Here is a 72,089-nt window from a genome sequence, read left to right on the forward strand (position 1 = left end):
CAGGAAAACTTGGGCCATGGTGCAAAAAGGCTGAAAACTGGATTTGCAGTTTTATACGTAAGTAAGGTAAATATGAACCTCTGGATATGGGTAATGGATAATGATATGGAAAAAAAAACTTCTGAAGTTCCACGAGAATATCGTCTTAAGAACATATGGTAAAATTTTCGATGAAGTTATAGAAATGGTCATCTCCACAGTAAGTACTTTTCGTACCCAAAAATCGTGGTTTTTCATGGTTTTCTCAAGAGTCACCCATGAACAAATGATGCTTTTATAAGCAATCTAAGGTCCACCCTAGACCACACGTAACGCAAAGGAACCAATTTTCTCAATTTGTCTGGTTAGAGAAAGTGTGTTATTTTTAATTTTGCCGGCTGTTGTGGCCGAGTGGTTCTAGGCACTTCACTCCAGAACTGTGCTGCTGCTAAGGTCGCAGACTCGAATCCTGCCTTGGGCATGGTTGTGTGTGATGTCCTTAGGTTAGTTAGGTTCAAATAGTTCTAATTCTAGGGGACTGATGCCCTCAGATGTTAAGTCCCATTTGAACCATTTTTTTTAATTTTGACCCTGCATTGTAGGATCTCTGCAATATGCCAGTTCTTCTGACAGGTATACAAATTGTGCTACGCCAAGGGATAACAAAAACAGTTGACCCCTTATCTCTGTGAGCTATAGAATCCCAGGTATGACCCCCTAAAAAATGGCATTTTAGCATTCAGCTTTTGGGAATATTTGCTACTGTGCACTTTCATGCATGGCAGATATACACTGAGGTGACAAAAGTCATGGATAAGTCCTAATATCATGTCAGACCTCCTTTGCCTGGTGCAGTGCAGCAGCTCGAAGTGGTAGGGACTCAACAAGTCGTTCGAAGTCCGCTGCAGAAATAGTGAGCCATGCTACTGCTGTAGCTGTAAGTGTTGCTAGTACAATATTTGGTGCATGAACAGACCTCTCAATTATGTGCCATAAATATTCGATGGGATTCATATCAGGCGACCTGGGTGGTAAAATCACTTGCTCGAACTGTCCATACAGTTGTTCAAACCAATCGCGAAAAATTGTGGCCTCTTGACATGACGCATTGTCATTCATAAAAATCCCATCTTTGTTTGGTAACATGAAGTTGATGAATGGCTGCAAATGGTCTCCAAGTAGCCGATCTTAACCATTTCCAATCGATGATCAGTTAAGTTGGACAAGAGGACGCAGTCGATTCCATGCAAACACAGTCCACACAATTATGGAGTCACCACCGACTTGCAGATAGTTTCATTGATAACGTGGGTCCAATGCTCCATAGGGTTTGCACCACACTCTAACCCTACCATCAGTTCCTACCAATTGACATCGGGACTCACCTGACCAGGTCACAGTTTTCCAGTCGTCTATGGTCCAACCGATATGGTCGCGGGCCTAGGAGAGGCACTGCAGGCGATGTCTTGCTGTTAGAAAATGCACTCGCGTCGGTCGTCTGCTGCCATAACCCATTAACGCTAAATTTTGTCGCACTGTCCAAGCTGACACGTTCGTCGTACATCCCACATTGATTTCTGCGATTATTTCACGCAGTGCTGCTTGTCTGTTAGCAATGATGACTCTGTGCAAACGGTGCTGCTCTCGGTCGTTAAGTGAAAGTAGTCCGCCACTACCAGTCGGTGATGAGAGATAAGGTCTGTAACTTGCTATGCTCGACACACACTATTGGCACTGTGGATCTCGCAATTTTGAATTCCCTAACGATTACAGAAATGGAATGTCCCATGTGTCTAGCTCCAACTACCATTCTAGGTTCAAAGTCTATTAATTCCCATTGTGTGGCCATAATCACGTCGGAAACGTTTTCATGTGAATCAACTGAGTACAAATGACAGCGCCGCCCATGCACTTATTACCTTGTGTACGCGGTTCTGCCGCCATCTGTATATGTGCATATTGATATCCCATGACTTTTGTTACCTCAGTGAATTTAACGTTTAATGTGAAATAATATTTATTCTATGTTTCAGTCCAGTGAATATTTTCTATGTATCTCCAATAATCCCCCAACTGCATTATGTTGAAATCACGTTAAATCTTCTTTAAAATCAGAATAAAACTGGGTTGCTATATATGGAGATGGGGCCTAGTCACACATTTTGACCCAGGCTCAGACCTGTCTCTCAGTAGCCCTGCGGACAACACTCAAATATCTGTAAGAGCGCGACAGGTCTTTGATGTTTATTTCACTTTGAATGCACTAATATCATCCGAATTCCTAAGGAAGGAATAATTTGCGAGTAGAGGGTTAATGGACGAGGGACGCTGCGTTGCAGCTTGCAAGTTGGAAATTTGAGCAAGTCAGGGATCGCTTCTGGATGGCCGAAGTAGTTAAGGCAACCGCTCATGAGAAGCAGTAAATCCAGGTTCGAGCCCAGTCTGGCACAAATTTTCAGCTTTCGCCATTGTATAAAATGCCCTGTGGGGCTGGAAGTCGCAAATTCCCTCTCATTCCTTCCCTTTGTTTCTCCATTGTCTATTTCACAAGACGTATACACCAGCCATGTCACCAAAAGTGGTGTCTGTTCTGTCAGACATGTCTAACAGAACAGCCACCACTCAAATACATACATATCTGTAAGAGCACGTTGGCTCCTTGACGTTTGTTTCAGTTCGGGTGCACTAATATCGTCCGAATTCCGCCAGGAATCAATAATTTGCGAGCAGGGGGTTAGTGGATGTGACTAGTTGGAAATCTGAGTCGGTCTGAAATCGTGTCTGGATGGCTGAAGTGGTTAAGGTAACCACTCATGAGAAGCAGTAAATACGGGTTTGAGTCCCTGTCTAGCACAAATTTTCAACTTTCACCACTGCAATACCACATAGGCTTCTGTGGCTGGAAGTCAAGAATTCTCCACATCCCTTTACTTTCCTTCATGAATTCCCCACATCCCCTCCCTTTCTTTCCCCATTCTGCGTTTCACATTTTGATATATCGTCAGTATCGATATCGATAACAAGAAATTCTAGCTCCCAGGGTGGATGAACTATCTGAAAACATAATCAAGTTTGTCGGCGTGAGAGTCCTACTAACACTTATCCAGATTTTAAAATCATTTTTTGTCTGTCTGTCTGTCTGTCTGCCCGACTGTTAAAAACCCTTTCTTTCAGGAACGACTGTATTTATCAAGTTGAAATGTATGTCACATACATGATGCCTTGGCGGTATAAAAAATTTAAGTTTCGATGTACGCAGTCAAAAGATACAGCCATTTATATTACATATTTTTAGACTCGTAAATTCATCCATCAAAACCTATGTGGTACTTCCCATTGATATAGACTCATGAAATTTGAGAAGAAATGAGGTTTCACATTATAAGTAAAGGGAAAATCCAAAAATTGTTAATTTGTACTATTATCAGACGAAAAAACATTTTTATTTGTCATTTTTATGTGACAGTCTGTCTGTATGTTACCACCCCATTTTCTCAGGAATGGGTGCTTGATATTTATGTCACATATTAAGGTCCATGGTCTCTTGGCAGCTTAAAAAATTTAAGCTTCTATATCAATACAATCAAAAAAGATATCCACTTATGTCACATATTTTGATGTCTTTCCAGTATCAGTATTGATAACAGGCTAAAAACGTTGGAATGCTCGATTGCCAGGATGGGGATGTATTTAATGAAGTTTGTACAGAACACTCAGTGTGCTAGTCCTACTCACACTTATCCGGATTTTTTTTAAATGTCACACAGCCAATGTATGCCTAGAAATAACCCTAAGAAACTGACAGACGATTTATTAAGGAAGATCTATGGACCCCACAGTATCATCTGCATACTGAAGGACTTTGATATTAAGGGAAAATATATTTTAGAGGTCAGCTATGGACAACATATACAATATAGGACTCAGGCTGGACCGTTGATGTACTGCCAGCGGCAATTCTAGAAGTATGGGGGGGGGGGGGGGGGGGGGAGGGGGTTTGGGGGAACTGAATATCGCTTAACAAAAGGAGAGTCCTCCACCAACAAATTGGTAAAATTTGGTGTTGCTTAAAGTAGTTTTTGTTAACTGTTTTGGAGTTCAGGGTAAAAAAACTTATTTTAAGATGGGAGATTTTATAAACTGCATAAACCATAAAAAAGGTCAACTTACACCAAATAAGTTTTCATTAATTTTCTGGATACAGAAGATGACATGAATGCAAAAACTGGAACTTGACGTGGATGTAAAAACAATTCTGTTACAAAATTCACTGGATATTTCCGTCTTCTGCCCAATCTGTCATGCTCATTCGTCTCTGTTTCTTTTTACTGAATATGTCCATGATATTTTCAGTGTTCATGTCTCTTTCTTTATGGATATTTTCAAGAGCCAACCCATTTAGTCTCACCTGCCCCATTGTGTAACGCAAATAAGTCTTTATTCGTCTCAAAGTAGAGAAGCTGTGTTCAGGAGTGCTTGTGGTGACAGGAATAGCCCCAAATATTTGAAGCAAAACATATACATTTGGGAAAAACTGCTTGTCACAGTTCTTTAAATCTTCAGTTGCTGTTTCAGATCTTTTACTTTCATCAACCCACTTTTTCTTCCGCAGTTTCAGCTCTCCTTCTGGATCTGTTGGAGTAATATATTCGCTGACTTCTGAAGTCATTTTACCCAGTGTAATATGATACTCCACTGGGGGAGCCACCACCCCTGAGTACTGCAATATGTTGGCCAAAAAGTGTGTTATGCTGTTGTTTATAAAGTATTCGTTTGGACAGCACAGCGTTGCTACTGAGGATATATACGCTCCTGGAAATTGAAATAAGAACACCGTGAATTCATTGTCCCAGGAAGGGGAAACTTTATTGATACATTCCTGGGGTCAGATACATCACACGATCACACTGACAGAACCACAGGCACATAGACACAGGCAACAGAGCATGCACAATGTCGGCACTAGTACAGTGTATATCCACCTTTCGCAGCAATGCAGGCTGCTATTCTCCCATGGAGACGATCGTAGAGATGCTGGATGTAGTCCTGTGGAACGGCTTGCCATGCCATTTCCACCTGGCGCCTCAGTTGGACCAGCGTTCGTGCTGGACGTGCAGACCGCGTGAGACGACGCTTCATCCAGTCCTAAACATGCTCAATGGGGGACAGATCCGGAGATCTTGCTGGCCAGGGTAGTTGACTTACACCTTCTAGAGCACGTTGGGTGGCACGGGATACATGCGGACGTGCATTGTCCTGTTGGAACAGCAAGTTCCCTTGCCGGTCTAGGAATGGTAGAACGATGGGTTCGATGACGGTTTGGATGTACCATGCACTATTCAGTGTCCCCTCGACGATCACCAGTGGTGTACGGCCAGTGTAGGAGATCGCTCCCCACACCATGATGCCGGGTGTTGGCCCTGTGTGCCTCGGTCGTATGCAGTCCTGATTGTGGCGCTCACCTGCACGGCGCCAAACACGCATACGACCATCATTGGCACCAAGGCAGAAGCGACTCTCATCGCTGAAGACGACACGTCTCCATTCGTCCCTCCATTCACGCCTGTCGCGACACCACTGGAGGCGGGCTGCACGATGTTGGGGCGTGAGCGGAAGACGGCCTAACGGTGTGCGGGACCGTAGCCCAGCTTCATGGAGACGGTTGCGAATGGTCCTCGCCGATACCCCAGGAGCAACAGTGTCCCTAATTTGCTGGGAAGTGGCGGTGCGGTCCCCTACGGCACTGCGTAGGATCCTATGGTCTTGGGGTGCATCCGTGCGTCGCTGCGGTCCGGTCCCAGGTCGACGGGCACGTGCACCTTCCGCCGACCACTGGCGACAACATCAATGTACTGTGGAGACCTCAGGCCCCACGTGTTGAGCAATTCGGCGGTACGTCCACCCGGCCTCCCGCATGCCCACTATACGCCCTCGCTCAAAGTCCGTCAACTGCACATACGGTTCACGTCCACGCTGTCGCGGCATGCTACCAGTGTTAAAGACTGCGATGGAGCTCCGTATGCCACGGCAAACTGGCTGACACTGACGGCGGCGGTGCACAAATGCTGCGCAGCTAGCGCCATTCGACGGCCAACACCGCGGTTCCTGGTGTGTCCGCTGTGCCGTGCGTGTGATCATTGCTTGTACAGCCCTCTCGCAGTGTCCGGAGCAAGTATGGTGGGTCTGACACACCGGTGTCAATGTGTTCTTTTTTCCATTTCCAGGAGTGTATTTCTGCTAGCCCTATAAATAAGAGTTTGTGCATTAGAACCGGTATCTCCACGTTCTGATATGCTCCACTAACATCAAAAAATGCCGCTGTTAGATATTCTCACATATGAATGTGTGTTTGGTATCCAGATTATCTGTGGTTCTTCTTCCTATCTGCAAACAAAATTATCTGTGGTGACAAGGCATGTTTTTCTAATCACCATTTCGAGTGAACTTTGAAAATCCGTTCAAACGATTTACAGACACACGACCACAAGGAAATGGGTCGATAGGAAGAGACCATGCATGGATGATTTCATGGTTTCAGTATAGGATAACTATATGTGTGCTCCACTCCGTCGACAATGTGAAACGCCAGAGCATATGATAGATTTTGATGAACAGTGTTTAGCAGATCTCGGCAGTCTAATAATTATTGAGTAGGTTAGATGATCGACTCCTGGTTCATTAATAACCCTTAATGTCAGTGCTTGCTCCAAATCCTCTACATTACGTGGTTTTTTTCAATATCTGTGCTGGTCGTCTGTGGTGTTGTGTGACTCAGACGTAGTCTTCCTATAGGCAGTCATTGCGGGTGTGAATTTATCTGCAAGTCCCTCCACCCACCATCTTAATGAGTGATGTTTATTTGGCTTCTTCTTCATACATTTGATCATAGACCAGACAGAGGAGTGTCTTCATTGATATTCTGCTAATAATCATGCCAACTATTTCGCTTTAGCTGCTTAAATGTGCGTTTTACTTGAGTGTCTGCTTATTTAAATATAATAAAGTTTACCCAAGTACAAGTTTATTTGAATATTTTAAAAGCTTCTTTTCTCTTTCTAGCCACACGTAGTGGCCACATAGTTTAAGGCGCCAAGTCACAGATGCGCGGCCCCTCCCGCCGGAGATTCGAGTCCTCCCTCGGGCATGGGCGTGTGTGTTGTTCTTAGCATAAGTTAGTTAAGTAGTGTGTAAGTCTAGGGACTGATGACCTCAGCAGTTTCCCATTTTGGCCACAAAGTGCAAATCTGGCACTTTCAGTGCAACAAAGATACACTCCTGGAAATTGAAATAAGAAAACCGTGAATTCATTGTCCCAGGAAGGGGAAACTTTATTGACACATTCCTGGGGTCAGATACATCACATGATCACACTGATAGAACCACAGGCACATAGACACAGGCAACAGAGCATGCACAATGTCGGCACTAGTACAGTGTATATCCACCTTTCGCAGCAATGCAGACTGCTATTCTCCCATGGAGACGATCGTAGAGATGCTGGATGTAGTCCTGTGGAACGGCTTGCCATGCCATTTCCACCTGGCGCCTCAGTTGGACCAGCGTTCGTGCTGGACGTGCAGACCGCGTGAGACGACGCTTCATCCAGTCCCAAACATGCGCAATGGGGGACAGATCCGGAGATCTTGCTGGCCAGGGTAGTTGACTTACACCTTCTAGAGCACGTTGGGTGGCACGGGATACATGCGGACGTGCATTGTCCTGTTGGAACAGCAAGTTCCCTTGCCGGTCTAGAAATGGTAGAACGATGGGTTCGATGACGGTTTGGATGTACCGTGCACTATTCAGTGTCCCCTCGACGATCACCAGTGGTGTACGGCCAGTGTAGGAGATCGCTCCCCACACCATGATGCCGGGTGTTGGCCCTGTGTGCCTCGGTCGTATGCAGTCCTGATTGTGGCGCTCACCTGCACGGCGCCAAACACGCATGCGCATCATTGGCACCAAGGCAGAAGCGACTCTCATCGCTGAAGACGACACGTCTCCATTCGTCCCTCCATTCACGCCTGTCGCGACACCACTGGAGGCGGGCTGCACGATGTTGGGGCTTGAGCGGAAGACGGCCTAACGGTGTGCGGGACCGTAGCCCAGCTTCATGGAGACGGTTGCGAATGGTCCTCGCCGATACCCCAGGAGCAACAGTGTCCCTAATTTGCTGGGAAGTGGCGGTGCGGTCCCCTACGGCACTGCGTAGGATCCTACGGTCTTGGCGTGCATCCGTGCGTCGCTGCGGTCCAGTCCCAGGTCGACGGGCACGTGCACCTTCCGCCGACCACTGGCGACAACATCGATGTACTGTGGAGACCTCACGCCCCACGTGTTGAGCAATTCGGCGGTACGTCCACCCGGCCTTCCGCATGCCCACTATACGCCCTCGCTCAAAGTCCGTCAACTGCACATACGGTTCACGTCCACGCTGTCGCGGCATGCTACCAGTGTTAAAGACTGCGATGGAGCTCCGTATGCCACGGCAAACTGGCTGACACTGACGGCGGCGGTGCACAAATGCTGCGCAGCTAGCGCCATTCGACGGCCAACACCGCGGTTCCTGGTGTGTCCGCTGTGCCGTGCGTGTGATCATTGCTTGTACAGCCCTCTCGCAGTGTCCGGAGCAAGTATGGTGGGTCTGACACACCGGTGTCAATGTGTTCTTTTTTCCATTTCCAGGAGTGTATTTCTGCTAGCCCTATAAATAAGAGTTTGTGCATTAGAACCGGTATCTCCACGTTCTGATATGCTCCACTAACATCAAAAAATGCCGCTGTTAGATATTCTCACATATGAATGTGTGTTTGGTATCCAGATTATCTGTGGTTCTTCTTCCTATCTGCAAACAAAATTATCTGTGGTGACAAGGCATGTTTTTCTAATCACCATTTCGAGTGAACTTTGAAAATCCGTTCAAACGATTTACAGACACACGACCACAAGGAAATGGGTCGATAGGAAGAGACCATGCATGGATGATTTCATGGTTTCAGTATAGGATAACTATATGTGTGCTCCACTCCGTCGACAATGTGAAACGCCAGAGCATATGATAGATTTTGATGAACAGTGTTTAGCAGATCTCGGCAGTCTAATAATTATTGAGTAGGTTAGATGATCGACTCCTGGTTCATTAATAACCCTTAATGTCAGTGCTTGCTCCAAATCCTCTACATTACGTGGTTTTTTTCAATATCTGTGCTGGTCGTCTGTGGTGTTGTGTGACTCAGACGTAGTCTTCCTATAGGCAGTCATTGCGGGTGTGAATTTATCTGCAAGTCCCTCCACCCACCATCTTAATGAGTGATGTTTATTTGGCTTCTTCTTCATACATTTGATCATAGACCAGACAGAGGAGTGTCTTCATTGATATTCTGCTAATAATCATGCCAACTATTTCGCTTTAGCTGCTTAAATGTGCGTTTTACTTGAGTGTCTGCTTATTTAAATATAATAAAGTTTACCCAAGTACAAGTTTATTTGAATATTTTAAAAGCTTCTTTTCTCTTTCTAGCCACACGTAGTGGCCACATAGTTTAAGGCGCCAAGTCACAGATGCGCGGCCCCTCCCGCCGGAGATTCGAGTCCTCCCTCGGGCATGGGCGTGTGTGTTGTTCTTAGCATAAGTTAGTTAAGTAGTGTGTAAGTCTAGGGACTGATGACCTCAGCAGTTTCCCATTTTGGCCACAAAGTGCAAATCTGGCACTTTCAGTGCAACAAAGATACACTCCTGGAAATTGAAATAAGAAAACCGTGAATTCATTGTCCCAGGAAGGGGAAACTTTATTGACACATTCCTGGGGTCAGATACATCACATGATCACACTGATAGAACCACAGGCACATAGACACAGGCAACAGAGCATGCACAATGTCGGCACTAGTACAGTGTATATCCACCTTTCGCAGCAATGCAGGCTACTATTCTCCCATGGAGACGATCGTAGAGATGCTGGATGTAGTCCTGTGGAACGGCTTGCCATGCCATTTCCACCTGGCGCCTCAGTTGGACCAGCGTTCGTGCTGGACGTGCAGACCGCGTGAGACGACGCTTCATCCAGTCCCAAACATGCTCAATGGGGGACAGATCCGGAGATCTTGCTGGCCAGGGTAGTTGACTTACACCTTCTAGAGCACGTTGGGTGGCACGGGATACATGCGGACGTGCATTGTCCTGTTGGAACAGCAAGTTCCCTTGCCGGTCTAGGAATGGTAGAACGATGGGTTCGATGACGGTTTGGATGTACCGTGCACTATTCAGTGTCCCCTCGACGATCACCAGTGGTGTACGGCCAGTGTAAGAGATCGCTCCCCACACCATGATGCCGGGTGTTGGCCCTGTGTGCCTCGGTCGTATGCAGTCCTGATTGTGGCGCTCACCTGCACGGCGCCAAACACGCATACGACCATCATTGGCACCAAGGCAGAAGCGACTCTCATCGCTGAAGACGACACGTCTCCATTCGTCCCTCCATTCACGCCTGTCGCGACAACACTGGAGGCGGGCTGCACGATGTTGGGGCGTGAGCGGAAGACGGCCTAACGGTGTGCGGGACCGTAGCCCAGCTTCATGGAGACGGTTGCGAATGGTCCTCGCCGATACCCCAGGAGCAACAGTGTCCCTAATTTGCTGGGAAGTGGCGGTGCGGTCCCCTACGGCACTGCGTAGGATCCTACGGTCTTGGCGTGCATCCGTGCGTCGCTGCGGTCCGGTCCCAGGTCGACGGGCACGTGCACCTTCCGCCGACCACTGGTGACAACATCGATGTACTGTGGAGACCTCACGCCCCACGTGTTGAGCAATTCGGCGGTACGTCCACCCGGCCTTCCGCATGCCCACTATACGCCCTCGCTCAAAGTCCGTCAACTGCACATACGGTTCACGTCCACGCTGTCGCGGCATGCTACCAGTGTTAAAGACTGCGATGGAGCTCCGTATGCCACGGCAAACTGGCTGACACTGACGGCGGCGGTGCACAAATGCTGCGCAGCTAGCGCCATTCGACGGCCAACACCGCGGTTCCTGGTGTGTCCGCTGTGCCGTGCGTGTGATCATTGCTTGTACAGCCCTCTCGCAGTGTCCGGAGCAAGTATGGTGGGTCTGACACACCGGTGTCAATGTGTTCTTTTTTCCATTTCCAGGAGTGTATATAGAAATGTTTCCATACATAATGGATTAGGAAGGGAATGTGGACAGAGAATGTCAAACAAGTCAGAAAGACACAATGTTGATTTTATAATTTTTCACTGCTTACATAATTTGTTCAGCATGAGCACAGGAGACGTCGACAAGATGCTGCATTCATAAAATGATGTGATCAACAGTTACTTCAGTACTTCTGGTGGAACTGGAGCAGTATGTTCTTGTTACCGGCCTTCAAATCACGTATAGGCCGAAGATGTCCCTGGTAAACGTGTACTTTTCTATATTCCCAGAGCTAAAAGTCATGTGAATTCAGCTCAGGTGACGCTGCGGGCCATGCATCTGGTAAATCTCTGGAGCTAATACATTAATGGAAGGTTGCATTAGGCAGATCTTTCACTGGATGACCTACATGAGATGTTGCCCCATTTTGCATGAAAACTGTGTTTTCCACTCAGTTGCATTCTTCCAAAGCAGGTATCACATGCTGTACGTCGACATCTCGATAATATGCAGATGTCAAGTACAACTGACAGACCCTCTGGGTGTATTCTTTTCAAAGAATAACGGACTGAGAATAGAGGTGCTTGTGAATCCACACTACACAGTCACATATAGCTAATGCAATTGCTCTTCGTGCACAACATGCAGTTTTGCAGTGTCCAAATTTGGCAGTTTCATCTATGCACTGCACCATGTAGTGCAAAAAGTGCCTCGCCACCCCATAGAATATTACCTGGCCACATGGCATCAACTTCAATGCATGGCACAAACTGAAGAGCAAATGCAGAATGTTGCTGCAGATTGTGAGGTTTCAGTTGATGCACTATCTTAATCTTGTACAGTTACCAGTGTATAATAGATTGCAATATTTTCTGTACTGATGACCATGGCATGGACCACTCTCACGACACTGCACGAGCACTGGAACTGACTGGAGTACATGCTGCATGCTCAGTTACAGCAACAGCAACCTCGTCAGTGATTTCCACCAGGGTAGAACACTTTCCTCTTCCAGTTGACACACCAAGCTCTCCTCAGACCTTTCAGTAGGCGATACTATCTCAATGCAGCACTGTAATTGCTGCCAGTTACATAAAATAGTTTCACTTACAGCGCACAGTTTCTCTTCTGTGCAGACATACTACTCACTCATATTATGGATTGTGACAGTGTGGATGTCATACCATCATAGAAACTACTTACAGAGCTAGATTTGCACCTGGTGGCCATAATTGGAACTAATTTGTTTTCCAGCGTTAATCGGTTCCACATTATTGCATTAGCACATCTACCAAGTTTCACTGCCATACGCTAATTACAGCCCACGTTGGAACTTCATGAGTAGCTGCACTTCAATTGTAACCACCCAGTACTTGTGGGGACAACAGCACTATCGAAGACAAAGGCCAAAGTGGGATATCCATGGGACTAGAGATCAAAAACAGTCCGGTTTCGACCTTTCTATGGTGTAGACGTCATGTATGTGTTTTCTTGGAGTAAAGTGTTATCTAACCATAACCGTGTCTAGAGTAATATTGGTATGTCCTCCCATACCCTTAGTGGAGATCTACTACATTTGGGAGTGAAGATTAATGTGGTAATCGCGCCAGTCAGCAATTCGCTCGCTTTCTACTACACATTAGCAACACAGCCATCTTCTGTTAGGCCATAGACATCAAAATGCTCCAAGTGAAGACGCTGTATGGCTCCTGCATCAATATATGTGCTGTCAGTGCAGTGACTGCCTTAATCGACAGTGATTAAACCAGAACCGAGTTCGTGCGTGTAAACAACGCAGCGTCAAGCTATCCCAACTACCACGTCAAAACAATGGCCGCCATCGTCCGACTTACTATTATTAGATTTTCCACAGAATCCAGATTCACACATGCTACAGCCATGCATTATATAGGACAGATGCAGCATTGCATCTCACAGTGCCGCAATGAACACATCAGGCATGTACGCTTAGGTCAGACCAACAAATATGCTGTGGTGGAACATAGTATTGACGAGAAGCACACCTTCGATTTAGAGGACACAGAGAAAATATGCAGTACAAACGGATTTTGGGACTCAGTAATCAAAAAGTCCATAGAAATACAGTTACACGACAACCTAATCAACTGCGACAGTGGCTACCATCTCAGCACAGCCTGGGAGCCTGCAATTAGGAAAATCAGAGAAGAACGTCCCGTTCCACAAAGGGCCACCGACGGAGCAGACAGAGACGGGCGCTGGCACACGAACCCAGCACACGCGTCCCCGCCCACCACCGGCCGCTCCAGGCGCATCGGGCCATTGCGCTGGCACGTGAATGGCCGGCGGCGGGAAGCGTAGAGCGGTCCAGCAGAGATATCAGCCCGCGACCGACGATATTCCGACACTCGCTGAGTAGCAGTCGAGGGTTGAGCATTGCTCCTCTCACTTGCACACTGTCAGCCATAGGCCCCCACTTGTACGGGTGACACACGAGGGGTATCTTCGGCTTTGCTTTTATTAAAGCATCGGCGGGAACCTAGTCAAGGTCTGCAGTGAGGAATTACGGCGGGCAGGATATTTTTGGCGACGCCCGACAGCAGAATTGTCGTGTTTTCTTCTTCGAATTGCGGGATGTCGAGCTCCAGTGGTGCCTTGGGATCGAAGCGGTCCACCGCTGTCGACAAGGGGCGCGTCTTTTTGTTGCCGCGTGCCGCGTCTCCGGTGATCTCGAGCACTTCAGCTGCCGCAGAGCTAGGCTCTGCCCCCCCCCCCCCCCCAAGGTTAGGGAAAATGTGGGCCAGGACCTGGCAGCCGGCCGCGGAACCGCAGAGAAGGTTTCCGCCGCCGCCGATCAGACCTCCGCGTCCACTAGGAATATAGGGCCAGCAATGCAGCCGGGCCACCTAACGGTGTCAACGATGGCTGTAACTGGCCCTAACGGTGTCAACGATGGCTGTAACTGGCACCCCCTTGGGAGCAGCCCCACTCTCCGCTCCGGTCATGGCGAGAAATACACAAAAAAACGCAGTCATACACAGTACGCCAACAACGAAGTACATTGTCAGTACTTGCGATCCTGCCCCTCCTAACCTCGTCCTATCTCCGCTCCTGCTTGCCAACGCCACCGGCACACTTCCCGACTACATTGCGTCCATGAAAAATGGCGCCGACCAAAATCCTCCCCAAACCCACCCCCTCGTCTCAGTCTTCCACCCGCTCCAAATACCTTAAATCCCCCCACTCAAGTCCACCACATCCAACCAGCGGCGAGTAAGGAAGAACAGGAAGGAGAAGCACTCCAAGGGGAAGAAGAAATCCACCACCCCCACCCCAACCACTTCCACACCCTCTGAGGAGCCAGCGCCCCGACAGCACCTGTCGTCGCACTGGGAGGGGACCAGGAAACACCGGCACTGGAAGGGAACCGCGAAACCGGCAGGATTCTGATGGTTTCGTGCTGGCGAGAAAAACGTTTCGCCAGCCGAAGCTTCCGCCAGCCCGGGGAGTGGATCCCACCCTGAACAGATTTCAGGCGGTTGCTGATGAGCCAGAGACAACAGAAAACACAACACAAACACAGAACCAAGTGGCCCACCACCTACGCCCGATTGTCGCAGAGTTTTCACAAAGCTATGAAGAGCTCTTCAAACTGTTGAAAGCAGAAATCGGGGGAGGCAGTTTCCAGGCAAAACCTGCTGGTGGAAACAAGATTAAAATCACACTACACACACTTGAAAACTACACCACAGTCAAAACACTTTTCAAAAACAAAAACATACCCCACTACACGTTCCCCACAACTAAAACAAGAAACAGAAACATAGTGATAAGAGACCTCCCAAGACGAGTGTTCTCCCAGGCAATCAAAACAGATTTGACTGCCCAGGGGTACGTCATCAAGGCGGTCCAGCAGATAGGCAACATCAACAGCAAGTGGCCACTATACCAGGCCACACTCCCAGACATCCCCCAGAACAAAAGGGAGATAAAAATGGTTTTGGCTGTACCTGTCACCACTGAACCGCTGCGCCGTAAGAACAAGACGGTGCAGTGCTTCAGGTGTCAGGGCCTGAATCACATCGCCACCTACTGCACCATGCCAGTAAGGTGCAGGAAATGCGCCGAGGCCCACGACACAAGAACATGTACACTACTACACACGGACCCACAAATAAGGTGCGCGCTGTGTGGCAAAAACCACACGGCGGGTTACCAAGGTTGTGAGGTCCACAAACGACACACACAACAGGCAAAGGGTGCAAAGGCCGCCCCCACACACACAAACAAAACACCATAAACCCACTCAGACACACAAGAAAACAAAACATGACAACACACACGGACAAGGCCTGGGTAAAACCAAGGCCGGACACACCGAGGGCGACTTATGCGGAAGTGGTTTCTCCTCCGAGGAACCATGAAAGCGTGGCCCAATCATCAGAACACCAGACACTATCACGAGAACAACACCGGGAAACACACAGCAACAACGACCAGGTCCACCATGACGGATGAAGCTCTAGGGAACCCCACACACACTCCCCCCCCCCCCCCCCCCCATGGATCAGTTGTTAGGCGTAATGGTGCACACCATGTACCTCGTCATGGATATGATGAAGGAATTCAAGGAAGCCCAGAAGCAGAACACACAGATCCTCGTCGCCCTTCAGGCAACAGTCCAGCAGTCACTCCCCTCTGCGACTTCCTCAGTAGTATCAAAACCCCATCATGAATAGACAACCGAATATTCAAGGCCTGAAAATGTGCGTCTTTAACGCAGATGGCATTGTTAATCAAGAGGTCGTGTTCAGAGAACTCATGAAGGAGTTCTCCATCGACATATGCATGATGGGGGAAACCCACCTAAAACCTGGAATAAAAGTGACAGTTCCCAACTACATTAGCTACCGTAAAGACAGGCCAACCCAAGGCGGAGGAGTGGCCATATATGTAAAAAGAGGGGTCCCCCACCACCAGGTATTCTTACCAGCTACCAACAAAATCGAAGCAGTGGCGGTGTAAATAACCACTGCCACTGGACCCCTAACAATTGTTGCAGTCTACAGACCAGATAGATGAGGGAGACATAGCTGCTCTAGGGCAAATTGGAGGCAAACTCATAATAGGGGGAGACTTCAATGCCAAACATCCTAATTGGAATTCTAGAGTAACCTCCAGAGCAGGTGCCAAACTGCAACAACTAGCGCGCACCCACCACTTCGAAACATGGGGTCCAGTCGAGCCCACACATTTTCCAAAAAGTGGAGACAGGCCCGACGTGTTAGACATAGCCCTCACTAGGAGGATCGCAGGGTTTGTGGCTGCAAGGACAATCAACAGAATGTCCTCCGACCACAACCCAGTGATTCTGGAGGTCGATGTGGGAGAATGGGTGGCACTCCCACGGTACCAGACGTCGTACAAACGTACAGACTGGGAGCGATACCAAGAAACTGTCGCCTCTGATATCGCTCGCGCTCCGCCACCTACTGCCGAAACAGTTGAACAAGCGCTACAAGACCTAACAGGCACCATCTTGCAGGCAGCGGAAGAAGCCACCCCTCCACAAAGGGATGGCCCACCGCCGCAAATACAGCTCCCGGAACACTTGCTAGCTCAAATTCGACATAAGAACAGAGTGGCAAAAGAGTGGAATATCATCAGAAATCAGGTCACCAGGAGGCTGCTCAATCGTCTACAGAGAGAACTGAAGGTAGCGCTCAATGAGCACAGAAACCAGCAATGGCAAAACCGCCTCACAGCTCTCAAAGTAGACGATCATACACTATGGCAAGCGACCAAACAGTTTACAAAAAGACGCGCTAGGATGCCGCCACTGCATGGCGAGTGGGGACTGGTCTACAGCCATGCTGGAAAGGCCAACGCCCTCGCCGACTCCTTCGAGAAGCAGTTCCAAGCGGCAGAACCCCAGGATGAAGAGCATGAAGAGGTAGTCAGTCGTCAACTGACTGTCTTCCTCAATGCCGAGGAAGATCCAGAGGACGAACCCATACTTTTTGCCCCCGAGGACGTGGCAAGAGTAATCAGGTCCCTCCCTACAAAAAAGGCACCAGGGCACGATAGTGTCACTAATCAGTTAGTCAAAAATCTCCCACCCACAGCAATCACACACCTCGCGAACGTCCTCAACGAGATTACTCGATCCCGTGTTTTCCCAGCTCGCTGGAAACATGCGGAAGTGGTCGCGATACACAAACCAGGGAAAGATCCTCTATTCCCGCAGCACTACAGGCCGATTAGCCTCTTGCCAACTCTCAGCAAGATCTATGAGCGCCTCCTGCTAAGACCCATACAAGAACATATTACCAGAGAGCAAATTCTGCCAGATTTCCAATTTGGATTCCGGCAGAACCACTCTGCCCCACAACAGGTCATGAGAATGGTTGAAGCAGCCACAGAGGGCTTCAACCACAGAGGCTACTGCAGGATAGTGCTACTAGACGTAGCCAAAGCATTCGATTCAGTATGGCATAGAGGGCTACTCTACAAGTTGTACACACAAGGGTTTCCCGGGAGCATAGTTCAGCTGATCAAGAGCTATTTCACGAATAGGACTTTCTCCGTCAAAGTAGAAACTTCCAGCTCCACCAGAAGGCGTATTCGTGCTGGGGTGCCACAGGGATCGGTCCTGGGACCCGTATTGTACAGTTTGTACACTGCGGACACTCCAACGGCCCCCCTGGTGCACGCCGCACAGTACGCTGACGATACAGCCTTCTACACGAGAAACGCGAATAAGGACCTGGTCATCCGTAGGCTACAAAAGGTTTTAGATGACACAGAAACTTGGGCCCGTCGCTGGCGCATCACCATCAACTCTGAGAAGACGCAGGCAATGCTGATTACCCGCAGGCTCGGAAGGCACGAACCTCCTCAGCGTCCCCCCCTCCATCTTCACCTAAACGGAACCCAACTCCCCTGGCGCAGAACCGCCAAGTACCTTGGCGTAACCTTGGACTCTCGTCTTACGTGGAAACCCCACATAGACGAGGTCCATAGGAAGGTCTGCGCCAGAATGTCCATCCTATACCCTATCCTGAACACAACCAGCCCCCTTCCCTGTCCAGTAGCAGTAAATGTATACCAGGTCTTGACCCGGCCAGTAATGGAGTATGCGTGCCCTGTCTGGGGATACGCGGCAAAGCAGCACCTGGACAAACTCCAGAGGCTGCAGAAACGCGCCCTCAGAAGGGCACTGCGTCTACCTCTTGGATTCCCCACAGACGACCTGCACGCCGCAGCCGAAATCCCACTCCCGAGAGAGCGTTTCCAGGATCTGGCAAGGGCCTTCTATGAGGGTTCTTCCAGATCCGGAAACGCACTCATCCACTCCCTAGGTCGGTATGACATGTCCCGCGATAAGCACAAGCGCCCTATGATGATCTTCGACGACTAAATCGAAGAGAAAATGCCAACACCCAATCCCTAATCCTGTTCCTTCCCACATAACACCAATCTTCTCGCCTACCTCAGGCAAGTACCAGACACACTCACAACAATCATCACATTATCACAGACACCATAAAAACTATAGAAAAATCACACACACACGTTCACAGGGGAGTAAAAGCCGAAAGGCTACAAACTCCCCCTCACACTTCCCCAAAGAGGGGAAAGAAATAAATGAGAGCAGCGATATTCCGACACTTCGCCTGAAGATGATGGAGACGCATTCCATCGAAACGATGCTATGAGACGACGACGATACTCAGTTGACAACCCGTGAAAACTTCATATGAGTACTGGGGGTATATAAATCCAGGTTTTTTCCTTAAATATAGGCAGTTGCATTAAATTGTTTGCTGCAATTGCTGACTTCAGTTTAATGTTCACTCAGTTCCTACCTGACTGGCTAATATTTATGATATCCTTTTTAAGGTGGGTGCTGTACGAATGCATTAATTTACCAATAGCCAAGGAATGTAAATTTCCAACATTTTGTCTAGGATTTCCACGAAAACAATGAAGGCCCTAGATTCGTTCTTCTGTACCTGATGCTATTACTTTTACATTCGTGCATATTTTGTATTTTTACATTCGTATGTATTTTGTGCTAGAGGAGATTCCTGATCCCCCAACTGATTAACGACTTCTTGAACCAATACTGCTAAAAGGTTATACTCAACAGAATATGTATCAGTCATCTCTACTTCCCGTTTTTCCTCAGGTCTTTTGTTTGTTGTCACTTTGTTGATATCAAGTTCCATCTCAATGTCATTTCTTGGAAGTATATCCTGCTTATCTTATTCACTGTACTAGAAGACATCTTTCCAGAACTGTGATTAGCTGCTGATGTTGTGCACTTTTCTGTCTCTGGTTGTCTTTTTCTTGATGTTACCATATCGTGAATATCCACATTAAGGTCCTCCTTTTGCAATGCCTGTACATCATTGACGACAGCTGCCAAAGTTTTAAGATTTTCGGGTTGTCACGTTATTCTCCCTCTGCCTAGTCTCTGTTATACAAATCGCAGTGTCCACCATAGTCCTTTAGACAAAATATAGATAATTCTCTCTTTTCTAACTTTTAAATTTCAAGCGAACTTTGAGTTTATCGGCTGTTAATCAAAGATCGCTATAATAATTTTTGTATTGATGTGATGGGAGACAGTCTCATAGACTGCGAAAAGTCATCGATCATATGTACTCCACTTTTGCTGCGATGGTGACGACTTATACAAACACAAAGCGAGCAGCTGCCATGTACCATCTTGTAATTGTTGCAACACTGCACCGATTGCAGTCTGGCTCGCGTCTACTACTAATGCAAGGGGTGCATCCAGTTCAGGGTGTGCCAGAAGCACGATATTCGCTATGTTCAGTTTCGCTGCTTCGAAGGCAGAACTCGTCGCATCTCTCCATAAATCGGAGAATTTTTGGACCCTAAGTGCTGCTGCAGTTTGTATTTCCTGTAATTCAGCTGAACGTGGCAGATGGTGATGGTTACAATTAAACATACCAATGAAGCGGCGTAATTCCTTAATAGTGCTTGGTCGTGCAGTGTTCAGAGTGATTTCTACTTTTTCTGGTAATGGTAGTGAGCCCAAAGAGAAAATCTGGTGGCCTAGAAAGCCAGTTTGCGACTTAATTAGTTTTCAGAACTACTCCATGCTGTTCTAAGTGTTTAAAGACTTTAATTAGGTGCTTTTTGCGGTGTTCTGCAATGGCCAAAACGACAAATATCTCGTGAAGATAGGTGAAACAGAAAGGTAGACCCTGTAGTACTGAGTCGACAAACCTTTGCTGTGACTGTTCAGTTTTATATAGTCTGAATACCTTAGAAAAGATTCCCACACTCCCACATAAACCAAATGGAGTGATGATGACTGTTTTACAGACGTCCTCTTCTGCCACCAGAATTTGTGTGAAGGTCTTGGCACAGTGAAGCAGACCAAACATGGTTGTACCACGTAATGCTCTGGCAATGTCTGACCGTTAAGTGCTTGACAGTCGCTGCATGGGTGCCATGCACCACACTTCTTAGGCACGAGGTGGAGAGGAGACGTCCATGTGCTACTTGACAGGTGGATGATGCCTTCCTTGAGTGTGGAATCAAATTATGGCTTCTCCATGACCAGACAGGTAGAGCTAAACATGTAGATCTGCCTGAGATATGTGGGCTATCACCAGTCTTAATATGGTGAACAGTCTTATGATGTACCTCTTTAGGAGCGCCAGGAGCTCATGTCAAGGACAGAAGCTGTTGCAGCAGATCCACTTACTTACCACTTGTCACTTGGACAATCTTGGCAGTGTGCACTGCTGCACTGCGCCAGAAATGGTAGCTAGCTGATGTCAGCAATCACAAAGTCCCATGCAAAGGCACAGCGCAGTTCCAAAATTAATTCAGTCTCCTGCATAAATGTTCAAATGTTTGTGAATTCCTAAGGGACAAACTGCTGAGGTCATCAGTCCCCAGTCTTATACACTATGTAATGTAACGTAAATTAACTTATACTAAGAACAACACACACACCAATGCCCGAGTGAGGACTCTAACCTCCAGTGGGAGGGGCCGTCTGCAGCATACAATATGTTAATATCGAAGAATTGTTTGCCGCAGACAAGCAGAACAACATCAGTGGTAGACGTCCATGTAACCAGGCTCTTGAAAATGTGCACAAATCTGATCCAGTGTTCACCAAGAATTTCTGACCTGACTCTCGATCACTCATTAATTGGAACTACGACTGTGCTCGGCAGTCAGATGCACAACGCCAAACGCTGAAACGCAAGGTGAAGTCCACTTGCACACCTGATCCCCAAACTTTCTGTGGTACCAGAAAATGGACTGCTGTTCGACACCAGGTGTTGAAGAGTTTGTTGAAGGATGGCTACACGACCTCTTGCAATAGTGACCCATGTCGCTGCTAGTCACGACGAGGCAACATTTGCTGATTTGATTTATTAATATATCAACTCTGGTTGCAAGGGAATCATAGTCCGCATGTGCAACCACTGACGCTGATACGCTGTTTCATGGCGCTTTCACAGTATTGATGGGAGTGAGAGTCATGGCATCCTGTATTTTATCAGCCAGGTGTGCAACTGCATCTAAAGACATCTCAGTCTGCAATGCTATAATAGCTTTAACTCGTAGTGGCAGGCAACAACTCCACGAGGTACATAGCAGGTTGTCTGGTATAGTGCTGGTATCAACTTTGCTTTTCAGAAGTCTCAGGTATTGTGATAGTTTCCAATTGCTGAGGTCTCCTTGTTTTAAAACTTGCCGTATGTGCTCTTTCTATGAGGCACAGACTCTATGAATCAGTTCTCACCTGAGTTTTCCGTAGAAGTTAGTCTCAGGTGGTGCTGCTGTCATGTCCTCGACCTCTACAGTGAATGCGAACTTCGCACGATCTTCAGATATTCCAACATAATGAAAGCTTGCCTCGATTTGTGAAAACCAAAGAACTGGGAGGCGATAATCGCACGGCAAACTTGGTTTCCTTGAAAAATCTTGTCTTGCTTGAACTTTTTACATAGGCTGGTCACGCCAGTGACATCAGTTTCGGAAAATTTAGGCATGGACCGTTGGAACAACTTAGATTTGGGTGTCGTGATATTGAACCAGGACGATAAAATACAACACACACACCGTGGAAAAATATCTTTATTTAGCGCAACACAGACAGAAAATGTCTCGTTAAGAAAAGCAACTTAAGAGAAGTTTTACATTTGAGCAGAACTGTCTATTTTGAGGAATCGTCCATACCTATTGAAAATGAAGAAGATTGCATCCTAAAACCAAAGAATAAACAGAAATTGTCGGTGTTGAAACACAGCACATCTGGCGGCTGGAGCGAAAATATTTTGACAGCCGCGATAAAAAACATATACAACACAAATGCAGCGGATGGCAAACTTGATCGCTACAATTAATTTAACCACCTCATCTTCAACGCAGGTCTGTGTTGAAGACTCTTCATGTATTCGGCACTAAGGTAGGGAGAGTTGAGGAACTGGTTGCTTCTGTGCCACAAGACGGTTTTACTGAATTTGGCAGATAATCACATCTTTATGAGAGTTTCTTCATCATTAACAGTTGGGGTGGTTTATTCAGTATTTCAAATAATGTTGGTACTGCAATGCATACGAGTTGATGATTTTCTGCATTCATAAAATGGTTTGCTTCGAACTGTATTGAACAAAACTTCACATTGTTGTGTAGATTAATAGAGTCTTTCTTCATGAGTTCTCTTCTGCTATTCGCCGGCCATTTTATAGTCCTAAAAAGAAAAATACCCGTATGTAGGTTCAAACGAATCCTGACGATGCATTTCGGTAATGGGGCGTATTTTACCCACTGATCTCCAATAGAGATCACTGATTTTACCTCTCAGGGTAGTAGTAGTAGTAGTAGTAAGATACCTAAAAAAAAAGACAAATGTGGTGTCTTATTCTTCTTGTTGCCACAATTTATTGCGCTACAGACTCTCGCGTTTGTAAAAACCATTCTAAAAACCACGTTAAACAGTTGCGATTCGCTTTTGCTTTCACAAGATCCTGCCAAATTCAACAGTATCACTGTCCGCTTGGCGCAATGCTGTCGCAGTTGGTAACGTTGAAGTTGACGTTTAATGTAGTAACTCTGCCGAATGCGTGTGTGACTGTGTGTTTATAAATACGTACTAAAGGGTCACCCATTTGGTGAAAGCGGTATATTCACGTTGTGTTATTCACTGTATCCGACAATATGGATAGGCTTGAAAATATAAATCCGAAGCTCTACAGGAAATGTGAAGAGCGGCAAATAACTGAAAGTGATGAAGACGATAGTGTCACCGATGAATTTGATTCTAGAGAAATCTTCGGTATCCTTAATCTTTATTCATGTATGTTAGTAACAACATTTCCTTGGTCTTGACGATCTTTTTTCCATATATTTACTCCCACGTTTCATGATATTTGATATCATAATGTCACTGGTTAATATAAATTATAGTGTTCTTGTTTTGCTTTTGGTGTATCTCTTTTTATGGTGTGCATAGAAATGCCAAACAGTACTGTGAAAATTTACGATTTACAAGTGCTTAACGCTAGTTCAGATTTTATCACGTTGCAGAGATATAAAATATAGTAATATAGTATGCATATCTGTATTTAAAAAAGGTGCGTTAATGAGTGTCAATCCTTTTAGCCTTAACTGTAGCTAAGATCTTATACGAGGAATAAATGATCCAGAACATCCATTAACATTAGAGGAACTTAATGTTGTGGAGCTCGACAACATATCGGTAAGATCACAGCATATCTTTACGAAGCTTTTTCGTTTTAGTTTCGTTTCTAATCATGTTGGTTGTATGTGCGCTGTAATCAAAGTGTGTGGCTATGTTCGGTTAACTTTTATCTCATACGTAAACATCTATTGACGTTCATTTCACTGTATGTGTACCAGAAATGTTTCGAAATTGACTTCATTTTTGTACGGTATCATTCTATTTAATTATGATTGTGTTCACTGGATTTAGAATTGAGGGACACGTTGAAAACCCGAGCCCATTGAAGAAGCAATAAATATACGTAGAGCTCTATATGATGGGTACTGGCTAGCTCTGCAACTGGCATTCACATTTCTGTAGGTGTCTGCACTTCCAGTTGCCACAATATCACCTCCACATAAGTTGTAGAGAGGTGTCGCCATCTTTCTGTGATACATGTATTATACTTTGGTACCGTACACAAATTGCTCTTCGGCCTAATTGGGTAAAAAAAAAAAAAAAATAGTGTGATTAAGACACAAGTTTTGTATTGGAAAATACTGGTGTTTTTCAGAGAAAGCGTTCAGTATTGTTTCGCAACATGTCTTATTATGCCCACTATTAACAGATCTGTGATTATCCTAACCACTTATTGTACAATTAAATCTATCCCAGTCATGACAGTGTGAATGTGGAATGTATGCACTAGTGTGTTGAGGTTTTCTTTTAGAGTTTTTTGTTGCATGTAAGGATGACTTGCAGTTGATAGAAGGATCAAATTAAGTTTATTCCCACCATTGTTACTGAGACATCCCAACAATTTTGCTACTTAAATCTCTGTTTGTGGGGATTTGAGATTTTTGTTTATTTTGTAAATACATCACCGTCATTTCCCAGAAGCCTATTGTGTTGGTTAACACTTAAATTTGCTTCAAAGAAGTCGCTGCTGTCAATTTCAGGTTTTAACCAACTTTCTGTACCTAGCATTATATGAGCACCATTTTTTTAAAATTTATTTATTATTTTTTATTTTTGTGTTAGTGGAGTTTAAAACATTGTTGCAAATGCTTCAGGATGATTCCATGTGAAACTGAGCCTGAGATTTTTTAAATTATATTTTTAATTTAATTCATGTCATATTTTCTGTATCTACATAAGTTAAATTTTACTCACTGTCTTGGAAAAAGCATCCAAGATACAGAATTACTTAAGGAAATATAGTTAAACTATGCTGGCATTTCTGGACGTGAGGATAGAGGACTACAAGAGTGACATTTATATTGACAGCTATAAAATTTATCTCGCAGTCATTGTATTTTTTTTTCCAATTGTTAGGTTTAAAGGGTAGAACCTTATGTTTCAGATGAATTTCAACTTTCAAAAAGAGGTGAGATGTTAAATACGCAGCCAAATTCCAAAAATAACTGTGTATTAGTGTACCACCAGTGACCAAAAGCATAAAAATGTGAGAAATTACAGCAGTTATGTTTGTTTTAGATTAGGAGTGAGGAAAACCAATAAAAGCATCTAGTGACACCTACAGCAGTGTTTAATATATACATGACAATGTATAAATTTTGAAAGTAATTGTCCCACACCTGTGACACTTTTTCTGATTGTTAGTGAAATCTAAATCCAGCTCTATAGCTGAGTGATCATCATGGCTGACTTCTGTGCAGGGGACCTGGGTCTGATTTCTGGTACTACAACGAATTTTTCCTTGGTGGGAGGGCTGGTAAAGAGTGCATTCAGTCTAATGAGGCCAACTGAGCACCTGCTGAAACAATTAGGGCGGTTCCAAGGTCACTTAAAATAACTGGGAGAATGGTGTACTGAGCACGTGCCCCGCCAAACCACATCTGATGATGCCATTGGCAGAAGATAACAGCGGTTGGTCGACCCTTATTTTTATAAAAGTTTGGATAATATACAGAATTCATTGGAACCAATCTACACTTTAAGTATAGAAGCATTGATTTGTTTTATAACCACTTCACTTACAGAAATCTGCACAGAAGGAAGAAGTTCAATGCTGAAGAAGAACAGGGCACAGCATAGCTGGGCCCCAAGATAAACCACATGAGTTGCAAGGTTGAACCTCTACGTAGGTTTAATAAGGGAGTGTTAAGGTGGCAGTGTTAGGTATAGCTGCATGGAATAATACATCTAGAACAAACGTTGCTCAAGCAGTCAAAACATCGCCACACAAGCTAAGAGCAGCAGTCATCGGCTATTAATAAACACTCCATGTGGCGACCATTTGGCTTTAAGTGGAAGTGGCAGATAAAAACCAAATTGAAAGGAAGAAATTTGGTAATAAATCGGGAGAGAAATGTGTTGCCACAAGAGCTCTATATTTAACGTATGTGATACGTGCTCTTCCATGAATGGCATAGATCACTACAACCTCAAACTTTTTACAGATGATGCAGTTACCTATAATGAAGCTGAAAGAAGCTGCATAAATATTCGGTCAGATCTTGATAAGATTTTAAAGTGGTGCAGAGATTGACAACTTGCTTTAAATGTCCAGAAATGTAAAATTTTAGACATCACTAAATGAAAAAAGTAGTATCCTATGACTATAATATCAGTATCGCTGTTGGAATTGGCCAAATCATATGAATACCCGAGTGTAACACTTTGTAGGGCTACAAAATGCAATAGTCACATAGACTGTCATGGGTGAAGGGGGTGGTAGACTTCAGTTTATTGATAGAATACTGGAGAAGTACAGTCAGCCTACAAATGAGACTACTTCATAAATCAATCTTGCAACCGATTCTAGAAGATTGCCCAAGTGTATGGCGAACCATACCAAACAGGGATATAGAATGTATATGGAGAAGGGGAGTAAGATAGGTCACAGGTTTGTTTGATCTGTGGAAGAGTGTCACAGAGATACAGAAGGAACTGAAAGACTCTTTGGAGACAGATGAACGCTATCCTGAGAAAGTCTACTATCAAAAGTTTCAAGAACTGGCTTTAACTGATGCCTCTAGGAATCTACTAAAATCCCCTATGTACCACTCACATAGGTATTGTGAGGATAAGATTAGAATAATTACTATATGCACAGAGGCATTCAGTCAGTCATTCTTACCATACTCTGTATGGGAATGGAACAGGAAGAAACCCTAATAACTAGTACAGTGTGACATGCCCTGTTCCCTGCACCTCACTATCATTTGCAGAGTATAGATGTAGATAAATATCTTCATTCCTTTAGCAGAGCTTATTCTCAGGTGAAAAAGTTCATTGAAAAAGATTGTATGGGAAAGCCTGCCTAAAAAGTACGCAAAATATTTTCTTTGTAGACAAGAAGAATGCTTGATTTCATAAACTTACAGATGATAATCCGCTCAAAATACAAAACTTTTTCACAAATGATAAAATAGCAAACACCTGGTACATTGTACACCCAGCAACTAGGGAAAAAGTTAGATTTTTAAACAAACACAAAGGAAGAAAATCCAGATATTCAAATTAAAGTTTTCAACTTGCATCCAGTGTGTATTATTTCATCTATACACATTCTTAGATGAGTAATAAAACAATCATATGTAGGTATCCTGTAGATACATAATCTCAAAGAAGTCATAGGCTCAGAACCAGCTGTGGGAAAGATGGTGCTAAGAACATTCTCTGGTGAAGTTTCAAACTGCTGGAAGGAAATCAACCAAAAACAGGTATGCTAAAATTCCACAGAGAGCTGTTGAAAAAAACTGAGACATACATATTGTGTGATCTGTTAGGGGCCTCGATGAAGGTTTTCAAAGTTGACAAAAAGGATGTTCGTACATTGAGTTTGAATAAGTTTTCTCCTGAATCCAGACATCAGACATGTAAGGAACACACATTATTAGTTTTCAGGAAACTGAAACATTATCGAAAGTGGAGGAGTTGTCATGCGCATAGTTCTTTTCTGGTGATGGATTTTTTACAGTGGAAATAATTAGACGATCAGGACCAACAGAACTTTCCTGCAAGTTTATTTAAATAGGAAGTGAGGTCTAAAAAAGTGAGGTACTGATTTACCTAAAAATGGTGGAATACAATTAATTTTATCTTGTAAATACAGATTCTATTTTATGAGAGTCCCACCCGTGATTATCTTTGATTGCAATTTTTATGAATAAGTATTAATAATGTAACATCTATTGATATTTCTTCATTGAGAGGAATCTTCTGTTAGTGTAAATTCAGTATTTTCAAAACAAAATAAGTGCTCAATGAACAGGGTTCTTGTAAAATGTTGTTGGACATTCAGTGTTACGTCAATTTGATGCCAGCATCTCTGAAAAGTTGATGATTAACAGCTCACTTTGTAAACTTCTGATCTTTAGATAGAAAGACTATGTAAAACAAGTACAACGGAACTTCGATTTTACATTCCCCAATTTTACATTTTTTGCAATTCTACTCCATCAGTTTGTAGCCTCTGTGAAATACACATAAGATCAGTGCTACAAATTCCCCTATTTTACATTTCTTCATAATAAGATTTACCTTGATTCTAAGTTCTTACTCGACGTAATCCATGATCGGTGTTGCCAACACAACTTGCAACATTTAGCTTCACCGCACAATTATGATAAAGTTACTGCTAGGTTGCACCTTTTCTTGTGCCATCTTTTTGCATGTGTATCTGATGTACTGTATTCAGTAACAATATCAATCGTCAACCATTTAAATTCAGACACTGAGTTTCGAAGAATATGCTCAGTCATCCCCCTGCAGGTCCAGGGGTAGGAATAGGTCTGAGGTATTCCGGCCTGTTGTAAGACTAAAAGGAGTCTCACATGTTTCAGCCTCCATGTGATGGTCCTCTGTAGGATTTGATCTCCATTCTTCAAAATTTTCCGAAGAGCAAGCCAATTGGGGAAGGGCGCCTTACATGGTGCATCATGTCCATTGTGCCTGTAGCCCGCTTTCTCGTCGACGCATTGCAGTCCCCCTCATTCTCCATCTCTTGGGTGAGGACACCTTCCTGGGTGCGTTTTCCACCATGTGTCTCTTTCTGCGCCGACAATGATCTTGGACTTTTGCACTTGGTATTCAGCACGGTAGCCAGTCCGTTGTGGTGGGGCCACCATGTACCCTGTTGGTTGTAGCCCCCTGACAACACAGGGATCGTTCTGCTGATGGCTGCGCCGTTAACTCCCTATGCATGCCAATGAGTAGATGCCTGTCACACTGGAGTATCGGGACTCCCAGCAATGGCCATCCTGCCAGGTGGCCTGTGCTGTGGCTTTGTGGCACCCGTGGGGAGGGCCCCTGGTCAGAGAGGGTGGCATCAGGGCGGATGAAGAGCGATTAAGCGTATCATGTCATCACTTGCTGGTGATCAAAAAACCAGCAGTCTCTAAGTGTTCTAAGTCTCAGTATAATTCGAGGAAGTACGACCCTAAATCATTCCCCTCCCTGGCCACACCACGGGAGGAACTCCAGGCTAAGGATGGCTGCGAATCTTATTCATCCCGAAATCTCATATGTATGAGAACTGATGGGGACACCTTTGTTTCGATGAAGCCACAGTTTTTTGTAGACCATTTAGAGGACAAGTTTGGGGAGGTGGAGGGCTTGTCAAAAATGTGGTCAGGGTCAGTCTTGATAAAAACAATATCCTCTGCCCAGTCACGGGCATTACTCACTTGTGACAAGCTGGGGGATGTTTCCATTAGCATAATGCCTCATAAGAGTTTAAATATGGTCCAGGATGTTATATTCCACAGGCACCTTTTTTTGCAGTCTGACAACGAGCTGCCCACCAACTTAGAGTGCCAAGGTGTTTATGTTGTCCGGCGTGTCCATCGGGGTGCGAGGGATAATCGGGTTGCCACCGGTGCCTTCATCTTGGCCTTCGAGGGTTACACATTGCCCGAGAAGGTCAAGGTGATGGCCTACCGCTGTGATGTAAAGCCATATATCCCTCCCCCTATGTGGTGCTTTAAGTGCTGGAAGTTTGGCCATATGTCTTCCCGCTGTACTTCCAGCGTCACATGTTGAGATTGTGGACATCTGTCATATACCAGTACTCCATATCTGGATGGAGGGCATTTTCCCAACTGTTGGCAGGATAGCATTACAATCCCGGTGCTGAAACCTGGTGCAGATCCGCTGGTGGTTGATAGCTATCGCCCTATCAGCCTTACCAACATTATGTGCAAATTCCTGGAATGGATGGTGAATCGGCGGCTCATGTGGATCCTCGAAACTCAGGGCCTCCTGGCCCAGCAACAGGGGAGCTTCCATCAGGGCCACTCAGTGATCGACAATTTAGTCTCGCTAGAGTCGGCTATTCGTACTGCTTTTGCTCGTCAAGAACATCTAGTTGCTGTTTTCTTTGATCTTCGGAAGGCATACGATGCCACCTGGCGCCATCATATCCTTGCTATGCTGCACGAATGGGGCTTACGGGGTCCACTTCGGGTTTTTCTGCAGTGTTTTCTCACCAATCGCTTCTTTCGGGTTAGAGTTGGCACTTATTTTAGCTCTGCTCATATTCAGGAAAACAGTGTCCCCGCAGGGCTCGGTTCTCAGTGTTCCCCTCTTTTTGGTGGCGATTAATGGTCTTGCAGCTGCGGTGGGCTCATTGGTCTGTTCCTCTCTATATGCCGATGACTTTTGTCTTTATTACAGTTCCCCAAGCATCAGTGTTGCTGAACGGCAGCCGCAGGGAGCTATCCGTAAGGCACATTTTTGGGCATCCAACCATGGTGTTCAGTTCTCAGCCTCTAAGACCCGAGTGATGCATTTCTGTCGTCGTTGAATGGTCCACCTCCATCCAGAGCTTTACCTTGCCAATGAACTCCTTCGTATTGAGGAGACGCATCGCTTTCTTGGCATGCTGTTTGATGCTCAGCTCACTTGGACACTTCATCTTCGTTAGCTTAAACAACGGTGCTGGTGGGACCTCAACATCCTTTGCTGCCTCAGCCACACCGTTTGGGGGGCTGCACGAGCAACTCTCCTACAGCTCTATGAGGCCTTAGTCCAGGCCCGTCTCTACTACGGGAGCATGGTATACGACTCGGCAGCACCTTCATTGTTGCAGATCCTCGACCCGATTCTCCATTGTGGCGTCAGGCTGGTGACAGGTGCCCTCCGCACTAGTTCGGTGCCTAGCCTTCTTGTTGAAGCTGGAATCCCTCCCCTAAGATTCCGCCGACAACAGTTGCTTGTGTCATACATCGCCTGCATCCATGCCTGGCCCGACCACCCAAACCGCAGGCTCCTTTTTCCATCTTCTGCACTCCCCTCCCCACAACGGCAGCCTGGGTCGGGTCTCCCGATCGCAGTCCACGTTCATTCCCTTCTCTCGCCATTCGAGTCCTTTCCCCTTCCTCCATCCTTCCAGCCCTCCTCTTCTACCCCTCCTTGGTCCCGCTCTCGCTTGCGGCTTTGCTTGGATTTGTCCAGCGACTCCCAAGTCCTCCGCCACCTGCCAGTCTTCGTCAACAATTCCTGGCTCTTCTTGCCTCGTTTCGTGATGCAGGTGTAGTCTACACCGATGGTTCTGTGGTCGATGGGCGCACTGGGTTTGCTTTCATCCACGGCGACTACGTTGAGCAGCATTCCCTGCCTTGTGGCAGCAGTGTTTTCACTGCGGAGGTGGTTGCTCTTTATTGTGCACTCGCTCACCTTTCCTCCTGCCCTGGGGAGTCATTTGTCATATGCAGTGACTCCCTGAGTGGATTGCAAGCACTCGACCAGTGTTTTTCTCAGGACCCTTTGGTGCGCGGTATTCAAGATGCTGTATTTGCTCTCGCCGAGTGTGGTCGTTGAGTGACGTTTTGGACCCCGGGTCTCATCGTCATTCCAGGAAATCAACATGTCGATCGGTTGGCCAAGCAGACCACCACTTCGCCACCCCTGGAGCTTGGTCTCGTGGAAAGAGACCTCCGGTCAGCCCTACATGGCAAGGTCCGCGATGTCTGGAGCTCTGAATGGTCTGTCTTGAACACGCCAAATAAGCTCTGCGTGGTAAAGTCGTCCACGGCCGTATGGAACTCATCCTTGAGGCGCACGCGTAGGGACTCAGTTGTTCTCTGCCATCTCCAAATTGGACATACGCGGTTGACCCACAGCCAGCTCCTTCGCCGTGAGAACCCATCCAAGTGCCGCTGTGATGCAGGGCTGACAGTTGTCCATCTTCTGATGGACTGCCCCCTTTTAACCCCCTTGCGGCAGTCCTTTAATTTACCAGCTACACTTCCTTTAATTCTAGGTGACGATGCCTCTATAGCTGACTCAGTTTTATGTTTTGTCCATGCAGCTGGGTTTTATCACTCACTCTAGTGTGTCCGCTCTCGCATGATTTCTCAGGCTACACCCACTCCAGCGACTTTTAATTGTGATGTGGATACCAAAATAGTGTCTTTTATGGTAACAAGTTGTGTTGGTATCTCTATCAACACTTTCCAGCTGGAGGTTCTTCGTTTGTAGTTGAGTGGTTGACCTTTTACCTGATCTATCACCCACTGTAGTCTGTTTTACTCTAGTCAACTATTTGCTCTGCTCTTTTTAAGTGTCCTCCATTTTGTGTTATTGTCGTGTTCATTTTAGCTGCGAACCCCTTGGTGTTCCCTCCCTCTGGATGCAGAGGTTACACTTTTACTGTATAGGCCTTTTACAAGTATGTCTCTTTGGAACAGGGGACTGATGACCTCGACGTTAAGCCCCCATCAAACCCCAAAACCAACCAACCAACCAGTACTCCACGTGCCTCGCCTCGCATCTTTGTCAACTGCAGACAGCACCCTTCACCTTGTTCGCCAGACTGCAGTATTCTCCAGAAAGAAAGAAAAATAATGTAATACAAGACCCTGGACTGACTGACCTACCCTGAGGCTAAGAGAAAATGTGAGAGGCTACATCCTGTGCATATGACGTCAACCTACGACAGTGGTTCTACCATCTTCCATACTGCCGTGTACAGTTGGCTCTTGGAGCCGTCAGACTCCACCTGCCCCCTTGATGTTGTGGGGGGGGGGGGGGGGCGTTCTTCCCTCCCTGTTGCTCCTGCACAACCTACTTCAGAAGCAACCCCCCCCCCCCCCCCCCCCCATTGGGGACGTCAGTCCCCACTTCTCAGCCGGAGAAGTGCAAGTCGTCTTTGGTTCCTCTCGCTAGGAAGGGATCCCTTCGGTCACTCCCTTCCCAGGTTCCTACCAGTGGCTGAAGCAACTAAAAGTAGCTGGTCTTAGGGTTTCACGGACCTCCTAAGTCCCTGAGACTGAATTGGTGAAGCCCTCCCAGCTGGAGAAACCTAAGGAGCAGTGAGAGAAACCTAAAAAGAAAAAGAACCCCAAGAAAACCAAGGCACTGCGGTGGCACTCACACCACCACTACCTACAAGCTCTATGCCTGAGGATGAGGTGGAGATTCTGGTGTCCGCTGAGGACCTAGATCTCGCTGGGCCCTCAGACACAATAGATGTCAATGGCACAGGTACTCATCCGGTGACCTAGAGGCGTAGAATGACTCATTGAGTGTTTCATGCCTTCCCAGTCTATCACGTAATCCTCCAGTGGAATTGCAACGGTTTTTTCCATCACCTGGCTGAGCTATGGCAACTGTTAAGCTTTACACCTGCTTTCTGCATTACCCTCCAGGAAACCTAGTTCCCAGCAATAGTGTCAGGTGGAGTCTGGTCCTGAATTCAGTATGTAGTGCACCTGTGCTGCTTCAAATCCCTCTTGAAGCTGTGGCTGTCAGAATAAGGACGAGGCAGGACATAACTGTCTGCATTGTATATCTTCCTCCAGATGGTGCAGTACCCCTGAACATATTGGCTGCAGTGACTGATAAACTCCCAAACCTTTCATACTTCTAGGAGATTTTAATGTGGGGTGGCGCTATGCTTGTTGGCCAAGGTAGAGAGGTCGAAAATTTACTGTCACAACTCGACCTCTGCCTCTTATAAATACAGGTGCCCCCACACATATCAGTGTGGCATATGGCACATATTCGCCCATTGTGAACTCTCGGTTTGCAGTCCTGGCCTTCTCCCATCTTTCCATTGGAGAGCACGTGACGACCTGTGTGGTAGTGACCACTTCCCTGTCCTCCTGCCACTCCCCCGGCGTCAAGCCCACGGACGCCTACCCACATGGGCTTTAAACAAGGCAGACTGGGATGCCTTCACCTCTACTGTCACTGTTGAATCTCCCTCATGTGGTGTCATCGATGTTGTCATTGAGCAGGTCACTACAAAGATCGTTTCTGCGGCAGAAAACGCGATCCCTCATTCTTTTAGGGTGCCCCGGCGGAGGACAGTCCCTTGGTGGTCACCTGAAGTCGCTGAAGCAATTAAAGAGCGTCGGCGTGCTCTACAGCAACATAAGCAACACCCTTCTCTAGAGCACCTAATAGCCTTTAAATGACTCTGTGCCCGCATTTGCCAGCTTATAAAACAACAGGAGTGTTGGGTGACGTATGTGTCAACCATTGGGTGCCATGTGTCACCTTCCCAAGTCTGGACAAAGATCAGACCACTTTTTGGGTACCAGACCCCAAGAGGTGTCCCTAGCATTAACATCAATGGCGCATTATCTACTGACGCAAACACAATTCCACATCTACATCTACATTTATACTCCACAAGCCACCCAGTGGCGTGTGGCGGAGGGCACTTTACGTGCCACTGTCATTACCTCCCTTTCCTGTTCCAGTTGCGTATGGTTCGCAGGAAGAACGACTGCCGGAAACCCTCTGTGTGTGCTCGAATCTCTCTAATTTTACATTCGTGATCTCCTCGGGAGGTATAAGTAGGGGGAAGCAATATATTAGATACCTCATTCAGAAACGCGTCCTCTCAAAACCTGGACATCAAGCTACATCGCGATGCAGAGCGCCTCTCTTGCAGAGTCTGCCACTTAAGTTTGCTAAACATCTCCGTAATGCTATCATGCTTACCAAATAACCCTGTGAGGAAACGCGCCGCTCTTCTTTGGATTTTCTCTATCTCCTCTGTCAACCCGATCTGGTACGGATCCCACACTGATGAGCAATACTCAAATATAGGTCGAATGAGTGTTTTGTAAGCCACCTCCTTTGTTGATGGACTACATTTTCTAAGGACTCTCCCAATGAATCTCAACCTGGTACCCGCCTTACCAACAATTAATTTTATATGATCATTCCACTTCGAATCGTTCCGCATGCATACTCCTAGATATTTTACGGAAGTAACTGCTACCAGTGTTTGTTCCGCTATCATATAATCATACAATAAAGGATCCTTCTTTCTATGTATTCACGATACATTACATTTGTCTATGTTAAGGGTCAGTTGCCACTCCCTGCACCGAGTGCCTATCCGTTGCAGATCTTCCTGCATTTCGTTACAATTTTCTAATGCTTCAACTTCTCTGTATACTACAGCATCATCTACAGAAAGCCGCATGGAACATCCGACACTATCTAATAGGTCATTTATATATATATTGTGAAAAGCAATGGTCCCATAACACTCCCCTCTGGTGCGCCAGAGGTTACTTTAACGTCTGTAGACGTCTCTCCATTGAGAACAACATGCTGTGTTCTGTTTGCTAAAAACTGTTCAATCCAGCCACACAGCTGGTCTGATATTCCGTAGGCTCTTACTTTGTTTATCAGGTGACAGTGCCGAACTGTATCGAACTTCTGGAAGTCAAGGAAAATAGCATCTACCTGGGAGCCTGTATCTAATACTTTCTGGGTCTCATGAACAAATAAAGCGAGTTGGGTCTCACACGATCGCTGTTTCTGGAATCTGTGTTGATTCCTACAGAGTAGATTCTGGGTTTCCAGAAACGACATAAGTGAGCAAAAAACATGTTCTAAAATTCTACAACAGATCGACGTCAGAGATATAGGTGTATAGTTTTGCGCATCTGCTCGACGACCCTTCTTGAAGACTGGGACTACCTGTGCTCTTTTCCAATCATTTGGAACCTTCCGTTCCTCTAGAGACTTGCGGTACATGGCTGTTAGAAGGGGGGCAAGTTCTTTCGCGTACTCTGTGTAGAATCAAATTGGTATCCTGTCAGGTCCAGTGGACTTTCCTCTGTTGAGTGATTCCAGTTGCTTCTCTATTCCTTGGACACTTATTTCGATGTCAGCTTTTTTTTTTTTTTTTTTTTGTTTGTGCAAGGATTTAGAGAAGGAACTGCAGTGTGGTCTTCCTCTGTGAAACAGCTTTGGAAAAAGGTGTTTAGTATTTCAGCTTTACGCGTGTCATCCTCTGTTTCAATGCCATCATCATCCTCCCGGAGAGTGTGGATATGCTGTTTTGAGCCACTTACTGGTTTAACGTAAGACCAGAACTTCCTAGGATTTTCTGTCAAGTCAGTTCATAGAATTTTACTTTCAAATTCACTGAACGCTTCACGCATAGCCCTCCTTACACTAACTTTGACATCCTTTAGCTTCTGTTTGTCTGAGAGATTTTGGCTGCGTTTAAACTTGCAGTGAAGCTATCTTTGCTTTCGCAGTAGTTTCCTAACTTTGTTGTTGAACCATGGTGGGTTTTTCCCGTCCATCACAGTTTTACTCGGCACGTACCTGTCTAAAACTCATTTTACGATTGCCTTGAACTTTTTCCATAAACACTAGAAATTTTTGTTTTTATCTGTTAGGTAGTCTGAAATCTCCCTTCTATTACTCTTGCTAAACAGAAAAATCTTCCTCCCTTTTTTTTATATTCCTATTTACTACCATATTCAGGGTTGCTGCAACGGCCTTATGATCACTGATTCCCTGTTCTGCACATACAGAGTCGAAAAGTTCGGGTCTGTTTGTTATCAGTAGGTCCAAGATGTTATCTCCACGAGTCAGTTCTCTGTTTAATTGCTCAAGGTAATTTTCGGATGTGCACTCAGTATAATGTCACTCGATGCTTTGTCCCTCCACCTGTCCTAAACATCTGAGTGTCCCAGTCTATATCTGGTAAATTGAAATCTCCACCTAAGACTATAACATGCTGAGAGAATTTATGTGAAATGTATTCCAGATTTTCTCTCAATTGTTCTGCCACTAATGCTGCTGAGTCGGGAGGTCGGTAAAAGGAACCAATTATTAACATAGCTCGGTTGTTGAGTATAACCTCCACCCATAAGAATTCACAGGAACTATCCACTTCTACTTCACTACAGGATAAACTACTACTAACAGCGGCAAACATGCCACCACCGGTTGCATGCAATCTATCCTTTCTAAACACCGTCTGTGCCTTTGTAAAAATTTCGGCAGAATTTATCTCTGGCTTCAGCCAGCTTTCCGTACCTATAACGATTTCAGCTTCGGTGCTTTCTATCAGCACTTGAAGTTCCAGTACTTTACCAGTGCAGCTTCGACAGTTTACAATTACAATACCGATTGCTTTGTCCCCTCATGTCCTGACTTTGCGCCGCACCCTTTGAGGCTGTTGCCCTTTCTGTACTTGCCCGAGGCCATCTAACCTAAAAAACTGGCCAGTCCACGCCACACAACCCCTGCTACCCGTGTAGCCACCTGCTGCGTGTAGTGGACTCCTGACCTATCCAGCGGAACCCGAAACCCCACCACCCTATGGCGCAAGTCGAGGAGTCTGCAGCCCATACGGTCGCAGAACCGTCTCGGCCTCTGGTTCAGATCCTCCATTCGGCTCTGTACCAAAGGTTCGCAGTGAGTCCTGTCAACGATGCTGCAGATGGTGAGCTGTGCTTTCATCCCACTAGCGAGACTGGCAGTCTTCACCGAATCAGATAGCCGCCGGAAGCCAGATAGGATTTCCTCCGATCCATAGCGACACACATCATTGGTGCCAACATGAGCGACCACCTGCAGCAGATGGGTGCACCCTGTACCCTTCATGGCATCCGAAAGACCCTTTCCACATCTGGAATGACTCCCCCCGGCATGCACACGAAGTGCACATTGGTTTTCTTCCCCTCTCATGCTGCCATATCCCTAAGGGGCCCCATTACACGCCTGATGGCTCTGCGACGGCCCAGACCTTGCAGACTGAGGGGCAACCTCTGGAACAGGACAAGCAGCCATGTCCGGCCGAAGATCAGTATCAGATGGAGACAGAGCCTGAAACTGGTTCGTCAGACAAACTGGAGAGGCCTTCCGTTCAGCCCTCCGGAATGTCTTTCGCCCCCTGCTACACCTTGAGACAGCCTCCCACTCTACCATGGGTGAAGGGTCAGCCTCAATGTGGGCAGTATCCCGGGCAGCCACAGCCGTAGTCCGATCGAGGGATGCGTGGAACGAGCTGGCTGTCCCCAACAAACGCTCATCCAGACCCCCACAGTGATGCCCATTGGCAACAGCCTCAAGCTGTGTGACCGAAGCCAACACTGCCTGAAGCCGGGAACGAAGGGATGCCAACTCAGCCCGCATCCGAACACAACAGTTGCAGTCCCTATCCATGCTAAAAACCGTTTTGCAAAGAACGTCTGAACTAATCTACAGAGACCACAAACAATTCGACACAAAATTTAAACGGTTATTAAAATACAAGATTGCCTAGTAAATGCAGTAATGCTGCTACTTGCGCACTGCTGACACACTGCTCGGCGGTGGAAGGAGACTTCGCGATTTTACACTATTCAGGTACTAAAACACGATGCTATAACTCTCAAATACTATAATACACCCGAAATTTATGAATTAAACAATGCAAGTATCCAAAAACACGCAAAGAAATTAAGAATTAAACTATGTAACAAATAAGTGAGCTAAGAGTATACGACTTGCTGCTGGAAGCTGCTTATCCAATGGCGGCAGGGAGCACTAAGCTTGAGAATTACCCCCAGCTTTTTGCACCCTCACACGGTGGATGGAAAGAAAAGCCCTCTTGTTCACTAAATGCCACAATGAACCCTATAATGCCCCATTTACAGAGTGGGAGCTCCTCCGCGCCCTTCCACATTGCCCCAACACAGCTCCTGGGCCGGATTGGATCCGCAGTCAGATGATTAAATATCTCTCCTCTGACTATAAACGACATCTTCTCATCATCTTCAACTGGATCTGGTGCGATGGTGTCTTTCCATCGCAGTGGCAGGAGAACACTATCATTTTAGTGCTCAAACCCAGTCAAAAACCGCTTGATGTGGATAGCTACTGGCCCATCAGGCTCACCAACTTTCTTTGTAAGCTGCTGGAATGTATGGTGTGTTGGTGGTTGGGTTGGGTCCTCGAGTCATGTGGCCTACTGGCTCCATGTCAGGATAGCTTCCGCGAGGGTCGCTCTACCACTGATAATCTTGTGTCCTTAGACTCTGCCATCCGCACAGCCCTTTCCAGACGCCAACATCTGGTTGCCGTCTTTTTTGACTTACGTAAAGCGTATGACACGACATGGCGACATCATATCCTTGCCACATTGTATGAGTGGTATCCCTGGGGCCCGCTCCAGATTTTTATCCAAAACTTCCTGTTGCTCCGTACTCTCCGTGTCCAAGTTGGTTGCTCCCATAGTTCCCCCCCGCAGTGCTCTGTATTGATGTCTCTCTATTTACAGTGGCCATCATGGCATAGCAGCAGCTGTAGGGTTGTCTGTCTCCCCTTCTCTGTATGTGGATGACTTCTGCATTTCGTACTGCTCCTCCAGTACTGGTGTTGCTGAGCAATGCCTACAAGGAGCCATTCACGAGATGCAGTCATGGGCTCTAGACCATGGCTACCAGATTTCAGCTGCGAAGTTATTTGTCATGCACTTCTGTTAAAATTGCTATGTTCATCCTGAACCAGAACTTTACCTCAATGACGATCCACTCACTGTAGTGGAGACATTTCGATTCTTAGGACTGACTTTCGATGCCCGATTGACTTGGCTACCTCACCTTCGTAAGCTGAAGCGGAGTGCTGGCAGCACCTCAATGCTCTCCACTGCCTGAGCAGCACCAACTGGGGTGGAGAGTGCTCTATGCTGCTGCTGCTCTACAGAGGCCATGTTCAATCCCGCCTTGACTATGGGATTGTGGGTTACAGTTCAGTGGCGCCCTCAGTATTGTGTTTACTTGACCCAGTGCACCACTGTGGCATTCACCTAGCGACGTGAGTTTTTAGAACAAGTCCGGTGACCAGTGCACTGGTGAAGGCCAGTGTCCCTCCATTGAAGGTTAGGCATGCACAACTGCTGGCCAGTTACGTTGCACACGTTTATAGTTCTCCTGCGCATCCAACTTACCGTCTCCTTTTCCCAACCATGGCGGTTCATCTCCTGCATCAGCGGCCCAGGTTGGGGCTTACCATTGCAGTTTGCGTCCGGTTCCTTCTGTCTGAACTGGAGTCCTTCTCGTTACCACCTCTCCTCGAGGTCCATTCACATACACCTCCATGGTGTACACCTAGGCTGCAGATTCTTCAGGACCTTTCACATGGCCGAAAGGACTCATTTCACCCTGCGGCTCTCCGCTGTCACTTTCTTCTCGATTCTTGACACGTACAGAGGCCATGAAGTGGTTTATACCAACAGCTCGGCTCAGTGACTGATGATCACATCGGCTTCACGTATGTCCATGGAGGGTGTATTGAACAGCATTCCTTGCCCGATGGCTGCAGTGGTTTCACTGCCGTGCTGGTGGTGGCTATATCTCTTGCTCTTGAGCATATACGCTCATGCCCTGGCAAGTCATTTCTCCTGTGTACTGACTCCTTGAGCAGCCTACAAGCTATCGACCAGTGCTACACTCATCATCCTTTGGTAGCATCCACCCAGGAGTCCATCTGTGCCCTGGAACAGTCCCGTCGTTCAGTGATGTTTGTGTGGACCACAGGAACATCGGAATACCAGACAATGAACTTGCCGACAGGCTGACCAAACAGGCTACGTGGAAACTGCTTCCGGAGATGAGCATCTCCGAATCTGACTTGTGTTCTGTCTTACATTGCAGGGTTTTTCGGCTTTGGGAGACGGAATGACATAACAGTACACACAACAAACTGTGTGTTATTAAGGAGACTACAAAGGTGTGGAAGTCTTCCATGCAGTCCTCTTGCTGGGAATCAGTTGCCCTCTGCTGGCTCTGGATTGGCCATACGTGACGAACGCATGGTTACCTCCTCCATCGCGAGGACCCACCTCGGTGTCACCTTGGCTCACAAATGACAGTCATCCACCTCTTGCTGGACTGCCCACTTTTAGCCGCTCTGCAGACTTTAACTTTGCCAGCACCCTACCTATGGTGTTTGGTGACAATGCCTCAGCATTATCTTTCGTTTTAAGTTTTATTCATGGGGTTGGGTTTTATCATTTGATCTAAGTTTTAGCTCATGTCCTTTGTCCTCCACCCTATTGCTTTTAGGGTGGAGGTTTTAATGTGTTGCAGATTGGCTGGCTTCTTCTTTTTATTCTCATGGTCAGCCAGCATGGTAGTCGGCTCTCATTTTTATCTCTTCCACATGTTTCTTGGATCTCTCTGTTGTTTCCTTGTCTGATTTTGTCCATTTTAGTGTGTGTTGCTCTTCTGTCATTCTTGTGGTTTCCTCCTTTCTTCGTGCTGTGTTTTGTATGTCTTGTGTAATTATTTTAATTGGAACGAGGGACCGATGACCTAGCAGTTTGGTCCGTCCCCCCCCTCTTTTAAACCAACCAACCAACCAACCAAACAATTGTTTTAAATGGGATTGCTGTGAGTGAATGACAAAACTGTCACATTCCAACCTAACTTACAATAGAGATCAGTCCGCCAACACAGCCAGTTTTCTTCCTTTAATATTTGTTGGCTTCGCCACTCTCAACCTAGCCTAGGCCTTGAGCTTTGTTGCTGTAACCACATAAACTTTTCTTCTGTGCTAGTTCGTACAATTACAAAAGAGGTACTACTGCCATTGATTTGTGACACTTGAGATGTAATTACAGCCTTCAGTTAGAATTGCCACTTACCTTCAGTCCAGACTATTACTGAAGTTTAGCCAAAAATCCATTTGTTTGATAACAACTTGGACTCAGAAAATTCTCATCCTGACAGTCCGTTACCAATCTCTGATGTAATCACATTTGCGCATTTTTTTTTTTTCTATATATGTCATGGAATAATAATAGGTGGCAGTCAGTTGGCAAGATGCCCCGCCGTCGTGTGTATCACTGGCATCCTACCATTTACAGAACTGCTCTCAATGTCTAGACACATTATAACATGAATGTGGACATTGATAAAGTTATCAACACTCTCCATGGTCCTGCTGTGTTTCATGGTGCCAGAATCCAAAATCTGTTCACAGCTATCGACAGATTAGCGTAACATGTTCTGCAAACTGCTTGAAAGGATGGTTGCCGGCAGATTAAGGTGGGTCTTGAATCTTGGGGCTTTTTATCCCCGTATCAGTGTGGTTTCCAGGAGGAATGTACCACAACCAATCACCTGGTTAGTTTGGGATCAGCAATCTGACAGACTTTTCCTAGATGCCAACACCTCATTGTGGTACTTGACCTATATAAGGCATACTACACATGAGGCGATCACATTTTACTTATCCTCCACAACTTGGGCTTTCAGGGCTCCCTTCTGATTTTTGTTTGCCGGTTTTTATCCCACTGGTAGATATTTCACTCAGCTTTCAATGAGTCCCCTAGGGCTCCATGCTGAATGTTGCACTCTTTCTCATCACCATCAGTGGGCTAATGACCTGTGATTGGCCACTGGTCATCCCTGTGCTGTAAGTCCAAGGCACCAGGTGAAGCACCTTTGCTTGGAACCTTTCCCATGGTTTGGAATTCCCTCGTGAAAAAAAAAAAATAAAAAAAATGCGGGTTATTCATTTGTCATCATACTACGGTCAGTCCTGACCCGTATCTCTGGTTTGCATCCTGTCTGTTGAACATGATACTCTTCGCTGGACTCATCAGACACTGGTCTCGTCCTGAGCTAGGGTTGCCAGGTTTGTGGCTTTGTGGCACCTTCAGCCTTGAAATTGTTAGACCCAGTTCATCGTTGGGGCATTTGATTGGCCACATGTGCCTTCTGGTCTAGTGCTGTAGGCACTCTCCTTACTGAAGTGGAAATCTCAACTCTTCAGATTTGATAGTACCAATTGTTGATCACTTATGCAATCACTATCTGGCAATGTCTTATGTTGCCTGCACATTTGTTATACCAGACTAACCTGCAGTTTTATTTTATGTAATGAACCCCCCCCCCCCCATTGTGGTTGTGGAGCCTTACCACCAGGTAGCTCATATCTTGGTAAATGCCCCCTTGTTCTGGCCCTCCAGGCTTAGCATGGTCCTCTGAATTCTTTGGTTCTGGTATTGGTGGACAGTTGAAATGCTTCTCAGTTTCCACTGTGAAAGTGGGTTTTATTCTCAGATATAAGATAGCGTGGGATTGTTGGGTTGGGGAATCTCCCACTGGATACTGGGTCTGAGAAAACTCAGTCCTACCTGCTTTGCCACTACCTCTTTCACCCTTCATTTTCCACTTTAGATGTAGCATTCTGTTGAATAGTGGGTTCTCTTTAATGCCTTGACTGTAATCGATCAGGGGTGGGGTGGCTGTGGGTAGCATGGCTCCCATCGCATTGAGGGCCCGCAGACTCCCATCTGGTGCATTACCTATTATACTGAGGTGACAAAAGTAGTGGGATACTTCCTAATATTGTGTTGCATCTCCTTTTGCATGGCATAGTGCAGCAACTAGACAGGGCTTGAACTCAAGTTGATGGAAGTCCCCTGCTGAAATGTTGAGCCATACTGCTTATATTGTCGTCCATAATTGTGAAAGTGTTGCCACTGCAGTTTTTGTACATGGACCGATCACTCAATTACATCCCGTGAATGTTCGATGGGAATTTGGTTGAATTGTACAGAATTTCTGTTCTTCAAACTGTGAGCAATTATGGCCCAGTGAAATGGTGCATAGTCATCCATTAAAATTCCAGAATTGTTTGGGAACATAAAGCTGAACATAACCATTTCCAGTCAGTAATCAGTTCGGTTGGACTGAAGGACCCAGTCCATTCCATGTAAACACAGCCCACACTGTTATGAAGCTACCACCAGCTCGTGCATTGTCTTGTTGATAACTTAGATCCACTGCTTCATGTGGTCTGTGCCATACCAGAGCACTACTGTTAGCTCCTACCAACTGAATTTGGGACTCATTTGACCAGTCCATGGTTTTCCAGTCATCTAGGATCCACTGATACGGTCATGAGCACAGGAGATGTGCTGCAGGCAATTTTGTGCTGTTAGCAAAGGCACTCGCTATGGTCATCTGCTGCAATTGCTCATTAACACCACATTTGGCCCCCCTGCGGGTCCGGGGTAAGAATAGGCCCGAGGTATTCCTGCCTGTCGTAAGAGGTGACTAAAAGGAGTTTCCACCGTTTCGGCCTTTCATGTGATGGTCCCCCTTGGGGTTTGACCTCCATTTTTCAAAATTCTACAGAAGTACGAGCCTTTTGGGGAAGGACGCCTTACGTGGTGTACCACTGGTCCTCAGTGCACTAAGTCCTTGGCACTCAGCATTATACCGGCATTGTAACCATACCTACTATTCCTCAAATTGGGCCTAAACGCCTGATGGGTTGTACAAGTTACGCCCATAGTGCGTCCCCATCTGCACCTACGATAATGATGGACTTTCCATGGCACCAGAAATCCAGCACGGTAGCCAGCCCGTTGTGGTGGGGGTCGTCATGTACCCTCTAGGTTGTAGCCCCCTGACAACACAACTGCCGATACCTGAGCTGCACCCTCCCCACGTCGGCCAAGGAGGAGATGCCCGTCTCCTTGGGGCATCAGGACTCCCGGCAACGGTCATCCTGCCAGGTGGCCCTTGCTGAGGCTGGGTGGCGCCCGTGGGGAGAGCCCCTGGTCGGAGTGGGTGGTATCGGGGCGGACATTTCGCAGATGAAACGTCAACACATATCAGGTGGCTCTGCGGCCGAGTCTTTCAAACGGAAAGGTACTGTCTCTAGTTCTGGTTCTCCTGCCCTTTCCCCCTTGGCCACTCCCTGGGAGGAGGGACAGGCCCGCCGGCTTGGGGCGAAGTACTTCCCCCGCTTTTTGGTCTGTTCTCGAACCGATGGGGGGACGTTCGCCACCTCCAAGCCCATGTTCTTTGTTCAGCACATTGAGAACATCTTCGGGGAAATCGAGGCTCTCAGTAAGATGCGTTCGGGGTCCGTTCTTATAAAGACCACCTCCGCCACACAGTCGGCGGCGCTCCAGGTGTGCGACCGCCTAGGGGATATCCCAGTGTCCATTGTCCCGCATCTGGCACTAAATAGGACGCAGGGGGTTATTTTTCATCGGGACCTCCTGCTGCAATCTGGTGAGGAGCCCAGGGCCAACCTGGAGCGCCGAGGCGTGCATTTCGTCCGGCGAGTCCAGCGCGTCCCCAAAGACCGTCGCATCGACACCGGGGCCTTTATCCTCGCCTTCGAGGGGGGACGTTCTCCCGGAGAAGGTAAAGGTGATGTGCTACCGGTGCGACGTGCGACCTTGCGTCCCGCCTCCTATGCGCTGTTCTCGGTGTTTGCGGTTTGGGCACATGTCGTCACGGTGTGAGGCTGAGCCCCTTTGTGGCGATTGTGGACGTCCTCTTCGTGAGGAACATACATGCACCCCACCACCTTGGTGCGTTAATTGTCCTGGCATCCACTTGCCTAGATCTTCAGACTGCCCCGCATATCAGAAGGAGAAGAAGATACAAGAACTCAAAACTTTGGATTGTCTCTCTTATTCTGAGGCCAGGAAGAAGTATGACCGCCTCCATCCCGTGCCGTTGACCACTTCGTTTGCCTCAGTTGTGTCCCCTCCTTCCGCGGTATCCTCACCCCTATCCTGTCGCCCCTCCACCTCCTCCCCTCATCCGGGGTCTCTGCCTCCGCCTCCCAAATCCCTCCTTTCCAAATCCTCCTCCCCCGTGGCCCCTGCCCCCTCTGCCCCAGGGGCCACCCTTCTTTCCTTCCTTCCTTCCTTCCTCCTCCTCCTCCTCCCCCCCCCCCCCCCCCCCCCCCCCCCCCCCCGCCGCCTGAGAAGCTGAGAAGCGATCCTCTTCTCAGGCGTCCATCAGGGCAACGTTCCGGACCCCAGCTTCCGAGGTCCGGCGTTCGAAAACCGACCCCGTGCGTGAGAACCTTCTTCGGGTCCAGCCCACCACCCCTGTGCCTCCTCGGACTTCCAAGAAGGCCCCCAAGAAGAAGTCTCTATCCCCCTCTCCACCCCGGCGCGTTTCGTCTGACGCTCCATCCGTAAGTCGCTGCTCCCGGCCGTCCTCAGTTTTGCCGGGACGCTCTGCTGCCAGGCGCTCAGCTGGCCTCTCGTCGGCAAATGATGCTGCCCCTCCTACACCACCAGGGACAGCGGCCGCAGCTGGAGACGACTCAATGGAACAGGATCCGCCTCCCGCCGGTTGTAGCGTTGTTCCCTCGAAACCTGGCCCTCCGCGGCCGTCGAGGTTACCAGCTCTTCCCCCGTCTCGTTCCCCCTCTTTTTGACTAGCGATGGCCTTGTTACATTGGAACAAGAGGTATTCGATCTAATCGGGAGGAATTACAACTGCTCCTCCACCTGCACTGTCTGCTCGTCCTTGGTCTCCAGGAAACCAAGTTGCGCCCGACTGACGGTATTGCCTTTACCCACTACACCTCGGAGTGGTATGACCTCACCCCTGTGGACGGTATCCCAGCTCATGGTGGGGTCATGTTGCTCGTTCAGGACGATGTCTATTACCATCCCATCCCATTGACCACCCCACTCCAAGCAATAGCTGTCCGTATTACTCTTTCTGCTTTTACTTTTTCAGTTTGTACCATCTACACTCCATCGTCATCTGCTGTTAGTAGGGCTGACATGATGCACCTGATTGTTCAGCTTCCCCCGCCGTTTTTATTGTTTGGCAACTTCAATGCCCATCATCCCCTTTGGGGCTCTCCTGCATCCTGTCAAAGAGGCTCACTCTTGGCGGATGTCTTCAACCATCTCAATCTTGTCTGCCTCAATACTGGCGCCCCGACTTTCCTCTCGGACTCTACTCATACATACTCCCACTTGGACCTCTTGATCTGTTCTACCACTCTTACCCGTCGGATCGAGTGGTATGTCCTTTCTGACACCTATTCGAGTGACCACTTCCCCTGTGTCGTTCGTCTCCTGCACCACACCCCATCCCCACGTCCTTCGAGCTGGAACATACCAAAAGCTGACTGGGGACTTTACTCCTCCCTGGCGACCTTTCCGGACCACGATTTTCTCAGTTGTGACAGTCAGGTCGAATACCTCACGGCTGTTATCATCAATGCTGCCAAACGTTCCATTCCTCGTACTACCTCTTCTTCACATCGCGTTTCCGTCCCCTGGTGGAACGAGGCTTGTAGAGACGCTATCCATGCTCGACGACGTGCTTTACGCACCTTTCACCGCCATCCTACATTGGCGAATTGTATTGGATACAAAACGGCTCCGAGCGCAATGCCGTAGTCATCAAAGACAGCAAAAAAGCTTGTTGGGCCTCTTTCACCAGCTCCTTTAACAGTTTTACTTCCTCTTCTGTCGTATGGGGTGGCCTGCGTCGGCTGTCGGGCATTAAGGCCCACTCCTCGGTACCTGGCCTGACCTCAGGTAATGAGGTCCTTGTTGATCCTGTGGCTGTCTCCAACGCCTTCGGCTGGTTTTTCGCGGAGGTTTCAAGCTCCGCCCATTACCACCCTGCCTTCCTTCCCAGGAAAGAGGCAGAAGAGGCTCGGCGACCTTCCTTTCACTCGCTGACTCTGGAAACTTATAATGCCCCCTTTACTATGCGGGAACTCGAACGTGCGCTTGCACTGTCCCGGTCCTCTGCTCCGGGGCCAGATGCCATTCACGTTCAGATGCTGGCACACCTTTATCCGGCGGGCAAAAGCTTCCTTCTTCGTACCTACAATCGTGTGTGGACCGAAGGTCAGGTCCCCATGCGTTGGCGTGACGCCGTCGTTGTTCCTATACCCAACCCCGGGAAGGATAGACACCTTCCTTCTAGTTACTGCCCCATTTCTCTTACAAGCTGTGTCTGTAAGGTGATGGAGCGCATGGTTCATGCTCGATTAGTTTGGATTCTTGAATCTTGACGGCTACTTACCAATGTCCAATGCGGCTTTCGTCGCCGCCGCTCCACTGTTGACCACCTTGTGACCTAGTCGCCATTCATCATGAACAACTTTTTGCGAAGGCGCCAAACGGTAGCCGTGTTCTTCGATTTGGAGAAGGCTTATGATACCTGTTGGAGAGGAGGTATCCTCCGCACTATGCACAGGTGGGGCCTACGTGGTCGCCTGCCCCTTTTTATTGATTCCCGAAAGTTTAGGGTACGTGTGGGTTCCGTATTGTCCGACGTCTTCCTCCAGGAGAACGGAGTGCCTCAGGGCTCCGTCTTGAGCGTAGCCCTTTTTGCCATCGCGATCAATCCAATTATGGATTGCATTCCACCTAATGTCTCAGGCTCTCTCTTTGTCGATGACTTCGCGATCTACTGCAGTGCCCAGAGAACATGCCTCCTGGAGCGCTGCCTTCAGCGTTGTCTAGACAGCCTATACTCATGGAGCGTGGCAAATGGCTTCCGGTTCTCTGAAGAGAAGACGGTTTGTATCAACTTTTGGCGATATAAAGCGTTCCTTCCGCCATCCTTACATCTCGGTCCCGTTGTTCTCCCATTTGTGGAAACAACTAAGTTTCTAGGGCTCACGTTGGACAGGAAACTGTGTTGGTCTCTGCATGTCTCTTAGTTGGCGGCCCGTTGAACACGTTCCCTTAATGTCCTCAGAGTTCTTAGTGGTTAATCTTGGGGAGCGGATCGCACTGTCCTGCTTCGCTTGTATCGGTCCATAGTCCGATTGAAGCTGGATTATGGGAGCTTTGTCTACTCGTCTGCTCGGCCATCCCTCTTACGCCGTCTCAACTCCATCCACCATGGGGGGTTACATCTTGCGACCGGAGCCTTCTACACTAGTCCTGTCGAGAGTCTTTATGCTGAAGCTGCCGAATTACCATTGACCTACCGGTGCGACGTACTGCTGTGTCGGTATGCCTGCCGGCTGTTGTCTATGCCCGACCACCCCTCTTACCAGTCCTTCTTCGCCGATTCTCTCGACCGTCAGTACGGGTTGTATGTGTCTGCCCTGCTGCCCCCCGGAGTCCGCTTCCGTCGCCTGCTTCGACAATTGGATTTTGCCCTCCTTACCACCTTCAGAGAGGGTGAGAGCCCGACACCACCTTGGCTCCAGGCTCCGGTTCATATTTATCTCGACCTCAGCTCACTCCCGAAGGAGGGTACTCTGGCTGCAGTGTATTGCTCACGGTTTGTCGAACTTCGTGCTTGACTTGCCGGTCACACCTTTATTTACACCGATGGCTCCAAAACTGACGATGGTGTCGGCTGTGCCTTTGTCATTGGGGCCGCCACCTTTTAAATACCGGCACCTCGACCAATGTTCCAGCTTTACGGCCGAGCTTTTTGCTCTACATCAAGCCGTTCAGTATGCCCCCTGCCACCGCCATTCATCGTATGTACTCTGCTCTGACTCACTCAGTGCTCTTCAGAGCCTTGGAGCTCCCTATCCGGTCCATCCCTTGGTTCAACGGATACAGCAGTCCCTCCATTCTTTCACTGATAATGGTTCTCCTGTCAGCTTTCTGTGGGTTCCCGGACATGTAGGAGTGCCTGGGAATGAGACTGCGGATGCTGCAGCCAAGGCTGCAGTCCTCCTGCCAAGGCTGCAGTCCTCCTGCCTCGGCCAGCCTCCCATTGTGTCCCGTCATCTGACGTTCGTGGGGATGTTCGTAAGAAGCTTGTGTCGTTGTGGTGGGATGTTTGGTCATCCCTCCAAGGAAACAAGCTCCGGGCAGTAAAACCACTCCCAACTGCTTGGACAACCTCCTCCCGACCATCTCGGCGAGAGGAGGTCCTTCTGACCAGGTTGTGGATTGGGCATTGCCGGTTTAGCCACCGCTACCTGCTCTCCGGTGACCCAGCCCCGCAGTGCCCTTGTGGTCAGGCATTAACAGTGCGCCATGTTTTATTGTCTTGTCCCCGCTTTAGTCAATCTCATGTTGTCCTGTCCCTGCCATCTACTTTACCGGATATTTTAGCTGATGACGCTCGAGCAGCTGCTAGAGTTCTGCGTTTTATAACTTTGACTGGCTTGTCCAAAGACATCTAACCTTTGTACTTATTTTATCTACATCTTTGTTAGGTCTTTCTGGTGTCCCCCCCTCCCCTTGAGTTTTACTAGATTCCATGTGCTCTAACAACAGTGACTGGGCGCTAATGACCTCAGTAGTTGAGCGCCCTTAAACCCCACACAAAAAAAAAAAAAATACATTTCACCACACTGTTGTAATTGATATGTTTGTCATACATCCCACATTGATTTCTGTGGTTATTTCATGCAGTGTTGGTTGGTTGTTAGGACTGAAAACGCTACGCAAACACCATAGCTTTCCGTTGTTAAGTGAAGGCCATCAGCTACTGCCTTGTCTGTGGTGAGAGGTAATGCCAAAAATTTGGTATTCTCGGCACACTTTTGACACTGTGGATCTGAGAATATTGAATTACCTAACCATTTCTAAAGTGGAATGTCTCATGGGTCTGGCTTCAATTGCCATTCCTATTTTGACATCTGTTAATTTCTGTTGTGTGGCCATAATCACATAGGAAACCTTTTACATGAATCAGCTGAGTAAAAATGACAGCACCACTGTTGCACTACACTCCACCTTGTGTAAGCGATACTACTGCAATCTGCATATGTCTATTACTACTCCATGATTTTTGGCACTTCAGTCAGTTTCTCTCATCTTGTTTTTATTATTGACAGTCTAACTGATGTATATTACATTTTTAGAGTTTTGAATCTCCTGACTAAGATATGGATGCAGGCGGGGTTTCTCTCGCCTTGGGTGAGTCACAGTAGACCTTTTGTCTCTGATCTATGCACACACCTGCTCTGCATATAATTTAATTCTCTTAAAGAAATATAGACTATTGTCATTTTTTCCCCTTCAAAATACCTTGTAGTAGAGCTTTTTACATCAGAAGTAACAAAAATGGTGGTATGCCATCTTTTAGGTACCAGTAGGTGGAGGGCAGCTGTTGACTCTTTTAGCTGATGATATTTGGTGCTCATTACCTGTATTTACCTTCTGCAAATCCTTGTTAGTTGAATGTTTTTTGTATTGTGACCTGTGCTGAATTCTGGACCATCTATACAGATATGTGTATGAGATAGTTGAGGTTTCTTCCTCTTCTTTTCTCTCTTTTTTGTAAGTCTTCATAGTGTGTGCAAAATTAAACCCATCCATAGAATGAATTTTCAGTCAGCAGCAGTCTGTACATTGATTTGAAACTTATGGGCAGATTAAAACTGTGTGCCAGATTGGATCTCAAACTTCCACACTCTGCTTCAGAGTGAAAATTCACTCTGGAAACAATCTCTTAGGCTGTGACTGAGCCATTTCTCTGCAGTATCCTTTCTTTCAGGACTGCTAGTCCTGCAATGTATGTAGGAGAACTTCTGATGCAAGTAAAACTGTGTGGATAGTAGAGATGGGGATGCACTCTTGAACTAATTCATAGAGTTGAATCTTTCAAAGGAGTGAACAATCAGTGATTCAGAAAAAAAGAACGGTAGCTCCAAACGTTTCCCACGGCAGAGAGAGAGAGAGAGAGAGAGAGAGAGAGAGAGAGAGAGAGAGAGAGAGAGAGACGGACCATATCAGCGGCGCCTCTGCTGGTCACAGCACAGTGCACGCCACACAACACAGCCAGCGCCGGCCTCTGCCCTGCTTCTACCTTGGCTGCCTCCATTGTGCAGTGCCCCATTGGATTTAGTGTTTCACATATGCCGTGCCGTCTCTGTGCGTCGTCTGCCGCGCGCAGTGTCTGGCGCAGCTTGACTTCGCATCGCACTCCGTCGGCGATCGTTTCAGTCGCACGTCCTGCCCTCTGGGCAGTTGATGCGAGCAACAGGACAGAGAGCCACCTAGCGGATAACATAGGAACTACTTGCAACAACCTGCTCGCAAGAGAACAGACGATTTGTCTCCGAGCGGGTGAGCTCACCGCTCCCCCCACCCTCGGAACTCGCCCGCTCAACGCTCACCCCACCGTCTCGACTCTAGCCAGAGCGTTGAGCAAAGCGACTCAGGTGTCACTCTGGTCTCTGCGGTCTCGGCTCACGCAGTAATACAGCTCGCGGCTCGACCTGCTCGACTCAGCGGCTCTGCATCGGAGTTCGTCTCTATTGGATATTGTTCTTCGTAGTAATACCGCTACGTATATTACATTATTATGTTATGTATACATCATTTGTTTTTATTTTATTTTTATTTGTTTAAACTGATTAGATTAGGTTCCTGACGACTCCTCTTACTATAGGATTTTTATTATGGACACTCGAATTTACGCTTTAATTACGAGCGAACCGATAAACGTATCGCAAAATGTGATACACCAATATTTTCCTTGTTTTATTCTGCGTAAGGCTATATGCAGCACTTTCGTTTTACAGTCAAATTTATAGTTTTTTTCTTATTCTGGTACGGATTTTGCGATTTTAGGCGTCTTCGGAAGGAAACGTTCACTTTAAAAATATATGGCTTGCGATGTATTTGTATGAGGTTAATGAAATTTTAATACATTGTAGCCAAATATATTGTTAATGTAAATCTCAAGTTACAACATTTTCCGATCACCCAAAAAACCACGATAGTGCAAAATAAATCAATAATCAAAAACTTTGTCATATCGTGGAAATTTCAATAAACAATACAAAATTCTTACTCATTATCTGTGTTACTTCAAAATAGGATCAAATAAGATCAAAATACAGGTATAGTACTGGAATAAACCAAGTTTAAAGGGCAATGTGCCTTCCATTTATTTTCTATAGTAAATGAGTGGTGAGTCACGAAAAAGAGCTAATTCATTTCAGGGAGTGAACAGTTCTGATCCGATCTCTGAAAAGAACAGTTTTGCCCATCTCTAGTGGATAGGTCAAGAGTTGTTGTGCTTGTATACATTACGACATGTGCATTGTCCTATAACTAAAGCCTAAATTTTTATATAAACATAGTGTTAATATTGTGCCAACTGTACTTCCTACACACTGAAAATAACTTTGTCACTGTTGTGATTGTTTTGTTGTCTGTAGGTGGATAACAGCAAGAATGAAGTGAAGGTGCTGTTCACTCCAACTATTCCACATTGCAGTATGGCAACAATCATAGGACTTTCCATAAGGGTACAGTTGTTGCGTGCATTACCTCCCAGGTTCAAAGTCAGTGTGGAGATTGCACCTGGTACTCATGCTTCAGAATCAGCTGTTAACAAACAACTAGCTGATAAGGAGAGAGTTGCAGCTGCACTGGAGAACTCGCACCTGATTGAAGTCATTAATCAGTGCATCGTTACTTATTAAGGACATTGGTGCGATAGTGTGCTTCATGAGAACTTGTTTTTATAAAGCTGTTGTAATTGTGCTTGTTATTTTATTTGTGCAGCAGCACAGATGCTGTGATTTGCGGTTTTCACATGAAATAAATGATAAATATTTTATTTGCAATGTTAGTATTCCTGTGTGTCCCAGATAATTACTTCAGGTAAATTCTTTGTGATTCATAATTAATTTTATTGTGTGTATAAAGACCATTAGCTTGAAACTTACCTTAAGAAATCAAAGACTGGAAAAACACGTACCATCAGAAAAGTGATACCATTAGTTAATTACTGCTTGCTATGGGAACTTTGTCTCATGTTCATGTCACAAAAATTAGTGCGAGGCATTGTGAATATTTTTAACAAGAATTGTTATGTAATATTTCATCTATATGAGTTTCAGAATGTTATTTATTAAATTTATTGAACTTTCTTTATTGAATATAAATTTTATTGGTAAAAGAGAATGGTAACTGTCCCCTCCCCTCTTCTCCCCACCCTCACCTCCATGGTAAAAAAAGCTTGTCAATTCAGACTCAACAGCCTGCACCTGCAAGATTGACAAGTGTACCAATGCAGTGTCAGTTTGAAAAAATGTCCAAGGGATATTGTCTTGTAGGCAGAACAGTTTTACAAGGAATTTCAGTCACTCACTGTGAAACAAATTGGGGTGCCCCCTTCCCCCCACCTTGTCCTCTCCTCCTTTATGATTGTATATATACTCTTAGCAACAGTCCTAAAGTATATGGCATAATTTTCATTAATGAAAACTGTTACAAAAATGTGTTACAAATGTGTTTTCAGTATACTGATGGTCTAAGGAAGCTAATCTAAATATCAGCATAGGATAAAATGATTTAAAGACAACAGGTTTTGAACAGATGCACCTGTAGAATGAACGTTCACTATCTTTTATTTGCTTGTTGAGTACTTTTGTATCAAAATACATAACTCTGAATCCTTGGCTAATAGCATAAAGAATACACAAAAATTATTTTTGCTTGTATTGTGACTCTGCAAATCACAGTACACATGATTGTTTTAATGACTTATGTCAGTGAGACATTAAATCAAAATTTTACATCCTTTGTTACCAGTAAACTGAATGAGACTTTCATTGTTATCTTCTTTAATCAGAAGGCTATGTAGATGCATCTCTCCGTGTAACCCTTGTCATCTTTCAATAACTAGCACAGCCTATAGTAGATTTGAATCTACATATTGTAGTCAAGTCTTGCTTTCCATCTAAAATTTTTACCCACTACACTTTCCCCATTACCAAATGCACATCAATTACTTTATATTTAATGGTTTGCTCTATCAACTGATCCTATCTTCTAATCAATTTGTGCCATAAATATTTTTCCTCCCCCACTTGATTCTGTACCTCATCACTATTCTTCTACAGCGCCACATATCAAAAGCTTCTTTTCTCTTTTCTGAACTGTTCATAATTTTTTTTTCCAGAAATGCTTCTTTTCCTGGGCATTATTCATTTCATTCAACAGTGTTTCCAAGTGCTTTACAATCTCTGATATAATTGCAGATTCCCTTTCCAAATTCAACCGTGGTTTCCTTTAATGCTAGCTCACTGTACAGGTTGAGTAAGATTGAAGATAGGCTATAAGCATGTCACTTCCCTCTCAACAATTACTTCCCTTTCATGTCCTTGACTCTTACAACTGTAGTCTGCTTTCTGTTTGGGTTGTAGATAACCTTTTGCTTCCTTTCTTTTATCTGTTACCTTCAAAATTTCAGAGTATTCAAATCAACATTGTCAAAAGCATTCTCAAAATCTACAAATGTTATAATTGTTGGTTTAGCTCATTGCCAATATTGCCTCACATACTCGTAAATTTTTCCAGAAACATAACTTATTTTTTACCTAAGTTCTCCTCGGTGTCTTTGTGTTTTTCAGCAGTTACAGGTAATTCGTATCAGTGTTTTGAAACAATGACTTATTAAACTAATAGATAATATTTATAGCCACCAGCATCTGCCTTCTTTGGAAAAGATTTATTACAGTCTTTTTGAAGTCTGAGGGTATTTAGCATGTTTAATTTATCTTCCGTACCACTAACTTCCACAAGGATCTCTTTAACTGTGAGGGAATTTCATGTATTTAAAGTGCCTTGTTTCAACTTGAGTCTTTCAGTGCTCTATCAAATTCTTCTTGCAGTATTATATGTCCTGTCTAATCGTCATCTATTTGCTCGTCCTTGTGCATAATAATGTCTTCATATTTGTTTCCTCTGTATATCATTCCACCTTTCCCTTCTTAGGTTAATACTGGTTTGGCATATGTGTTTCTGATATTCATAGAGTTTTCTCTCTCTTGGGCAAAGGTCTCTCTAATTTTCCTGTATGTGGTATCTATCTTCCCCTAGTCAAGCATGCTTCTACAGCCTTGCAATTCTGTCACAGCCAGTTTGCATCTTTGGTCAAAAACATTTTTTAGCCAAGTGTATTTGAGGTTGGCATGTTACATTACATTGCCAACATTTTGAAACCATTTGTAGCGGCATTAACGGAGGAGGAAAAGACCTACAGTTACTTCCAATAGGATGGGGCGGCTGCCCATACAGCCAGCTGAACTTTGGAGCACATTTACACAATGTTCACACCTGACAGAGTTGTTAGCAGAGGCCAGTCTTGTCATGGACCTAGTTTACCTGATCTGTCAGTGTGCAATTACTTTGTATGGGGAGCCCCATGTCTAAGGTGTATTGCAACAACACTAAAACAAAAAGGTCCCTTGCAAGCAGGAAAAAAACTGTATAACAAACTACCTAAAGAAATTAAGGCAATGACTGGCATGCATAAATTCAAAACTGGAGTGAGTGACTACTTGCTACAGAATTGTTACTATAGTGCTGATGAATTTTTATCTACAATGTAAATATGTGAAAAATTTAAATAGTTTATACAATTAAGGCCAAAATAAGAAATGTGTACTTTAGATTTATCTGTGTATTATATAGTGTGTGTGTGTGTGTGTGTGTGTGTGTGTGTAACCAAGGCCACAAGTATGAAATGTGTGCGTGTAAAATTTACTTGTGAAATGTTATTCCCATATGTTAGTTATATTGCTATATACTGAAAACCATACAACAGCTTTTTTCTGTTAAACTTTATTGCAAATTATTTGACTTGTCCTATATCATTATGTACCCCTCTACAGTGTATGATTCACAGGACCAATAAATATACAATACAATACAACCCTTGAAGAGACTGCAGCAGTTCCAGCAGTCCACATCAATCTGCCTTCAGTAACCTGCTGACCAGGGCCCCAAAGTATGAAGAGATGAGCAGTGGTCACTTTCAACATCTCGGATTAGTACCAGCCGGCCATAGTGGCCGAGCAGTTCTAGGCGCTTCAGTCCGGAACTGCGCTGCTGCCACGGTCACAGGTTCGAATCCCGCCTCAGGCATGGATGTGTGTCATGTCCTTAGGTTAGTTCAGTTTAAGTAGTTCTAAATCTAGGGGACTGATGACCTCAGATGTCAAGTCCCATAGTGCTCAAAGCCGTTTGCACCATTTTCAGATTAGTACTGTATTTGCTTTTCTCTGCTGTGTTTCTATGTATCCTAGTCCTCTGAGCCACTTTTATTTGCCTCGGGAGTAAAGGAGACCACTCATCAAATAGCAGAAGTCTTAAGTCATCACACAAAAGAGAAGAAAAATTTGCTAGCTCTCAAGGTAAACCCTTTCTTGAGGGAGTGTGTGACACTCTCTCTCTCTCTCTCTCTCTCTCTCTCTCTCTCTTTCTCTCTCTCTCTCTCTCTCTCTTCGTGCCCCTACATGGTGCTGCCCGGAAACACAATCTAGAGATTTCAGTCCAGCAGATGGACTGATGGGGTGGGGGTCATGATGGGAGGGGGATAGAGTTGGGCGTGGGGGGGTGAGTAGCAAGTGGCTTCGAGGGAAACAGCCAGTTTGCTGGGTTAGGAATGCAGGAGGGAGGGGTGGCAAGTGTGTGGGCTAGGCATATGGTGCACATGTGCCAGAGAGCTGTGGGAGCATGAAAATTCGATATCTAATGTTGTATCTAAGAACTTCTGCTTGGTGTTGTCTTTTTGTCTGCTGCTGCCTTCACTATTTCATGCCCCAAATCTGCTCAATCACCTTGTAATGTTTTCTTTTCCACTGTTTCGGTCAATAGTTATTTAATGCTGCCTTTGAAAATCTCAATAACCAGTGATTCTTTTCATTTAACCAGGTGCCATCCTCTTAAGTGCAGTGGTTTTTTTAGCACACTGGACTTCGGAAGGACGATGGTTCAATCCTGCGTCCGGCCATCCTGATTTAGGTTTTCTGTGATTTCCCTAAATCGCTCCAGGCAAATGCCGGGATGGTTCCTTTGAAAGGGCACGGCCGACTTCCTTCCCTAATCCTACGAGACCGATAACCTCGCTGTTTGGTCTCTTCCCCCAACCGACCATCCATCCTCTTAATTTTACTACTTTTCTGCAATTTCTTATTCTTAATCTGGTCAGAGTACACATCTGGTACTGGAAATAATTCTGCAGTTTAAAAAGTGGTTTTTAAAGCTATGTCTTAAAATTATACATTCTACTTGGAAGCCTCCACTGTATCCAAGTCTGTTCCATTTGTACAATCTCTCGTCATGATTCTTAAACCAAATGTTAGCAATGATTAAATTGTACTCTGTGCAAAATTCTAAAAGATACTTTCCATTCCTTTCCCTAGTCAAAAGTTCTGCACTTTCTCTTCTTGACATTGAATTCCAGTCTCCCATAACGAATAAAAGAAAGCAGTCTGGCATGTTATAAAAAAGGAAGTGGAGAAATGCAGAATAACATACTGCTAAGGGAGGGGGATAAAGTAATAAATGATCCACAGCACTTAGCAAACTATGTAAATGAGCATTTTTTCAAGTATTGCAGAGAAGTAACAGCAAAGATTCCCCAAAACAAATATAACTCCTGTAAATAATGTTGAACTAAATACAATGATGTTATTTCCAACCACAGAGAATGAAGTCAATCAAACTGTTCAAAAACTAAAAAATAAAACGTCAGTAGGCTTAGATGAAGTACCAAATATTTTTCGATCTTTCTAAGGCCTTTCATACAGTTGATCACAAATATATATTAAATAAATTAGAAGCATTAGGAATAAGAGGGGTAGCTAATGACTAGTTCCAATCGTACCTAGCAGATAGGGTACAAAGAGTAGAGATAACACATACTTCAAATAGATCTAAACATTTAGTAAAACAGTTACCAGAACCAGAATACATCAATACTGGGGTTCCGCAAGGTAGCATATTAGGGCCAATACTATTCCAGATATACATCAATGACTTTCCCAGTAGTGTTGCTCATGGTGAAAAAATTCTCTTCGCTGATGACAGCAATATTATAGTCACTGAGAAAACAAGAGAACTCCTTGCAGAGAAAGCAAATGAAGCTCTTGAGGAAGTTACGCTGGTCAATAAGCAATAAAGTGACATTGAACATAAAGAAAACCAATGCCATGAATTTCAGTTTGAAGAGGGAAAATGACAATGTCAAATTAAATGTAGATGCTACCTCTACAGACTGTATAACAAATGCAAAATTTCTAGGAATGAATATTGATTCTCAGTTGAAGTTGTGTGAACACACAAATGTACTTTCAAACAGAATGTCATCACCATGTTATGCCCTTAGAATTCTATCATCAGTATGTAACATACTGTTCATATGTACACTCAATTCTTAGCTATGGCATTATTTTTTGGGGAACAAATGCACAAAATTTTCAAACTCTGAAAAAGAGCCATAAGAATCATAACCAAAAATGGTAGTTGAGCTCATTGTAAAGATCTGTTAAAAAAACTGGGAATTCTAACTGTTCCGTGTGAATACATTTACGAGTCAGTTGTACACATCAAAAATAACATTGGTAATTATTGCACAAACAGTTCTGTCCATGACCATGGAACGAAAACTAGACTCAACTTACATTTTCCAAGAAAAAAATAAACATAAAACTCAAAACAGCATTTCCTACCAAAGAATAAAATTGTACAATAAATTACCAAAACAGAGAAATTGCAAAATTACACTTATTTAAAAAGGCAGCTAAAAAGTACGTGTTATGCAATACATTTTATACACTGAAGGATTACTTACATAAAACAGTAGGAGTTTGATAAAAAATGTTATACAAATAAATAATAATAATGACGATTATAAAATATCCAATATTCCACATAACACCTTCACTTTGTTTTTTTTTCCTTTCTAGAAATACTTACCTCCAAGCTATGGATAGCACAATACTAACACCTCTTCCTCTTTCTGAGCTCGACATCTCGCTCATTATAGAGGGATGATGACTCAGTTTCTCAGGGTAGCGAGTGGGAAGTTGTGGTACAGAAAATGGTGTGTGTGTGTGTGTGGGGGGGGGGGGGGGGGGGGGGAGATGGGTTTACCCAGAGCCTGGGAATGGGATGGGTTTACCCAGAGCCTGGGAATGAGTATCTCAAAAATGGTGAAGCTGGTTGATGTTCGCTTGCTACTGTCGTGAGCATCTATGGAAAGAGGTATAAGGACAGTGAAACTCCACTAGGTGCTAAATGGTTGGACGTCCACAGCTCTTCACAAAACATGGGTTTTGGAGTTTTTTCTGCTTTGTAAAGTAGGACAGATGGTGGTCTGTGGCATCTCTGGCAAACGAGCACAATGCTGGTGCAAGTGTTCCGGAGCACACTGTTCATTACACGTTGTTGAACTACGTGATCACATGTTGATCAAACATCTTTAATTAGAACTGCAGCGGGCACGAGACCATTGGGTTTTGACCGTCAATCAATGAAAATGTGTTAGATCTTCAGGTTCATCACATTTTTGTTACACTAGGTCGATGGTCTTATCCACAAACACCATCATGGAGGTGAATGACGGCTTGAAACATACAGTGTACCACAGACGCAGGCTGGTGGGAGCAGTATTGTGCTGTGGGAGACATTCTCTTGCACTTGCATGGGACCTGCAGTAATAATAGCAGACACACTGATAGCTGCAATCCACCTGCATCCCTTCATGTCTTCCCTGACAATGTCATCTTTCAGCAGTATAATTGTCAATGTCTCCAAGCGTGGACCGTGCTACAGTGGTTTGAGGAGCATTACAGTGAACTAAAGCTGATTTCTCGGACAAATTTTACCTGATGGAAATCCAGTGGAATCCATCTGGGTCACTATCAGATGCCAACACTGCATACACAAATCAGTGGCCTATTACGTAAGTGAATTACAAGACCTATGCATAGACATCTACTGCCACATACCTCCACAAGCCTACCATACCAACTGTCAGATTCCTGATACGCAGAATCAGTGGTGTATTTTGTCCCAAGGCGGTCAAAGAAGCTGTTAAGGAGGTCATAATATTTTGGCTCATCAGTGTGTTTAACTGTATTACAGCTTGAAGAAAAACAGTGATTTGTAGCTGGAGATTTTGTATTACATACTGACTGCACTTGTGAAAGTAACAATCTATATGCAGAACTTAATACGTGACTAAAGTAGAATGAGTGAATATATCACAAGTTCATCCGTTTAGGTGGGGAATTATGTGATGTTACGAGGGTTGGAACTAGCATAGTGGCAACTATCTATTCACAACCGATACAAAAAGAGTTCCATGTTTGCATCTGTTACTGTCCTTCAAAGTAGTCACCAGCATTGTGTAGAAACCCTCGCCAGTGATGTGGAAGGGGTAGTATACCGTCAGCAGAGCCTATATTAATGGTTATTTTGTGAAGTTCAGATTTTCTCCTGTGTTGCCATTGCAGAATATTATTTAGCTCATCTTAATCTCGACCGTGTCTTTGAATTTACAAACCACTTCTTCAAATACTGCAGTTTGTGCTGGAAGTTTTATTTAGCTCAGTACCTAATTCCTCTTAAATAAAAACAACAATGCATTTATTCAGATACAAGTGCTGTACGAGGACTGTTCAATAATTAAGGTGACTTTTCAAACTGCGCAAGCAATGTGCATTAGATTATCGATCTTTTTATTTATTTATGTTAGTACAGATGTCCCGAACATATGATCACAGTTTCAAGCATACAGCATACTTTGTTTTTTGGCAAATAGAAAGGTTAGGTGTGTTTTAGTGTGCTTGGCAATTTTCGATTATTATAAAAAATGGAGCAAAGAATGTGCATCAATTTTTTTTGTGAAACTGGAATCAAGTGCTCTAAAACACTTGAAATGTTGACAGTGGCATACGGTGAGCCGGCTAAAAAAAAAAAAAAAAAAAAAAATAATAATAAATTTCAAGTGGTATAAGATCTTCCACAATGGCCAAGAAGATGCCAATGATGAACATTGCTCTGCACACCCCAGCACAACAGATGGTAATGTCAAAGCTGTGAAGAAAATTGTTTTGGAAAAATCAATGAATTACCTTAAGAGAAGTTGCTGAGATGTTGGCATATCGCTCGGCTCGTGTCATGCAATTTTTTCCGATTTTTGGGTATGAGAGGTGTGTCAGTGAAGTTTGTTCTGAAACTTCTCAGTTTTGATCAGAAGAACAGTCACATGAGCATCACTCAGGAGCTCTTGAATGATGTCAATGGTGATCCTGATTTGCTCAAAAGGGTCATATGACATTGAAACAACAGCCGATGCATCCCAGAGAGCCAACACCAAAAAAAGCACGCCAAGTTCAATCAAATGTCAAAAGTTTTGCTCACTTTTTTTTTTGTAATTACCATGGCATAGTGCGTCGTGAATTTTCCCTCAGGGTCGTACGGTCAATAAGGAGTATTACCTTGACATTATGCTCTGTTTCCAAGAGTCAATATGCAAAAAACAACCGGAATTGTGGAAAACAATTCGTGGCTTGTGAGATTTATTGGCCGAAAACAACACGATGATCGTGCCTGAGCCACCATATTCACTGTGTTTGGCCCCCCTGCAACTTTTTAGTTTTCCCAAAACTGGAGAGACCTATGAAATGACAAAGATTTTCAACAGCTGAGGAAATAAAAACTACATCGCTGGTAGTACTCAAGACTGTACCAAAAAGTGCTTCGAAGATTGGAAGAAGCGTTGGCACAAGTGTATTGTATCTGAGGGGGATTACTTTGAAGGGGACAACATGAATATTGGTGAATAAATAAATATTTTTCATAAAAAATATAAAGTCATCTTACTTTTTGAACACACCTCAAATGTTGAAGGATTTACAGTTAACTTTTCATGAAAAACTTATCTCTACAGAAACATTGCAATACACACTCTAGATAAGACATGTGAGACTAAAGGCAATTTGACAGTTCAGAATATGAATTTACAATTTTTGCTCATCTTCTCTTATTTATTTATTTATTTATTTATTTATTCATCCGTAGACAACTTGTGTTGTATGGATGTCGTCAACTGTATACATGGAATGAATATATACATAATAGTACTTCTGGTAGCACATATTTCTATGGTGCAACTTAATCGTTTGTACACAAAACAAATACAGACCAATCTTAGTTACAAATAAATATAAATTTACAAATGTATTCTTGCAGATTACACAAAACAAATACATACCAATCTTAATTAAACATAAATATAAAGTTACAAAGGTACTCTTGCATGAATTGAGGTGAACACATGTCATTTACAGTATTCTTTGACAGTATAATAACATTTATCTGCTAAATAATTTTTTGCAGCTTTCCTAAAGGCATGTATTCCAGTTTCAGCTTTGATCTCCTCTGGAAGTCTATTATACATTTTTAATCCATTAAATAATAAACTATTTTGGGTTTTTGTTTTGTTTTTTCGTATGAGATGCAAATGGTGGCAGGATCTAGTCCAGTGTTGGTGTATAGATCTGTTTTGTGTGTACTGGTCAAAGTGTTTCTTTATATATATCACAGTCTGAAAGATGTATTCACATGGTACTGTCAAGATTCCCATGGTTTTGAATAAATCAGTACAGTGAGCTCTCTTGCTGCTTTTTGTTATTATTCGTACTGCCCTCTTTTGGAGCTTGAAAATTGCTTGTATGTTCTGCACATTTGTACCCCAGAAGGTTATGCCATAACTAATTATTGAATGCACATATGCAAAGTATGTCGTCTTAGCACATGAACTATTACATACTGACATAATTATCCGGAGTGCATAGCAAGCAGTAGCAATTTTCTTTTCTAGTGCTGCAATATGGTCAGTCCAGTTAAGCTGTGAGTCAACATGCATTCCTAGGAATTTTGTGTTTGTGACACAATCTATAAGTTCATCTTTAACTCTTAGGCCTATGTTATTATGTTTTTTATTTATGTGGAAATTAATACTGTTTGTTTTTTTAATATTGAGGGTTAATTTGTTGCTTACTACCCACTTGCATACATGATCGAGTGTTTCTTCAGCTTTGTCTCTCAATTTGTCTGGTGACTTGTCACTGATAAGGATACTGCTATCATCTGCAAATAGTATTGCTTCCCCGTATTTGACACTCTGGGGAAAATCATTGATATATATTAGGAAGAGTATTGGCCCTAACACACTTCCCTGAGGGACTCCTATGTTAATATGTTCTGGTTTGGAAATGTGTTTTGTCAATCTGCTGAACTTCGTTTGTGAGATCTCTACACACTGTACCCTATTTTCCAAGTATGATTGAAACCAATTATTTACTGTTCCCCTTATTCCTAGTGCCTCCATTTTGTTTAGTAGTATTTTGTGGTCTACCGTGTCAAATGCTTTGCTAAGGTCAAGGAATATGCCTGTTACATGTTCACCTTCGTCAAGTGCTTCTAAGACAAAATTTGTGAAGTGAGCTACTGCTGTACCTGTGCTTCTTCCTGGCCTGAAACCAAACTGTTCTTTACACAGTAGGTTGTACTTGTTTAGGAAATCCATTAGTCTCTTTTTCATTATATTTTCTATTACCTTGGAAAAGGATGAGAGTAATGAGATGGGCCTATAGTTTTCTATATTTTCTGGATCGCCTTTCTTAAATAGAGGCAGGACTTTTGCACATTTTAAGTATTCTGGGAAGCAGCCTGCAGTGAAAGATTCATTTATGATGTGTGCCAAAGGATGTTGTATGCTGTCAATGCAGTCCTTCAGTAAGCACACTGGCACTTCATCTAAACCTGCTGATGTTTTATTCTTTAGATTCATCACAACCATCCTTACTTCTTCTGTAGAAGTCGGTAACAGTAACATTGAGTTATCCATATAGTTCAATTTTTGTTCAAGCTGTTTTTTGCCAAACTTTTGCTGTAGCTTGGTAGCAACACTGCTGAAGTACTCATTTACAGTATTTACTAGTGTATTCGGGTTACGTATAATAGCACCATTATGTTTAATTTGAATGTTTACTGTTTTTAATTTATTACTGTTTGTTTCCTGTTTGGTAACAGTCCAGGCTGCTTTAATTTTATTTTCTGCCTTTTCTATAATACTGTCATTGTGGGCTTTTTTTGCATCTCGTAATACTCTTCTGTATATTCTTTTGTATGTGTGGTAGTAGTTTAGGAAACCAGGATCACTATGGTAGTTTTTTAACCTGTTCAGTTGTTTGAGTGTTGCAGAGGATTTCCTTATTCCTTTGGTCACCCAGGTATTTCTTTTGTGTGAGTGTACTGCAGTTTGCACCTTTGGGAATGCTTCATCAAATCTGAGTTTAAATAGTGACATGAATTTAGAAAATTTCTTATTTACACTAGTTTCAGCATACACTTCTTCCCAAGTTATACTGTTTATTTGCTTGGCAAATTCTGATCTGTTTGGTTTGGAGAAAACCCTTCTGTATGTGTATGTTTTAGTTGTATTGTCTATATTTATGTTTAATTTTAGGATTTGACAGGAGTGATCAGAAAGGCCAAGGTTATCTACAATAATTTCACAACTTTCTTTATCTATGTCTGTGATGATGTGATCAATTGTTGATGATGAGTTTTTGGCTATCCTCGTGGCTCTGTTAACTAATGGTGATAACTTATAACAGCGCAATATATTCAAGAATGAGTTACAGAATCTATCTGGGTTTTGTGTGTTTATATTTAAGTCTCCACAAATGAGAACCTTCCCTTTAGGATTCGAAGCCATGTCTAGAATCTGGATTAGTTTTGCAGTGAAAGTATCTATATCACCACTGGGTGAACGGTAAATACATATTATAGTTAACCTTTGTGCCTCATCTGTCTTGCTTATCTCTATGGCTGATATTTCTATGTGTTTTTCCTCACTTACAGAATTAATATCATTTCTAATTTTATAGGCAATTCCTTGCTTAACATATATACATGATCCACCACCTCTAATGGTGGTTCTACTATAATGACATGCTAGTATATATGAGTTCAAATTTATTAATGTTATTTCAGTTCCTCTACACCAATGTTCAGTAATGCAAGTGACTGAACTGTTTAAAGTTTGTAATTCCACTTCTAATTGTTGTACTTTGTTTCTGATAGATTGTATATTTTGATGAAAGACTGAGAAACGAGCACAGCTTACCTTGCCTGTATCTTTTGTTTGCATTTTGTTGACAGTGACTGATGCTTTGCGCCAGTTTGTCCCAGTTTTTTTCTCCTCTTGGTGCTGAACCATAAAAAATTCTCCTTTGGAGTGATGTACTTTCTTGTCCTCTGGCTCCTTCTGATGGGGTGTGGTTTAGCTGGTGGCTTCTCCATTGGTACTGTCGTTTCTGGTGCTACTGCTGTTGTTGGCTTTGCTGTTGTCTGTCCCACTGTTGCTGTGTCTCCTGTTCTTATTGTTGGTGGTGGTGGTGAAGGTTCTGCTGATGTCAGTTCTGCTGCTGACGAGATGACTGCCTTTGTTGATTTTTCTTGTACTGTGGAATGTTCTATTACTGATAGTGGTATAACAGTTGTTTTTGTGTTGAAGGTGTTTTGAAGTAGTTTTAATTCCTTCATTATCATGTTCGCCAGATATTCTTTCCCAATACTGTTTAAGTGTAGTCCATGTTGTGTATGGAATCTACGACCTATATTATTTATATTAACAAATTTAACATTTTTAAAACGTCTACAGATTTTGGCAAACTGATAGTTGGCTTTTTGTATTTCTGTGTTTACACATGATTGGTTATCCAGATCGTGCCGATGTGGTGTATTCACGATTATCACATTTGTATGCGTGAGGTTCGTCAGACACTGTTTAAGATAACGTGTAGCATTTGCAGTTTCATTTTTATATATATCGTTTGAACCTCCGATGAGTATTACACAGTCTTTATCGTGTAGATTTTTAACCTCTCTAGATTCAGTCGTTTTTATTATTTCCGCTAGTGGGGCTCCAGGTTTTACTATGCTACACAAACTTTTATTAGTTTTCTCTTTAATTTTCTTTGCGAGTCCACGGCCATGACTATCTGAAAGCATGAGTATTTTATTGTGCGAGTTATCTGTTACAATGTTTTTCGTTTGAGTGTCTGTTTGTATCGGTATTTTGTGACGTACTTCAAGGTCATTTTGTACCAGTATTGTCTCATGAGGTTCATACGACACTTTATCGCTGTTTCGAGATTTTTTGATGTGTTTAGACTGTTCACTAGTGGTTTTAGGCCTACTATCTTGAATGCTTTTCTTCCCAAGCGACTCGTAACGGCTCGTTTTACCCTCGCTGTCTACAATTGCGAGTACTTCAAACGAGTTTTCATGCACGAAATTAACGTTGCGGTCATTGTTCACACGATTTAACACTTCTTGTTTGTTGTTTTTAAACGTAGCTTGGTTGTTTTTAAACGTAGCTTTGTTCCAGTTTTTGGAAGCAGGCGAAATGTTTTGCACCGAGTCCCGCGTGTAGCACGTACCTTGTTTTGATCGGAGATCATAATTTTCTTTCTTGAGCCATGAAATTTCTTTACGAAGCACTTCGACAATTTTCTGTAGGCTGATAATACGTTCATTTAATTTTGTTGTAACACCATTATCATTCACATAATGACTGTTTTTCACTACGGAGCTGTAATTTTCGCGCACAGGAATATTACGAACACTTGAATCTGTCGCCATGTTCTTACCCACCTTGATCCTAGCATTTTACCTGAGGACTGAAATATTACTTCAACCTCGGCCAATGGTACATGGAACACAACCAGGTACTTCCTGTCATCAGATTATTGTAATTGCTGTCCCACTGAAGACACATCATTCCTTGATATAAGTTCACAGGAAAATAAATAAAAATTGAATAATAGTTGCACTCTATAAATCTGTCATTTTCTTGTTCATCAGTTTCATCAGAAAGATAAATGTAGGGTTACTAGATTGGTGCTCACAAAAACTATGGTTCAGTTGTTTTGGTGTAATATGCGAATAACATAAACGATACAAGTGTCATAGTAATGTTAGGGGAAGGAACAAAAATGAATGTTTAAGAGGAAAGCTGGAAACTCTCCCCCCCCCCCCCCCCTTCTTATTAACAGATGTCTTGATCACAGCTGTTAGATATATTTTTAACTGACTAAATAATTGTTCTGGTGATGACTCATTTCAGTAATGTATAAATAAAATATTGTGATCAAGACACTTGTGAATAAAACGGTATATTAATGAAATCTTCTACAGCTTCCATTCAGGTGGATGCATTAAAATTCTGCGGCATTTCTGTAAGTTTCATCATCATCTGGAAAATATTTTTCTCAATACTAACTGTAAAACATAATGTAAGGTTGGAATAAAGCTGCCAATATTGGCCCTACTGCTCAATAATAATTGGAAATTAACTATTTAGTTCCATTTCAATAAATCAAAAGTAATGGGAATTTTTTTAATTTTGTGGGCTTCAAGTGTCCAATTTTCAAAACATTTTTTTTAAATCTTGTTGGTGCATGTGTTCCTGATGTATGTTTGAGTATTCAGCTGTTCTGAGTATTTAGTTTTTGATGACAGCCGAAAAAGTTGTGTGTGTTTTCATGTGCTTGGTGAATTTTTACTTATGAAAAATATGGATCAAAGGAGGACTGCTGACTGTGGCTTTTGGCGAATCTACTGTAAGTAAGGTGTGAGTTTGAATGGTATACACGTATCATAAAGTGTGGAGAAGATGTTGAAGATGACAACTGCCCTGGATGCCCTAGCACATCAATTACTTATGACAATGTAGAACAAGTGAAGAAAATGGTTCTGGAAAACAGCTGAATCACCAGCAGAGAGGTTGCTGATGATGTTGCCATATCCTTTGGCTTATGTCAAGCGCTTTTTTTAGATGTTTTGGGAATGAAATGTGTAGCAGCAAAGTTTATTCTTAAATTGTTGAATTTTGACCACAAACGACATTGCTCGGGAATTACTGAATGAAGTTGACTACGATCCAGAACTTCTAAAGAAGGTTATAACAGTGACGAAACATGGGTATACAGATATAATGTGGAAACCAAGGTCCAACTGTCCTAATAGAAACTGCCTAAAGAGCTAAGACCAAAAAGTTTGAAAAATTCAATCACATGTGACGGTGCCTCTCTCAATTTTCTTCGATTATAATGCGATAGTCCATCAATGAGTTTCTGCCTTATGGTCATATGGAATACTACCTGGAAGTTATGAGCACTTGAGGCAGTTCGAAGAAAACACCTCAATGCTGCTGCCGCACCCCCCTCCCCCCCCCCCCCCCCCCACTTTTTTTTTTTTTTTTTTTTTGTGCAAATGATAAAGCCTTTATGTTGCCTCAGCCACCATAATCACCAGATATGGCTTCCTGTGATTTCTTTCAGTTACCAAGGCTGAAGAAAACCATGAAAGGATGTTTGTAAGTGCTTCCAAGATTGGAAAAAGTGGTGGCGCAAGAGCATTTTGCCTGAGAGCGATTACTTTGAAGGGGGTAAGGTTGGTGTTGGTTAATAAATAAAGATTACTATATATAATAACAATAATAATCTTTTCACAAGTACAAACAACAGAAAATGAAACTTAATGTCCAAAAAGAGTTTCGGTATACTTTTTTACTCATCTGACTCTGATAAGAATTTCTGGGAACAGAAAGAAGAGTAAAAGTGACTTTCTTTGCAATGAGCATGAAGCCGGCAGAACTAAAATTTCTTTCAGAACCAAGGCTGGACACGATACACAATATTTTTCTGGCGATCTCCTGAAGAGCAAGATGAGTATGCTTGTTTGTTTTTCATCAACAAGTCACATTTTCTTCCTCTTTGCAGTATTGACTTAAATATCTCTCAACTCATCTGCTGGAGTAAGACTACCATTGATGTTTGCCCACAAAGCAAACTTATTGACTTACAATGCTATTGGAGTTTTTGTGGAATCTAAGGAAAGAATTGCCTCTTCGAGGCTTGTACATGCCTTATTCACTGTAATGCTATTTACCAGACTGAAAAAAATACAAAAGCTTTTTGATAAATAATTTTGCCAATCTACACCAATATGAGCTCTAATCTGAACATAAAAGTTTGTTGAAAATCAAACAAAATGTTCTGTTTTTGAAGATATTTGAACTATTTCATAGAATTTCAGGTCACTTACAGATATGAGTGAGCGATCTGATAAAGTATTCCCCTATACTTGGCTATTCTTTAGGCGAAGAAACATTGAATCTGAGCCTACGAGGCCTATACCTGATTCTGTGACAGACCTCTGTTTTGATTGAGAGTGTACATCTCTTTGAAACTAGAAATGGGGGGCTACAAATGGATTGTATCTCTTATCTCTGCCATGACTACACGTATCTCACCTTCAAATATCATTTTTAAATGACAAAATAGTGCTTAAAGAAAAGCTGCTTGGTATCTCTGGCCAAGTAACTTTTTCTGTAACTATAATATGAGGCATTTATCTGAAATCCTATTTTAGAGGCTTCTCTTTCCTGAAGTATCTCTTAAATGCTGTAACATATTTCATTGCAACAGAGAGTGCGCTGTAGGTGATTTCCAGTTCCTTGGACACCGTCTTACAAGGTAAAAATTCTCCTGTTTCAAAAGACATGCTACAAATTAAACCCTAACATCTAAGAATTGCAGTAATAGAATAGAAACATACCGTGAGAGTGCGATATCAATTCAAACTATTTCTCTACAGATTCTAACGTAGTCAAACACATATTCCAGTAAATATCACTGGACTGTTCTTGTGATCTAGCACGAGCATTGAGGAGGTCACTTTTCTTTGTGTAAGTGCAGCACGTGCTTGTGGACAATAGACAAATGTATATATATTATGCATTAAAAGCGTTTCATACCACTGTATTTAACAATGGCAAGAACAATTCAATCTTTAATAATCACGCAGTGCAGTGACAGTTTTGGCATCTTGACGAGTCATACATGGGATATCTTTCAAAGCAGTCTCATGGATACCAAAAAAAGAAATCACTCAACAACTCTCTTTGAATGTTACGCCCATTTTTGGTTCACCTGGAAACTGTGTCATAAACAAAACACAGGATCTGAGATTCCAGTCAACAAACATAGTAGACAGTATATGTTTCCTTCTTGCACTACTTGTACACATATCTGCAGTTGCTGAGCTTTCAGCTCTCATTATATAAGCAATTAACTGAGTAATAATTATGTATGTTAGGCTTTCAGCACTTTCTGCCATGTGCCATCATGCAATTGGGGTATGACGTCTAATAACCTTTGTGGATAAGTTTCCGTAAGCCGCTCCAGCAACAACTAATGTCTGAAAAAGTCCAAAAACCTGGTACAAACTTGTCCCGAGTAGGATTAGGAAGACATTTCTCGTCAACCTAAGACCCTTGTTTATTAGATACACATGGATGGCGAGAAATATGCACTGTGTCCCTCAACCATTAAGCATGTGCATAAATTTCACTGCACAGCGAACAACAAACAAAACTAACGCGTTTCCCATCACCATCCACAATAGGTTTGTTTCCCATCACCATCCACAATAGGTTTAAATATTTGATCTTTTAAGATTCCTTTCAGGCAGTGAGGGTTCTACATTAACCACTCATTAGTTTTTCTTTTACTTTCCTTTGTCATGATATGCTTCCCTTCCTTTGCAAACCACATTTAATTTCTGTGCACATTTCCTGCAATAGGAATCAGTGGAAAAGTGAGTGATAAAGTAAATTATACTACAATCTCCACCACACCACTCCATTAAGCACTGATCTCCTCACTGTTTGTAGACCATAGCTCGCAATGGTGTCATGTTGTAGGTAAAAGCACTGCCTGGCCTGTGTGATGCCGTCATGGGATCGCTCAGTGCGGCCGTGGCCCATGTTCTGGGTCCCTATGGGCTATTCTCCTGAACTTGTAGCACACTGCTATTTCATGCAGCACTGCTCAGCTTATGTGGTGACATCTTGGGCTCAATTCATCTGAGAGTGTTGCATTTCAGTGCAGCCGCAGCCTGTAGGCCAGGCATCTGTACATGACTGGTCACAATGAAGTCTGGTCGGTAGTTCTGTGGGTGTTGTTTATCGCCCTTTTATCTGAGGATAACATTTCATAGTATGGGTGGATCTGCAAAAACAGCACACACTAAAAATTTATTAATAATGAAACTTAATGGCCTACTCTTCAAGTAAACAGTTCTTTTATGTTGGCACACTGAAGCTTAACTGGGACAACAGACTGAGTTGTTAAAGAGAAAGGTGGTGGAGAGGAGAGGGGAAGGAAACGTTGCCTTATGATTGGGAAGGAGGGACAGCAAGGGGACAGGTTAGGTATGTTTTATGAGTGATCTCACCCTGGTTTTTCATTGGATGTACAGTTGGTTAGCAGTCAAGCTCAAATACACGGCAGTTTTGTCAAAACAATTCACTTGTCATGCCAGTTATATTTGCAACACTAAATTCCAAAGATTTTCTCACAAGATGTCCACAGCAGTGGCACTTTTTTTTTTTTTTTAACCATTTTGGCAAGCTACGGATTGGA

At 44.4% G+C, this 72,089-nt stretch overlaps 1 protein-coding gene across 1 annotated transcript; it reads left to right on the forward strand.

Annotated features, from left to right (window-relative positions):
* Positions 1 to 23,195: 23,195 nt before the first annotated feature.
* Positions 23,196 to 53,264, forward strand: LOC126481352 (MIP18 family protein galla-2). The gene is made up of 3 exons (XM_050105048.1): positions 23,196 to 23,447; positions 23,791 to 23,870; positions 52,944 to 53,264. Exons 1-3 carry the CDS (start codon positions 23,330 to 23,332, stop codon positions 53,208 to 53,210), a joined length of 465 nt encoding a protein of 154 aa, XP_049961005.1. The 5' UTR covers positions 23,196 to 23,329; the 3' UTR covers positions 53,211 to 53,264.
* Positions 53,265 to 72,089: the final 18,825 nt, after the last annotated feature.

Source organism: Schistocerca serialis, chromosome 5, assembly GCF_023864345.2.
Source record: "Schistocerca serialis cubense isolate TAMUIC-IGC-003099 chromosome 5, iqSchSeri2.2, whole genome shotgun sequence".
In the NCBI taxonomy this organism is placed as follows: domain Eukaryota; kingdom Metazoa; phylum Arthropoda; class Insecta; order Orthoptera; family Acrididae; genus Schistocerca; species Schistocerca serialis.

Excerpts from the sequence above, each read along its gene's own strand:
- LOC126481352 (XM_050105048.1), top strand. The coding sequence starts at position 23,330 with ATGGATAGGCTTGAAAATATAAATCCGAAGCTCTACAGGAAATGTGAA. Across the intron at positions 23,448-23,790 it reads TGATTCTAGAGAAATCTTCG|ATCTTATACGAGGAATAAAT; the intron begins GTATCCTTAATC and ends ACTGTAGCTAAG. Across the intron at positions 23,871-52,943 it reads TGGAGCTCGACAACATATCG|GTGGATAACAGCAAGAATGA; the intron begins GTAAGATCACAG and ends TGTTGTCTGTAG.